Source organism: Amblyomma americanum, chromosome 1 (assembly GCF_052857255.1).
Source record: "Amblyomma americanum isolate KBUSLIRL-KWMA chromosome 1, ASM5285725v1, whole genome shotgun sequence".
Taxonomy (NCBI): Eukaryota; Metazoa; Arthropoda; class Arachnida; order Ixodida; family Ixodidae; genus Amblyomma; species Amblyomma americanum.
The window spans coordinates 223,601,998-223,673,466 of NC_135497.1; the positions used below are offsets into that span (position 1 = coordinate 223,601,998).

Below are 71,469 nucleotides of genomic sequence, written 5' to 3' on the forward strand. Positions count from 1 at the left end.
CTCACCGTGTAGCTCTGCCTAATGCTCTCCACAAGTATTACGGGCAAGCCCACGATGCCGTTCGGGTAGACGCCGCATGTACAGCGCATGAAGTGGCAGCAGTTGCCTACAATCAAAACCTACCCCACCCGCCCGAGGAGGCAGAGGAGACCGTCATCGCCCTGGTCCTTGCACATTCGGACGCCCAATACGTCTTCAGCGACTCCAAAACGGCTCTGTCCAACTTTGCCAGGGGCAGGAATTACACCCCTGCCTGGCAATTGTTGAACACCCCTACCCAAAATTTACCGCACAGGGTAGAACTCCAGTGGGTGCCGGCTCACTCTGGGAACCCTGGAAATGAGGCTGCCGATAAATTGGCCTGAGGTTTGATTTGCCAGGCTCAGGACAGTCTCGATCCAGGATTCTCGAGGGAACAGGCGCACACCTTTGCGGAGCTCACACAAATACCTCGTTTGGACTGTGTCACCCCTCAGCTGTTATCCCACTACTGTGGCACATCCCCTGCATGCTCCATATGCGGTGAGCCTCACGCCACACTCTCCCACATCCTTTTCGGCTGCGCTGCTGACCTTCCCCCGCAGGGACAGCACCCCATCTCGAGCTGGGAGGACTGGGAGGTCCTACTCACGTCTGTAGACCCGACATCGCAGCTTGCTGCCGTGACTCGGGCTGCCGACGTCATGTCGCGACATGACCTGCATGATGCAGTGCGGAACCGCGCAGTGCCCCAGGGACCCAACAGGGCCTAAAACTCACTTGCGAAACAGTTTTTCTGTCCGTCTGTCTGTCCATGTCAAATGTGATACATATGGCCATTACAACTCCGCCTTTTATACGCAATGCTGCGCATGCGATGCGCGGTTTGGGTGATAGAGCGGTGTGCGGCGAGACGCCGCACACCTGCCTCGCCGCACCTGCAGCTCCTCTCTGGTTGCCATGGTAATGGCGCATGCGCACAACTGGCCTCTCCCAGCCACCGCAAAATGCTCGACTGGTAGGCCAGTGTAGCTCTCGCTACAAAAACCGAATGCAGAGTGAATGCCCACGTTACAAAGTTTGTTTTCATGCTTTCTAGTAATGGGAGACCTATCGACAGTACACCAGACCATTAAAGAAAAATAAATGGAAAGAAACATATTTTTGGCCGTGGCAACTGCCAATTGGCTGGCAAGCCCAGACAGAAGCTTGGATTGGCAGAAAAACAGCACGTGACTTTCCAACACTGTTTTCACGCCACTTGCAGTCTCGCTAAGTCAGACCTCGTTTTGCCTATGTACAACACTGATTATTTGTTTATCTTTCCAACCAGCCAAGCAATCAAGGAAAGCATTTCACAAATGCAGACAAGGGCGCTGGACAGCTCTAAAGCTGAATAAAAATGAGAAAACTTGAATGCAATTGCCACAGAGCAGCGTTTAGAAGAGGAGCACTCAGCCTATGCAGCAGTGCACTTTGATTCAATATTTTTGGCCATAATATTAAATACCATGTACTGAAATTTTTAAACCTATTTTTCTCCGTTTGCACTTTTTGAGAAAACAAAAGCCATTAAAAAAACTATCACTTCCAACCTGCTTCGCAAAAACCTGCTTTCTAGGTGGCTTCTAAACTGAAAATTTGTCAGGAACAAGATGAGATACTTTTTAGGTCCCCAAGTTTTTTCTAACATGAAAAATTATTGAATATGTGACATATAACAACAGAAAATTTAAACTTCATTTTTGATGTGATCAGACTTTGACAGAAGTGACATAAAAAATATACAAATGGCCTTATCCTGCACTATGAGCCACCTATAAGGTACCTAATCACAAACGATTAGTATGCTTTCAGTATTTTTTAAATATTTTTCCTAAGCTGACAGATCTAATTGCTCTATATGATAGCTATGTTTTTTCTGTTTTTGCTACAATAACACAAGTAAAACCAATTGCTAGGTTAGTTGGTGCATACTAAGTAAAGGAAAAGTTCCACGGCGGATCAGCGCCCGTCCTGTCCTTGTCTTCTTTGTGCTCGTCTTTTTTAGCACTGTGCAACTTTTCCTTTATAATGCAGTTTAGAGTATTGTCTCATAAGAAGCTAAGCCATCTGAAATTTTTATCAAAGTTGATAAAAAAAAAGTTCAAAAGTTGACTCTCTAGCCGAGCATCCTCCCCTCAACCTCTCGACTGAAACTGCAACACATGGCAGCTGGGTGCAGGGAGGACGCACAGTATTATTCTGGCCTGGCTTTAAAATCTCCAGCACTGTGCCTAATTTCTGCCTCAAAAATCAGCCGTGCTGCCATGGTGAGGTTTCTGGGATGAAGGAAATCTGACGGAGTTTTTCAAGTGGCCCATTGCTGAATGGTATAACTTATTAAATCTATAAACACAAACAAATCAGCATAGTTTTTCTTGTGCTGCTACGGATGATTGTGCATAAGTCAGCATATTCGTCATCCTTTCCAAGTGTTTCGCCCCCGTGCCCGTACTGTTACCTGTGCCGCTTCTTTTTTTCACCGTGTTTCTGTAGACTGGAACGACCTCTCCAATGACATCGCTACCATCTCATGCCCATCCACATTCGCCGAAGCTGTTACCATTTTTCAACATAACACTTGTTCATTTGACTGTATGTACCCACCCCTTATGTAATACCCCCAGTGGGTCTTTAAGGTATTAAAATGAAATGAAATGAAATGAAGTTGAAGAAACAAAATTTTTCAATAAGTTTTTTATACCATGAATCTGCACTGTTCAGTTTTTCATAGATCGCCTTGACTTTTTTTTTACTTCCATGAAGTTTTACGCTGTAACAATGGCAGTGAATCTTCACACAATTTATATTTCATCATGAAAATGTTCTCTTCTCAAATTTTATACTGCTGTAAATGCTGAATAAAACACGATGCAAAGGGAGAACTTCCAGCCAAGCATCCATGGGCAATAAAATGAGTTGATGGGGCAGTTGCCTTATGTCATTTAAAGAAAAACTGACAGTGCAAATGAAAGACAGACACGAGGAGAGACAACAGACAGGACAAGCGCTGTACTTCTACAAACTAATTTTATCAACAAACCAAGAACATTATGCACATGCACTGAAGGTTCTGCAAAGAGAAAAAACATCTTTATTGCACTTAAAACCATCCAGCACCCAATGTTCCCATTGGAAATGCCCCCTACCTTATTGCACCTAGCAGACAGCTTTCGCCACTTAAAAGAGATACCGAGTGACACCTCGGCATCTCTTTTCAGTGGCGGAAAGCATAGGTCAGGGGCATCTCCAATGTAAACATTCGATGCGAGATGGTTTTCAAGTGCAATCAAGGTGTTTCTGCCATCACAAAACCTCTGGTGCATGTGCAGAATGTTGCCCTTCTTGGCTTGCTGATAAGATTAGTCTGCTAGAGTAGTGCCTGTTCTGTTTGTTGTCTCTCTTCACGTCTGTCTTTCATTTGTGCTGTTAATCCTTTCATCCATGGGTAAATGCAGGCAATTAATCATAGAAAGCAGTGACATGACTACAGCTCTTCTTCCCAAACAAACAGTAGGTAAGCACTTTGTGATCAACTTCCAGACACTATCAATTAGGGAAAAAAAAAAGAAAAGGAGGGAAACACTAAAAGTTCTTTAGGGTTTAAGAAAAGATGCATAAAAAATATGTCAAAACCTAATTCACCTAAGAGCATACAACATTTCATGCAACATATTTTGGCAGAAGCAACTCTAAGGAAGCATTACAGGCTGCCCTATCGCGCACTCCTGCGAGCCTGCACCGACATTAGCAGTAATTTTTGACGGCGAAAACTTTTCTTCACTTCCGAGTCAACTGCATCCACAAAGAAATGCAGAAGTATCACCTTGGGTAAGAGCATGCATTTTGATACATGGGAAGCCACTTCCCGTAGAACATAATTGGAAATAAACTCGAGGTCCTGGTATTACTCGTGTATTTTTTTGGGCAGCACCTACCGAGTGCATGACTGCCTTGGTTTGCACAATACATACCTTACCTCCCTGTGCCTCATTTTTCTTTGTGCATTCGACTCTACCTATTGGAGAATGATGCTCCTTTACATCTGAGACTGGCTCGGCTCCCTGCAGGGCACAAAACTGCACCTCGAAGTACCTTCAGTACATGAATAACAGCACTTCAATAAATTGCATAGTTGGCTACCAAGTTGTATAGAGATAGAGGTTTTCAAAAATAGGGCTACAAGTGAATGTTCCATCTGAAGTGATGCAATTCTTTGAGCACCACATTTGTCGCTTTTCACTATCGAAATTTCTACAAATTCCCAGACTGAGAAAAATTAGCTTTGCTAAAAAAACACTAATTAGGAGCAGATTCATTCGTTATAAGCATTGGCCATCCACTGATGGCATGTACCATAGCAAATAACCAAATACAAGTAGAAATTGGGATCATCTCTGCTTTTAAATCTGCCCCTGCAGTCGGTGACAAAAAGTAATACTTTGTGTAATCTGATCTTATAATCTATAATACTCAAACACACCATTCAACAGTGACCAGGAAACAAGCCATTATTAATCTGAGTTTGTGATCTATAAAATTCAAACACACCATTCAAGAGTGACCAGGAAGCAAGCCATAACAAGAAATGAGAGATTGTGGTAAATTCATACAACTCGTTTGGTACAGACTGATAGTCGGTGCCAAAAGTTGCACAGCAAAGATGTAAAATGCAGCAAACACAGAACTTGTTGCTGTTCCATTTTTTTACTTCTATGCCTCCACAAACAGCTTCTGTTTTGTTAGGTCGGCCACTTCTTTCATCACCTCTGGCTTTGTGAGGGCATTCACCTGGTGAAGATTTGAAAAAGAAATGTTTAAAAGCAGCCCATAAGGGCATGCAAAATGCAAATTAACAACACACTGCTTGACGTGAACTCTGAAAAATACACACCCTGTCCCCATGTAGCTCAAATGAATAACCCCATAGCAGACTTGGATGAGCCGGGTTCATCATAAGCAGGCTGTCATTTCTGGTTTATGACACATCTAGCCTGTGTGTTTTCGGGCACTCTGTGTCCAGTTTAAGGCAAGTGGGGCTCATACAAAGCATTTTTTTTGCTTTGCTGACAGATGGCAGCACGGGAACTGAATGACCAGTTTAGTACAATTTAAAAAAAAAAATAAAAAAAAGTCTGTTAGGGGGTTAATGCATACAAAAGAACACTGCTTACACACTGCACAAAATCTTCTGAATTTTCCTGGAAACTGACTTCTATGATGAGTTGCAGAATAGCCTATATATCACAAACTTTCCACTAACCTAAAACGCAGGAAAAGTGAAGTTGTTTCATTGGGCCATCGAACCTCCCTTTAACCCTTTCAGGTGCCATTTATGATTTTGATTGAAAACAAATATTTTTCTGCTTAAATAGGATACCCATGCTTCAAGAAAGGCCACTTTTAAGTTTTCCAACGAAACAAACCAATGATTAATTTTTGCTCACATGCACAAAATTTCTTGCAAACTCAAAATAGATGGAAACTGTAATATCAAAATAAAGAGTTTTGTGAAATTAACACCCCAGGGATCGTGAAATAATTTCCTTTCTCAAAGATGCATATGAAGCTATAAATTTAGCAAAAAAAATTGACATCCATACTGACGGAAAACTGTCTGCAAGAAAATGGCAGAGAACACGCTACCATGCTTATTGTTTTGGAAAATATTATTTTCTGCATCTGCTGATTAATATAGACAAGCATCAGGCCGTGACGTCAACGAGATGCGGTGGCGCTGGCATCAGCAGTGACTTTTGTTGTGTAGGCAAAAAGCGGGACCTTCTGCAATGGGTGCGCCAGGCTTGCGTGTTTTTGAGCACAATTCATGGCATGCCGACAAATTGTGGTGCGGTTGGTTGAGCCGCAATGCAGAAGAAAGGAAGTGGCATAAGTTTCCACAAGTTTATTGCAGTCAGATAGGCGTGAAAGTGACGAGAAGGGGCCGAGGAGCAAAACAAGTTTGGCGACGGACCGGCTTCGCGGCTAATCATTACCGCCGAGCTTGTGGGTTATTAGGCCGCGCTCATTTCGCCCCTTGGGTTGCGTTTATGTTGCGTTTATGCATTCAAATCTAATAAGTTGGTTCGTGTCTCTGACTTTGCATCGTTGCTGTTCGGTCGCGTGGTAAACTGTGCAAAAATTAAGTAACGCCTGCAACTCGTTCCGATTCTGTCGTGCTCTCAGCATAAGTTTAGCCGCGATATTCTGTGTGCTTGAGATCGTAAGTTGAACGCAGGGGGCCATTTTCAGATGCTTATCACCCGGACAACGTCCCGAGCATCACTTCACAAAAAAAAAAGAAACAAGTCAAAAAGCTGCCGCCAGTCGCCTTCAGCGTTCACGCTGTGCTGTGCTTGAAGAAGCACCGGACTTGGGTAGTAGCATGCACGACGGTTTTTTCTGTTTTCATTTTCGCGAATTTCAACAAGTGTGTCATTTCAACATCGGTCCAACGATGCTAGGATCTCGACAAAGTCGTGCAGTGTTATTTCCCAAATTATTTGAATTTTCACACTGTAGGTCGATCAGAACCTGGCGAACACAGCAAATTCCACACCAAAAGCCACTTCGATCAAGCAGAATGCGCAGACACGAATAAATTCTAAAATAAGCAAAATTTTATAGTTAGCAGAGTGAGCATAAATTTCGTTTGGAGCTCGAGGAAAATGTCCATGCATGCGCTCGTGGACTCTCGGATCGCACTTGCCTTATTCAAAGCAGCTATAGTGTTCATACTCACCTATGGGGCAGAAACATGGAGGCTAAAGAAAAGGGTTCAGCTTAAGTTAAGGAAACCACAGCGAGCCATGGAAAGAAAAATTATAGGTGTAACGTTAAGAGACCACAGGCGGGCAGAGTGGGTGAGGGAACAAACGCGTGTTAATCACATCCTAGTCGAAATCAAGAGGAAGAAATGGGCTTGGGCAGGGCATGTACTGCGAAAGCAAGATAACCGCTGGTCCTTAAAGGGGCTGTGAAACACCGCTTGAACTAACTTCAGATGGATTCTTTATGTCACACAGATGCTGACTCAAAAAGAATTACGAGAAGCGATGCATAGGAACGAAAGTTATTCATTGAAGAAATTTCAAAATACACAAAATACAAGCAAACAAAATGCTGCCCTCAACTCGATTTTCGCGCAGCTTCCCATTCCCATTTCACTCTCCCAATGATGACACTTCGTGCGACCAATCAAAACAGCCTATCAGAGCACGTGGCAGAAGTTTGCACTCCATGGTTGCCTGTTCTCTGTAACTCGTTCATGCCAAGGCTTGCAGCGCCGTTTGCATGGTTACAACAACCATGTGAACGCCCAGCTGACCTAGCGATGCTTCATCGTCACGTCGACGGCGCAGAAGGAAAACCTGATCAGTGACCTTCCCTTACTTATGGATCTGAACTCGAGCGCGATATACTGTGACGGTGTGACAGGCTGCCCAAGATATCAGATATATTTAGCATAGTGCGTACCGCTACTGCTTACTGCCAACAATCACCCGTCGCTCCTAGCGCGCTGGTTGGTCACGGCGAGCAAGGAGCGCGCGCTGTTGACGGGAACGTGGCGCCATCTGGCGCCGCCGCTCGGTGATCGTCCACAAGCTGATGATGCGCACTGTCTTCTAAATGTGAACTGAACGCATCATTCCTTGGGATCGAAACGAACGCTTATAGAGTGCAATGCCTCGATCGGATCAACTCTGCAAAGCCGCTCTCAGATACATAGAGAGTAGCCATAAGTGTTGAGTGCTAGGTCGTAGGATGTTTACAGAGAGGCGCAAAGTCCTTCGATGCAGAAAGTAGCCAGAGCCTCTAGTGGTGTATTTTTGTTTTACTTGCTTTACAGTGCTTTTATCTAGGGCAAACAAGTTGGTTTTGTTAATGTAATATAAAACACAGAAACTTGACAACACGGATCTCTAGTTATTAACACAATTTGCAGTACATTTACTCTTTGTCAAATCATGAAGCCCCCACTAAGTGATGTCATGTCCGGTGCTAAAAACCGTAACTGTATGGCGACACCGTCAGCGCCACAAATTTGTTTTTGCGACCTAATTAAGATATTAAAAACCGCAGTATATGCGGTACAAGCAATGAATAGCATCACTGTAACTCATTCTATGCACCCAACAGGCAAAACAATGCACTGAAAATGTGCTTCAGGGCCCCTTTAAGGGTAACTGAGTGGATTCCAAGAGAAGGCAAGCGTAGCAGGGGACAGCAGAAGGTTAGGTGGGTGGATGAGATTAGGAAGTTTGCAGGCCTACGGTGGGTGCAACTGGCAAAGGACAGAGTTGATTGAAGAGACATGGGAGAGGCCTTTGCCCTGCAGTGGGTGTAGTCAGGCTGATGATGATGATAGAGTTCATTAATTTCCAAGGTCTCCAAAGTGAAGTGGATTGGTGAAAATAGAAAGAGCACTACAAGGTTCGTCGAGTGAGAAAGCTGATTCGGGCCGCGCATCACGTCATCCTATCTTGTACTAGCAATAGGATATGCTTTATCGGCCCATAAGTTGAGAACTGTGGATGATTAGTTCCTGAGCCTCATACCTCGCACTTTCACCCGCCGTAAGGCTGCGCTGTTACTTGTCGCCAACTAGGAGTGGAGAAGCACCCAATGCAGCGCTCCGCCTACTAATTCCGACTGGCGAACACGCTGAAACAGTGCAGAACTAGTCTCCTGAGCATCAACAAAAATGTGTCTAACCACAAGCGACGAGCACGTTATGAAATATTCACATACACCAGTTGGTTTCGAAGGCAGTGTCGCTTGGCGCAGTGTAGGAGTGCTGTGTTTTGCCTACACCCCGCGTTGCTGCCAACTGCAGCGCCACCTTTGTTTACAAACATGACGCTTGTCTATACAAAACCACCCCATTTGAAATATGAGGGATGCTGAATTCGCCTCTTACTCTGAGAAAAAGCTGCAAGTTTGCTAAGTACACAAGTGTATACAAAGCGCATTAAATGGTCAATGATTGAGGAAATGAACACACATAAAAGAAGGCCTGGAAGTTGCAATGAGCAAAAAATAAAAGGTTTGCAAAACATGCTGGATAACAAATGCAGCAAGCAAGACATGCAGCACATTTCAGGTCTCCTCACCTTGTGTTCCAGAGAGATGTCAAAGGCATACACAATGCTAGTATCAAAGAGGAGAACATGATTGCGTGCCAGGGCCACAATGCAGTTTCTGACACGAGATATAGCCTCTCTCGTGACCTCAGGTACCATCTGTAAAGAAGACAGAAAGGCTACATGCACAGCTTACTACCTCACAAAAGCATTTCACATAAACTTGGCACACCTTCATGTTTTGCAAGGAGCAAACATCGCTGTCCAGTGCTACATACTAGAATGTGGCATGTGGCAATCAATACCCTTAGCCAATTTGCAAATGGGCAAAAGCAGCTGACTGCAACCTTCTCTCACCCCCCTCACGAGCCAACCCCCTCACTGTGGTTGCACTGTGAGGTACATGTTTTGCTCCACACTGCTTTATACACTTGTGACACTGCATCCCAAAAATGGCCACCAAATCAAATGCATGAGCTTGGACTTACGTCTACACTCTGAAAAAACTTTGTGCCTTCTTCTGATGGAAGTGGGCAGATCCAGACATAGCCATTATTTCCCAGGATGACCTGAACACCGCATGGCAGGCTGTGGAAGTGAATCTTGCAGCGCTTGATCAATGATGGCGACACAAGTACTAAGGTGCCTTGACCCAGCTGCACACCAGAGTCCACAGAAAGGCATAAAAAAATGTTAGAAAGAGCAGTCACAATACAAGTCTATGATCTAACAATGTGACAAGGCCTATACAAGCCCACGAATCACAACCTGAAATATTTACCCGCCGCGGTGGCTCAGTGGTTAGGGCGCTCGACTACTGATCCGGAGTTCCCGGGTTCGAACCCGACCGCGGCGGCTGCGTTTTTATGGAGGAAAAACGCTAAGGCGCCCGTGTGCTGTGCGATGTCAGTGCACGTTAAAGATCCCCAGGTGGTCGAAATTATTCCGGAGGCCTACGGCACCTATTTCTTCCTTTCTTTCACTCCCTCCCTTATCCCTTCCCATCCTGCCCAGTTCAGGTGTCCAACGATAAATGAGACAGATACTGCGCCATTTCCTTTCCCCAAAAACCAATTATTCAGGGACCTTGAGGAAATGCTTAAGTGAAACTTTGCTGAAGTGAAATGAGCATGCAGCCACTCTCTTATCTTATCATTCTGTTAGCCTCATTAGAGGCTAATAGTATTAAAATAAAGTTCAAGCATTCAAGTGGTTCCCAAAGACATTTATTTCACGTTACTGAAAACTCCATCCATTAGCACACTTGGAACACTCAACAAAGTGCAGTAATTTTGTGTCAAACATTTGTATCCATGCTTGAAACAGTGCAAAGGATGAAACAGAAAGGGACAGGCACCATAAGCTCCTTTCCATGCCATCCCTTGCACTGCTTCAAGCATAACCATTAACCAACAAGCTTACCTTACTAAAGTTCTGTATTCAACATTGAAATCAACTTGGTAAGTAGTCCACAGTCCATACTTTCATGCACTTTTTTTTTTAGTAAGAATGCCCAGTTGGGGGCAATAGCTTCGAACTTGTGTAGACTATTGCCTTTCTTGCTCAAATTCTTGTATAATTTTAGATAAAGGTTCTTTCCCGACTTACAAGACTAAGAATGAGGCAAGTGCACTAACCAATATGTTAGGCTACTACTCATGCTTCATGCCAGCTGCATAACCAAACCATCCTCAAGAATACATGGAATGCCTCAGTATAGCTAGAAAAATAATGGTGCTGCGAAGCTTCACAAGCTGTGCAACTTCGAAATTGCACTGCCCGCAGTTTTGCGCATGAAAATTGCTGCATTTTTTTCCAAAGTGATCTGTTTTGACCCGAAGTAGCAGAGTGATGAAATTGATTCCACTTGGATTTGATACAATTGTGTTTTGGCAGGGGATTTTTCACAGGTTCATTAGATGGAAAGTTCATTCAAGTGTTATTTCTCTCCACATATATGCACAGCCAGAAATTAACAAACCAGTACATCAAAATCTAACCAAATATAAGAATCATAGGATGAAGAATACATACAAAGAATATTAACACAGCCAATAAGAAATGTATTATGAAGCAAGGTTTTTTGGCAAATTGGGAAAGTGTCAGTTAAACTAAGCTGCACAGGACCAAGAACCACAGACATGAAACAAGATATTCAAGGACAACTCCAGGACACTTTTGAACACTCCATTTATTGACTGCATTATATATTTGAAAGCCCCCTTTCCAAAGTGACTAATTTCTTCAAAATATGCTACAGATGGAAAAACTGGTATTGCCTGCAAGTACAGTTTTTGAAAAGGCTGGCTGAGCAGCTGAACCAACTGGCTGTGCCCCTTGCCGCTTGCAGAAGCAAGCAACAGGTGGCTTGGCTCGGTGGTGGAAAATTGCGCAGTTCCTTGCAGATGTATTTCGTCTACTCATTAAAATTAGTGTCAAAAAGAAGAGTCATCGCTTCTATAAGTAAAACACCACAAAAATACAACAGTAACCTTCAAAACAAATACACAACTCGCCCACACACAAAGCCAGGCTATTGGTTGCCTCTTTGTCCAGCTGTCGGATCAGCTGCTTGGTTTGCATCTGCAAAAACTACTCGCAGTCGACAACAGTTTCTCCTTAATCCCAGAAAATGCGGGCAAGTAGCAATTTTTAGTTACATCTAAAAGAACGCAGACCATAATATGCTACCTAGCAAGCGATGTTTGGTTCCAATTAAGCCAGTAGTTTGTGCACAGAAATTTTAAAAAATGTGGCAGATAAATATGGAAGTCTCTGTATTGTAGCCAGAATATTTATTCCCTTATATCATACAGAAAGTACCTCTATTAAAGAGCCCTATAACCACTTCATTATGTAGTGCCTATAATGCCAGCAGTGGCAACTCAAACAACACGTCGATTAATGTGTATGTGATAAATGCACATTTGACACACAGCTATCTAGAGCATGCGCTAATCTGGGACCTGGGATTTGCTGTTGCAGCCCTAGCAACATCTAGCTCACATGCTTAACAAGTCAGATGGCAGCCACACAGAATGAACTCTAAAGCCTACATTCTTATGTTAAGCATAGCACTGAATGCCAACATGGCACATTTTAATGCTTTAGTGCTGTATTTGTGGCCAGATGTGCAATGTGGAACTTGCCTTGCCATACTTGAGGCTCCTGGTGTGCAGTGACAACGATCCATCAGCAAAAACAGATTGTACTTCTGCCTGGCAGTGCAATAGTTAAGTGGGTTATCGACAACTGATATGAATAAAAAGTGCGCAAAGAAACCACTAGCAGAGGAACATGCATGTCTAATGAAAGCGAAAAAACAAGCACTATACTGCTGGCCATCATGGTCTTGTAAGGCATATATTACACTCATAATTATCGGCCTCATATACCAAAGGACGACTCCAGAATAAGCTGGCAGCTATGATAAAGGTAGCCACTTATGCTTTAACACACTGCACCACATAAAACAAAAACACTACATATAGATAAAGCATGGAGGCCTGGGGAAATACTTAATGGGACAATCTAGTCACCACTTCAGTGCTGACACAATCTGCTTGTTCTTGCACTGCCATGCCCATGCACCATTCACTGCTTCCTTCATGTGCATGACATAAACAAAAGGATACACTGATGAGGTCGCCTTCACACAGGTATTGCCTCATCAGCAATTCATCCTTAGCAGACTTCCTTCTCTGAAAGAGTTGAGCCGCATTACATCTCAGACAATTCACATACCATGGCCAAGGCTTCACAAATAACATAACAGCTAGCTTTCAAATAAATTACTCCCAGCATGCACATTCTTGCCAACGTATCAGCTGGCAGTACCTGGTCAACCTTTGACAATAGGACTAGCACTGAGAATCACCACCATAGTCCTATTATGTTCACACTAAGCTATTTTCACCGCAATAGTAAGCATGGCCAAACAGATGCATGCATGAACCATCATACCAGCTCTCCACCAGGCAAGTTGACAGACGAAAGCAGCAGAGATGCATTCAAACGTGAGGCCATTTCAACCTTCCATCGCCTCTGTTGGACTTCAACTATTCGTCCGATAACAACGTCTCCTATCTCGCCATTGTAGCTGCACAAAAGAAAGACATGGTTATAGTGGCAGAGGGAAACATCGCATCAATTGGCACCACTAAATTACAACCACGTTTTTCAAAAAAATAAAAGGAATAGAGCACTGAACCTAGCATGCTTTGACTGTATTTGGAGCACCTACTCATGAACACAAAAAAGTTCCATAAAGTCACATTATTATGGCTATACAATAGTTATTGTTTACTCTCTTTACAGAAAATGTTCAACAGAACAAGAAAAATCCGAAGACATAACTAGGCACATGAAATTTGCAGAAACCCTATTCCAGTTATGAAAATTGTGAGCAGACATTTATTTTCATGATAGAATTTAAAATCTGCTGTGTGCAAAAGACAGTGTTCATAAATAAAGTCCTTCACTACACTAATATGCAACAAAAATATCCTTCATAATGTAGACAAAAAGGTAATGCACACTTTGAAATACTTAAGTACTGAGAAGTTCTGAATACAATCAGGAATGAACTGACAGGATCCATTAAACTTAGTAAATTTGATGCCTTCACTGAAAAGTTCACTCCTCATGGCACATTGTTGCTGATGCTTCCTTAGCCTATAATAAAAAAATTAAAGACTACTCACATGAATACAAATCATCACACGGCTATACCTCAAGATAAGCTAGGAATTTTTATGCCTTCACGCCTAATTAATCATTTTTTTTTTGTTAGGAAACAAAATTGGCAGATGGCGCAAGTATTTGCAAGTTTAGTGGATGGTGGATGCAATAAAACCCCATGACCTCCTATACAGCAACAATCTGTGCACGGTCACGCTCAGGTGCAGTGCCCTGAAAAAAGAAGGCATGCAGGTTGCCTCAACTTTTTTGCAAAGCTTCTTAAATTCCCGCACCAACCCACAACTGTACTTTGTTTTCACAACAACAGCCTCCTGAAGGACACCAGTCATCATGACCTTTCTAGTTGGCCTTTGAGCCAACTGTTCACATAGAACCATACTGCTGCCGCTGCAATTTGGTTGGATTACATATCACAGTGATGTTGCAGCACTTCACTCAAAACCACAAGCTTACCAGAAATATATAACATTAGGTTGCTTTAAAAAAGTAGAAATCAATTTTAGAGTGCCCAATTCATGTTAATTGTTTAATCAATAGTTCGTCATTCATTTGGCTGTCAGGTTCTGTATTCATAGCTGTTTACAAATTATAAAAACGCATTTTCTAAATATATCTAAAGCGTCAACAAGTTATTTAGTTAAGATTCGTTACATTGCTGAGGCTGGGTAATGAATACAGCCAACAACTTCAGCCGGTGATAGTGAGTGTCTCCTGGACCTCTTCATGGCTTCAGTCGCAAAGATATCTTCCTGAAGTTACCTACATAATTCATGAGCACTGGAATATGGCGGGTGCTTGGCCCCATGTGCTTCAATCATGCAACCATGCAATTTTATAGCGGTTCTTGCGAGCAGAAAAAAACTTAATAAAAAGATATATAGCTTTCGCTCACAAACATATGTTTCACCAGCTGATATGACAGGAAAAATAAGTCACAGTACTTATAAGTGACATACTACTATGCAAACGTCCACTCTTCGCACAGTACTGTAAGGTGTTGCCAAAGAGCACGAAAAGAGGTTACACCGAAAAATCCTTAGCACAAGCCCTAACAGGACAGAGCACAAAGGAAGTTCTATACGCACCGTGTTTTGAGTGGGCGAACTGTGATGAGTTTGTTTACCTTCTCAACCACACCTGCGACGGATGAAAGTAGTTGTTCATTGCTGCTGTCAACATAAGTGCCGTGGCCTCTGGAACGGCAGGACAATCACAAAAGTTTAATACGAATCCTAAGAAAAAAAGGAAAAATGGCACTATCTACGGCAACATATTCACACATACTTATTTGCTTTGCTCAGTGACAGAAATACGCGAATCTGCATCCCACTTGCGGCGCAAACCACGTGAGTGCAATTCACCGATTTACAAAGTCCGAAGTTGGTGTTACATTAGACAAACAACAGTCGTAAAGCGAGCTCTTCCCACCTCATAAAGCTTAAGTCTGTTGTGATGACGTCTCCGGGAGCCACAAGGCCCTTTGGTCGAGCGTTCTCACGAACATCTTGCTTTCGCGCGGAGAAAAGCCTTACATCAACCGCCATGGTAGCCATGGTCGCCATGGTATCCCATGCTACAGTGCTAGAGCACTGTACCCATGCTGGACGCGCTGCTTGTCTCGGATTGAAATCGCACCTCGAAATCATCGGCCGGTTTCGGTTTTCATTTTTCAAGCACACCGTTCCAGCAGCACCTGATTGGCTGCCGGGATTGTAGTAGACGTAGAATAAACAGCAATAAACAGCGGATGTTTAGCTTCAGTGGCATAAATCGCGGGGGGGGGGGGGGGACAAGGGGGGCCTGACCCTCCCTTCACTTAGGGTGAGGGGAACGCGGCATCGGATGATGCGAGCAACACACGAAACACGAGGAAGCCGCGGAAGCGAGGAAACGTCTTCTCTAGCTTCGACAGAATGACTCAACAGAATCATATGTTCGAAAAACAGCGCTGTCATAATTATAATCTTTCAACAAAGGACATATACCATACGATGCACAGAAAGTGGAACCAAAATACCCAGGTTCGAACCCGACCGCGGCGGCTGCGTTTTTATGGAGGAAAAATGCTAAGGCGCCCGTGTGCTGTGCCAATATGACAACGTGTGAATGTATTTAACTGCAAGCCTCTGCTTTTCTGGCATCGAGTCGGTCTGTGATGGAGACAGAGTTAATTGTTAAAGGGTAGTCCTGCGCGTTCAAGCTAGGGTCGACACCACGCAAACTCTCGTAGCCTTCTTCTGGGTCTTTTCTTGTTCGGGCCTGACGAACGCTATAACAGTGCGCGAGACAGGCGCCAACAAGAGCGACTCTCGCTTGGCGGCATGCAGCTGGCCATCTTTATTAAAAAAAAGGAAATAAATGAAACACATTGAGCAATGCCCACCGCCGTCACTTTCAGTTTCTTAAAACTATCGGTCAGATTAGAAAATTGCGAATGTCCTTTCAACCGTATCAGGGCCACGCCTCCTTTGAGCCAAAAATAAAGGAACATGGAGGATGTGAATATAGAGCGAGAAAGCATTGCTCTTTAAATGCTGTAGAAACAACACTACCGTTGAACTGGAATGTTTAAAGGGTGGGACGTCAAATTTCGAGGCTATAGTAAGCTTGTTATGGGCATCCTCTGTATGTAAGGTCACGTACGGCGATGTATTGGACGCAACAAGCGCTTAAAATATATTTGAATTGAGCTCCAAAGAGTCCCTAAGTGCCCTTTCTCACGATCGAGGCCCATCGCTAGCGCTATAGGTGGTGACGTAGAGCCCTGGGAACGATATCAGTGAATAAAGTGACATCACAACACAGTAACGTGACGCACTATGAACGGCGACGCGTGACATCAGCGAGGCGCTGCTTCGGCGACTCAGCGGTCGGTGGGCTGATCGGCATATACAATATTGTGCGTTTTTATAGTGAAGACTTTCAAAAATTTTCCCGCCTCAACCGCTGGCTCACTTGCGGTTCTTGTAAACTAGCGCAACGGCTCGAAGCCAAGTTTCACTTGCGGTGAAACTGCACACAGAGCTTGCGTGTTATGGTAACTTTTGTATCGTAGCAAGTTTGGCAACGGTACTTACTTATGGTGTATTCGGCTGAGCTGCACTGCCTCCGTGCCGGTGATTAGGAAGTGACGTCAAATTAGTGGCACGTCCACTTGCACCTCAGCCGAACGTGCAAAACATTCTCAGAGTGCCGTTGCTCTTTCTGCCCTCTGTTCACCGTGACCTCTGAGACGCTCAAGAATCTCAGAGGCCATTTTTACGAGCGGCCGACGCCAACGACTGCAGTCAGCAATTTGTACAGTTAGCAACAACCGCTTCAGTAACAGCGCGCAGGACCGGCGTTCATAGCGACGGTGGGCAATGCGGGAACCACGCGACCATGCTCATGAAATACTGCGACTGTGCTTGCGCAGGTTTGTCAGACACACCACGGCGTTATGCTCGCTGGTTTTGATGCATACGCTTTAGAGCAGCTAGAGTGACTTCCGAAAATATCTGCCGACGATTCTCAATCTAATCTCAGCTCCCCACATTGTCAATGTATTGATATATCTTTTAACCTATGCTCACGTTGACAAAAAGTATGATGTCATAAAGTGCAGGTGTGCCAGATGAACCGCATTTGCCGTTCGCCGCACTAATAATATTGACGAACCTTTAATTTTTTTCAAACGGTCAAGGCACAGCGCTCGCCGGCCGGTGGCTGCATGATTGCAGCGCGAATAAATGCATTGCAGCCGCTACAATATTCAACATTTCTTTGAAATATGCCCACTTGTGATGCTTCGTGTTTTTTCCACTTCGTCGATGCTTCCTATCGGCCACTGTGTAGTGATATTGTTTGCGCCAACAGCATCGTCCGTCCGTGACGTCTGCTAGCGCGAGCTGCACGACGGGACTGCACCGCGCTCCACCGTCGGTCTCCACGGTGGCACGCACTCGTGTCGTGCTCGTCCCAGCCGAACGTAAGGCACTGCACGAGTGGAATCCAGCCGAACGTGGAGCACCGCAAGAGTGCGTGGAAAACTCCACGAGTGCCGTCAGCCGAAGACACCATTAGTTGAGACGTGCACGATGCGAAAACGTAATCGTCTACGTTGAGATCGGCGAACCAAAAACCGCAGACGACGTTTTGTCCAGAAGTGCAAGATGCCGGGCTAGTTGGTAATCCATGATGAAAAAACAGCGCAAGGAACGAGACGAAAACACGAAGGAAGAAGACACAGACACGGGCGCTAAAGAGCGGCAGTGGCGCCATCTGTTTTTGTAGTGGAAAATGTCACAAGGCCGCCGAGGCGAACATTGTAAGAAACGCGGGCCATTTAAATATGCCGTTACGGCCATTTCGTCTGCTTCAACTGAAGCGCTTACAACATTTTCGGCTAATTGAGCGGGAAAAAATATTAGAATGACTTATTTCACTTTCAAAGAATATTGTTTGCAATGCTCTCCTCGGTGGCCTTGTCGTGACGTTTTCCACTTCAAAAACAGATGGCGCCACTGCCGCTCTTCAGCGAAAAAACGTCGTCTGCGGGCTTTGGTTCGCCGATCTCTACGTCGACGATTATGTTTTCGCATCATGCACGGCTCAACTCAGCAAGTGCCGTTGTCAAACTTGCTACGATACAAAAGTTACCATAATACGCAAGCTCTGTGTGCAGTTTCACCGCAAATGAGCCAGCGGTTGAGGCGGGGAAAATTTTGAAAAATTTTGAAACTTTTCACGATAAAAACGCACAATACTGTATGCCGTCGCTGACGCACCAGCCGGCACCTCAATCGGCGGCCGAGCGAAACTTCCACGTCGATTACTCTCTTGTTTGCACCTTCTCCGTAATATGAATAAGCGAAACGAGCGACATTTTATATGTTCACCCTTCGTCTCAGCTGCAACACGAATAGGCCCAGCGAGTCCGCCGGGTTCGTATGTGCAATGTCGGCGATTGTGGAGAGCAAGTTCACAGGTTTTATTCTTTATTCAGTAATTACCCCGCATTGCCCGAAGGCGTTACAGCAGGGGGGTTACAAATTTGCAAAAAAAAAACATCTTCATTAACAGAGCACACTTGCACTTCCGATAACTGATTCCACTGTTGCACAGTCTTGATAAAACATGAATTGGCAAGCAAGTTTGTCCTGACACGGTACTCTCGAATTCTGCAAGAACGATCACGTCGTTTTGAAACGTAGAAGGGCTGTTTAAAATAAACTTCCCGATTTATGCCGGTTATATTGTGAAAAAATCGAGTAGAATATTGAGTAGCGAATGCAAATGGTCATCGAGCGTAGTTTTGACAACAGTGACCTGAAATCGAGGATTGTTTACATCTCAGGACGCAAATACATTAAGCGGGAAGCGCCGCTGCTAGGCAGTGTGACCCAGTCTGTCGGTCAATGATGAAGGCATCCTTCACCTCACGCCCTTCTAGGGAGGCCTGGGAGGCGGCGCTGCTCAGCTGCCGTGACCTGCAGTCCCAACAGACCTTGGTCACCAGGGCGCGAGCGGCGCTAGACACCATTGGGGCTCCGGAATAGGAGCTCCACCTAGATTTGTGAGGACCTGGACCATAGGGCCTGGGCCCAAACACCTCCTTGTAAATAATAAATGTTTACCACCACCACCACCACAATCACCCGCGGCGGCAGCTACAGTCATCGGCGTCTCTTAGGGCAACAAATGAAAGGGGCCCAGAAATGGGGTCTCAATAAAGGTGCGATATGTCTGGGATGTTAAAAGATGACAGTTCATAATTATCCCCTAGCAAGAATTAATTTAATGCGTTTTGTGGAAGCTGAGTTATATGCAGACAAAATTTTAACTCCAGCGTCTTCGCGCCTTTCCCTCCTCTCGCACGCCAAAACGGCGGCGCTCCTCCGCCGGCCCCACTCACTCGGCCCCTTCCCTACCTCCGCCTAAAGTCCCTTGATTATTTCATATTATTATCAAGGGGCTTTACCTCCGCCGGCTGCGGTGCGCGCGGAGCGGCCGCTGTAGCGCGTGACGTCTGAAAGAGTTTGGCGCTGTGAACCAATGATAACCCCAGGCTGCTGACGTCATTTGCAAGACATGGCGTCGTCTGCCAGGTTTTCGTGCGAAAGCCCGGCACCGAGCGTCGCCGCGAGGTACGAAAGTGGGAATCTTTAAAAATGTATTGTAAATTTAGCGCTCGCTTTTGAGGTCTCGTACGCGGCATGGACGCTCGTTGGCCTGTACTCTGCATAGTGCGATCATTTTAAATCCAAGCTCAAACACCCCTTTCTGTGGCCCTTTAAGCCATTTTGTTTATCTAAAATTGGTGCCGAACATACCTCTACATAAACCAATTTAAATTCAGTACTGGACACATCGGAAACAGCTAAACAGCAGTTACAACGAGTCAGAAACGCCGGTCCTACGCGTTGTCACCAACCTGGCTATGAAGCATATTCCCCAGGCTGGTGTGCTCGCATATTCTTCGGCAATTCTTGCAAAGTTATCGCACTGCGCAAACAAGTAAACCCGCAACCTGCGCAAAAGAGATGAGTTTGCTTAACCTGAGTGGAACGCAGCTTGCAATTCATGCCGAACTAACGCTGCCTGTATACAGATGCATATACGTAAACAAAAGTAGCGCCGAGATGCAGTCGTCGTCATGGGCGCATTCCTGGAGGAGTTACATACCCGTGCGGTAAATGCTCAATCCTGTACAATTGTCTGGAAGCATTCATTTAGCGAATACATGGACTGTTTGCTAAACTAGCAGCACATATCGTAATCAGCAGGCACAGGACCCTGAGCATGCAGTCTCGCAGCGCGGCTGCGCAGGCGGCGCGAAGTGAAGACAGAGACGGGTATTGGTCGGTAGGAAAAGTGAGGCATTGTGTCGCTGTAATATGACCAGGGTCAGCTACGGGTCACCGACACAGACGTCCGCCGAGCATCGGCGTCGGCGTGGCGAAGCGAAATACAACGCTGAAACCACGTTGGCATACGCGGTATGGCGATTGAGATCAGCCGAAGCGAGCCGCTTGGTTTCAGGACTTGGCTTTTCTCAGCATATCGCAGTACCGACCAAGTTTGTCGGAACATGATTTCGAAAGGCGCTGCTATGCACTGCCATGGCCGGTCTCAAGGGGAGCGCGCGCTTTTCTTCTTACGGCCTTTGCAACGGGGTGTGTTTCCGCCTCCCGCCGCACCTCGGTGGGGTCGCCACTGCCCCACCGCTCCATCGCTGCGACCGCCGTTCACGCGGAAGGAGAACGCGCGCTCGGTTCCAGTTCGGCCCGCGTCAGTGGTAACCCTCAAGCCTTCATATTTTACCTCTTACGCTTTGCGCAAGGACCGCGTAGTCAGCCCCTTTGCCATGGGAGAAATCGGAAACAACTGAATAACGATTGAGCGCTCTCTCCTTGAGCCTGACTGTGTATGGTCGAACGTATGCTTCGAGCACAGACGTCAACACGTTCTGCCCTTATATATGACTATAAAGCAATGCTATCAGCCTCTATAGTTCGTCTTCCGGCAGGTCTAAATGAGTGTGTAGAATGATATGCTACGTGTAACACTTGGATGGCAAGTTTTAAAGAGTAAATGATTCTGCAGCGTAAATATAGCTCCTCAAATTTCAAGCGCAGTTGTTTTAGTTTTTCACAACAGCGGCACTAGCAAGAAATCATGAAAACGTATCATTCGCGAAACGAACGGCCATAGACAGAACCCAACCCTGGCCGCAGCAGCAGAGCACTTTTGCACGCACGCGACCTCCAAGATTTCTTCTTGGAAAATCATTTTTAAGTTTGCGGCTTCTCATGACCCCCATCTTACCCGATAACAACGCAGAAATTAAGTAAGTTGGTGACAGTAACTGTAAGCACGAACTGCTAGCGAAGCAAAATTAGTTGGGAACTGCGTTCTGTCTCAATAAATTCAGCCTTCACAAGCGAACAGACTTATCTGAGAGGCGATAACTACCAGCTTTGCATCCTTCTCCTTCATTTCTGCAGCCTCGTGATCGCTTTCGATAAACCTCTCGAGAGCATTAACTTTCCTCACGTCATTCAGGAAACGAAGTAGCGCTCCAAAAAAAAAAAGTTTTCCGCAACCTAACGGAGCTCCACTACACCTCAAAGCAATGCGCGATACAGCTGGCTTAATTAGCTTACAATGTCAGGAACTAAAAATTAAGTCTTGCGATGCTCACATGTTAATAAAAGTCCCTTAATTTAAGAGCACAGAGGGCATTGGACATTCAACTGACTAATCTGAGATCTTTTACAAAGAAATTTAAGCCAAATATGTTTAGTTAGCTTCAGGACACGCCGCAGCTTCAATATACGTGGCCAACAAAAAATGGCGCTTTTTATGGTAGCTGAAGCCACTCATTTGACATACATGATTTTTGAAATTGCAATATTCAGTACGCGTCAATATCTGTGCCAGCTTATTTAGCTAGTACTGCTTGCTTCTGTTACGTTCTAGTAACGTTAGTCAGGCCAGAACGACGACAAGGAAGCGTGCGTCCAACTCGAAAACTATTTATTGGGGCGAACTCGTGTCCTGAAACAGAAAGCAGTTCGGTGGCGCAACGATAAGACGTGCTCGGTCAACGAAGGTCAGAGGAACGGGCGCTCTCGGCCTTGCAAAATTTGAAGGTGACTAGGAACTTGAAACTTTAGACGCCTAATGCACTTACGACAATTTTGAACACGAAGAGAGACTTGCGCGCGGCTACAGACATTCCAGAGAACTCTGGTTTGAAAAACAAAAGCGGAAAGGCAGCCCGCCACTAGCTTCGAGCAGATAACATTGCATTACATGTTTCTTGACACTCGCTCGCACATAAGTAGTAAGCATTCTTTTGAGCTATCGATACAGGCCTCTCGTTTAAGGAAGTTGTGACGTATATGAGGGTGAAAACAAGTATATTCAGGACATGCGAAAAGCGATATTGGCGTGATATCTCCCAGTAATCAATTTATTTGACAGTACAACGTTATCGTACATGAGTCTGACTTTGAACTCTACAAGTATCGCCTCAAGTCACCAGCTACGGCGCTATCGGATTTACGGTTCACTCGCCGTAGAGAATTTTTGCCGCGATATAGTAATTTTTTATGGGACGAGCGCAAAACTTTCGTTGTCTGCGTTTTCATCGTCTTCCCTTTAGCTTTAACTTGTCAGTTAATCACGGACCATGAGACATACGAGAGAAAGTGATCACAGTATTTCCTTCTGGTTTTAAAACCACAAATGATCGACATAGTTCTGAGGAATTGGAGGGTGATGCCCCATTTTAAATGTTTTCATCGAGCAAAGTTTGTGATGAAGAATCTGTGCACATGTGGACTCTGTTGAAGATACGCAGCTTAAGCATCTGCATTTTGTTTTCTTTGATTTCGGTGCTGCGCGCGCCATGAACCAGCGGGCTACTGCGCGAAAGCAGGCAAAAGCCACCCGCCGCCGCAGATGCAGGCGTGGGGCCAGAGGTAGGGTCATCGCGCCTCTAGCGACGGCGGGCGGCGTAACTCCCGGAGACAAACTCGCAGCAGTATCCAGCGGAGCCCTTGATTAGGGGCAGACGGCCACTGCCATGCACAGGGGGTTGCCGGGCAGGTCCCCACAAGTTGAAAGTCAGAGTCATGAACACTAACGTTTAACTTTCAAACAAACGGATTGCTGGAAAACGTACATAAAACTTAATAATAAACCCACCGCGGTGGCTCAGTAGTTATGGCGCTCGACTACTGATCCGGAGTTCCCGGGTTCGAACCCGACCGCGGCGGCTGCGTTTTTATGGAGGCGAAACGCTAAGGCGCCCGTGTGCTGTGCGATGTCAGTGCACGTTAAAGATCCCCAGGTGGTCGAAATTATTCCGGAGCCCTCCACTACGGCACCTCTTTCTTCCTTCTTTCACTCCCTCCTTTATTCCTTCACTTACGGCGCGGTTCAGGTGTCCAACGATATATGAGACAGATACTGCGCCATTTCCTTTCCCCCCAAAACAATTATTATTATTATTAAACTTAATATTAATTGGTTTTTGGGGAAAGGAAATGGCGCAGTATCTTCATCATATATCGGCGGACACCTGAACTGCGCCGTAAGAGAAGGGTTAAAGGAAGTGAAAGAAGAAAGGAAAGAAGAGGTGCCGTATAGTGGAAAGCTCCGGAATAATTTCGACCACCTGGGGATCTTTAACGTGCACTTACATCGCACAGCACACGGGCGCCTTAGCGTTTTTCCTCCATAAAAACGCAGCCGCCGCGGTCGGGTTCGAACCCGGGAACTCCGGTTCAGTAGCCGAGCGCCCTAACCACTATATCGCTTTTCCACGTCCTGAATGTAATTTTCACCCTCATATAGATCGCAACTTCCTTAAACGAGAGACCTGCATCGATCCTCAAAAGAATGCTAATTACTAATGTGCGAGCAAGTGTCAAGGAGCATTGTTATGCATTGCACTGTGCTAGAAGCCAACGGCACGCGCCCCTTCCGCTTCTGCTGTGAAACGAGAGGCAGTTTTCTCTGGAATGATTGTAGCCGCGCAAAAGTATCTCTTTATGCTCAAAATTGTCGTAAGCGCATTAGGCGTCTAATGTTTCAAGTTCCTTGTCACATTTAAATTTTGTTTTTTTCGCTGCGCCGCCTGTTTGAGGACACGAGTTCGCCCAATAAACAGTTTTCGACTTGGACGCAAGCTTCCTTGTCGTCATTCTGGCCTGACTAACGTTACCAGAACGTAACAGCAGCAACCAGTACAAGCTGCGCATGCTGCCACAGATATTGACGCGTACTGAGTATTGCAATTTCAGAAAATACGTATATCTAATGATTGACTTCAGCTAACATAAAGAGCGCCATTTTTTATTTTCGATGTATATTCAACCTGCGACGTGTACTGAAGCTGCCTAAAAAATTGGTTTAAATGTCTTCGCAAAAGATCTCAGATACTGCAGTTGAATTTCCAATGCCCTCTGTTCTCTTAAAATTGGGATCTTTTAGCACCTCTCTACAATCTTTGCTAAATGTCAAACTGCTTTTAGGGAATGCTGTCAGGGTTCACTTGCAAGGAGATGAAACTTGTTCATAACTGATTTGCATCTTATTTTTTATACAGGTACTCTTCTTTATGACACATTTCACCCGCCAGTACAACGAGAAGAGCCTCCACCACCGGCCAATGACAGCAAAGAGCATGGTGATCACAGCGGTGAAAACTGCACGGTGTGCAAAAACTTTGATGATGAATATATGGTGTTGGCGCCCCAAGGTGCCAAGGCTCTTCAAATAGAGTCGGCCAGCCAAGTCACGACACTGTGGTTTTTTTCACACCGCATCAGATGTGAGCAAAGTGCCGAAAAGGGAAACGACCGGATGTGAGAAGGCAGCAGTGAGAATGCTGTCACCAAATTTTTCTGGAAATGCTGCCACTAAGTATGGCAAACAAATGAAGCCTGTTGCTCGCACTCAGTTTGCAAAGACGACTGGGCTGACTGTAAGGCAAACAGGAACAGTGGTGCGCACAGAGTTGCCATGGCTTTCTGCAACTCCTGATCACATCATTGACAGAATGGATGCTATTCTCGAAATGAAGTGTCCTCACATGACCAATTGTTTACGCTTTCTCAGTAGTGGCAAGTATGATGTGCGGGTGTACAAAGATGGTGACGTGCTAGCAGAGAGTGGGCGAAATGGCTATTACAGCCAGGTTCAGTTCCCGATGTTCTGCACCAAGGCCCGTGCATGCTTTTTTATGTGTGGAGTGCAGAGTATGATTTACTTATCAAGGTTCCGTTTGATACTGAGTATGTGTCTCAGGCTTTACCGCGGCTGAAAAAGTTATATTTTTCAGAGCTGCTTCCTCGATTGACGGATACGCACACCAGCGGTAAAATGGAAGTGCTTCATGGCTACAAGCAAATTTGCTGACTGTAGTTATGTAGCTTCAACTTAAAATGAAACTTAGTTTTTGAGGAAAGGAAATGGCGCAGTATTCCAAACTCTGGAAGCACAAAGTACTCATTTCACCTTGCTCTTTTTTTTACAAAACCGATTTCATGTATCTTTGCAGGCTCTGCTGGGATGACATTGTGTTCTGTGAGGAATTTTTGTATACAGTGAATGCTGTTTCCTTTCATAGCATGATTTCAGCATTACGTGAATTTTAATTCTTATTGCATACAACCTTTGTTAGAATCCTTTTGAAGCAGAATGTTGGCGGGAGGAAGTGCACTGCGGCATCTCTATTTTTAATTCAGCATCCGCACATTCACATGAGCTCGCTCATAAATATGGCAAATAATAGTTTATGGGTCAGCCTGCAAATACATAAGCAGATGTAGAGTATTCGCTTTAGTTTGCAGAAAGAATTGAAGAGAAATTCATAGCATTTACAGCATTAAAGTATATCGAACTATGTATATTGCTACGAAGCGGCAGAACGATTACGCATACGAAGTGTCTGTACGTCTGGTGCATGCTAGCTGACCGAGTCCAGCATGACAGCGTCTTGACGTCCTGTGCGCCTTGTGCTTGTCTCGTGTGGTGTTGTGCTTCATTATTTTACATGACTTCTGCCCCGTAACAATATAACCATTAAAGGAAATGATTCTTGCACTTGTGCCTTGTAATAAGCCAGTGTACGTGACTCCCATTACAATCACGCTTAAGGTTGCCCTCGTACTATATAGAAATGAATATTAACGCCTTTTATTTGGTAACAAATTTATGAATTCCTTGTGAGGCACTGAAGGCAGTCTTTTTGCCTTATCAAGGCAGTGTTGTCCTAGAATTAAGCAGATCATTTAACATGATTTATCGGGTGAGTTTCCTTTTAGTTGATCCCCGTTGTTTAATTCTTGTTCCTCTTTGTGGATAACAAATGCTTTGTCATGTTTGTGATTTGAATTCCACTGATTATTCATTCTGACACTGTCGCTCGTATTCCTGTGCTGCTTAATCATGTGCTTAAGCTGCATGCTCAAGTGTAGTTCGCTGATGTGTGAATGAATTCCTGGCACGCTGCAGTGTGCGACTGCTGCTCTTTGCTGGGAGCTCACGAACCTCAGCTTGGAAAATTAAAGTGCCGAAAATAAAAGAAAAGCCAGGCGTGCTTTAGGTTCAAGAAAGCAGTGCAGTAGAATTTCAAAAAAAATGCTTTATTGCAAAGTCCCACAACTGCGTTATTTTGGCAGCAAAGCTGCAACCACTGCTCTTTCAACCGTTTCTTCATTTAACAGGGCGTCTCGCAAGCAACCCTCTTCAGGCTCCCAAACTATGTCAATTTAAATCGTCTGACCACTGAGGAGAAAAAAGTATTGTGTCCAATAATAATGGATAGTGTATATGGATAGCTCAAAACAAGAAACTGTTTGGTGCTGCAAATGCCACATTGAAAACAGATTTGCTCTTCCTTTTTAAGAGGGCTCATTGCTTCCCTTCAGGTCCTCTAACAAAAGTAGCTGCTGTTTTCTTGCTCTTCCATGCAGCTGTTTCCGGAAAGGGTGTGAAAGAGTCAAATTTTTGGTTGTGAAGTGCATAAGATAAAATTTCATAAATTCCAGAAGAAACCCAAATTTTTACAGAATTTAATGTGATAGCATGACCTAATGTGTATATGACTAGGGAGGCAAGAAAATTATGGAGGGCACATAAGACTGCTTACATGGTTTGAATGCAAAAGCATTGTCCCATTGTGAGTTCTGTTGCAAGGTCCTTTAAAAGATTCCTTCCGTTCTTGTGATACACCTACTCAATACCACACAGTCGTAAGGAAACGCTTACACTAGGTTCACTTCTATTCGCCAAGAAGTAACATTGTTTTGGGGCCTATGGATTGTCTGCTCGCCGAGCACTCTGAGGGTCATAGGTGCAATTCCCCACACCTGTGAAATAAATTTTGTTCTTCTTTGCTGCAGGCATCAGTATCATAAGGTCTACTGCTGATGTCTTGCGAGCGAATGGTAACATCAGTGAGGAATTTCGTGCTCTGGGCGCCGACTGATGGCAGCTTTTGTGCTAATGGGACATATAATGATTTCGCCTTAATAAACGGAAAGCTGTACTACATGTTCTGGCAGTATCTCACCAACATCTCACCAACAGAAAAGGTGTAGCATTTCCTGCCAGTTGCTGATATGGCTAGCTTTGCTCTCAGTCATGATGTGACACCAAATTTGCTGTTGGGGAGGCATGGCATGACGCACTGCTGCGAAACAATATGGCTAAACAGGTGAAGACTGGCACCTCGGTCTACTAAGTTAGAGAAACGAGCCGGTCCCTTTCACTTCCTCACCATGCCTGAAGGCAAAACTCTGACTGTGGAATGACACCTTCAACTTTATTTTTAACGAGACATGGCTCCCTTAGCCCTAGCATATCAGTTTCGCTGCACTGCAGCCCCTGTCCTGATGTACCTTTTAATGATGTTGCATTTAAACTGCAATAAGCGCAATGATTTTGGCAGCAGTTAGCTTTACCAGAAGCAACAGCTGGTTTCAATGTGGAAAATGTTCAGGAAATTTTTCAAAGGACACACTGTATGCTAACAACGGTATTATAAACTACTCGTTCCGGTGCCACGAAAAGGCAACATATTTACTGATGCCCCTTTTGACAGCAGCATTGTTTTGGGACACGATTTTTAGAAAAGCTTTTGGTAAAGACTTCATTGACATAGCGTGAAGCAGATAGCACCTAGCCAGTATTTTTTTCGGCACTACGTGCAAGGTTAGCAGTACCCAAATAGAAAGTTTTCCAGAAGCATCACGTCAGAGTCCACAACTTTGATGTAGTAGTGCTCAGTGTTGTGCCTTGCATAAGAAAGGGAGCAGTTACACGCACTACTCGCCAATGGGTTCCTGTAATGAGGAGCCCACCTAGAGATTGCGAGAGGTTGCTCCGGCTACCTCAAGCTTCCTCCCCGAAATAAAGTTTTTCACATACACACGCACTACTTGTTCAAGCTTTTTTCTTGAAAAATACTTTTAAATATACCTACATGCCTTGACCTCCTTGCTTCATGCTTTTGACCGTAGTTACATTTATTGATTTACATCAGCCCAAACTTACTGAGGAGTATGACAAACAGCACAGAACCAACCAGTGCTGACTTCGTGGACAAGAAAAAGCAGCTAGAATGGACAAGATGCGACGCCTTATACATACTGAGGCGAAAAGAGGTAATGCCATTGTGAACAGGCTGCGTTCTGAGCACTTACAGTACCAACAAAAATAAGGGCAAACCATTGCAGTAATTTCAGTTGCCCGTTTCTCCTGACTTCACCGGTTTTTTCACAGTATACCCCTGATAATTCCCTGATTTTTCCAGATACATAGAATTCCCCTGACAATCCAGGTTTTCTGGGTCACTGGACACCCTTAACTTGTGCACTTGTGAAGTGAGATTCCGTGCCATTGTGCACCGACTGCATGCTGGGCACTCACTGTACTTGCTGTTTAATTCAGACCGGCATGTCAATTTTAGTCCATGCTTTCCCATACTTTAGCTAACTTTTCGACGGTATAACTGATTTTTCCAGGTGCACAAAATGTCCCTGTCGTGTGTAGGCTTTGCGTTTAGTGGACACCCTGTTTAATGAGAGCAGGCTTAAGGTTACACAGTCCTGCACAAACAAGGACCCATAGCTGCCAACTGTTCCAAATTTTCCGTAAAATGTACGAGTTTTGACCAGTCTTACGATTATAGGATTCTTGCGTAAAAGTTTTGCGGGAAATTTTTTTTTCGATAACAAAGGGCGGACAACTATTAACACTATTATGGTACCTTACGCCGCCACGAAAGGGCAACACATATTTGTGATATCATCATTAGCAGCTGCAAACGTTGTAGTGACTTCTGTCGTCTACTCGGGGGGACACGAATCCATATCGAAAACTCGATACCGCCTCCCCCAGGCTAGCGGTAGGGTGGCTAGAATGGTAGCCACCTTACTAGTGGCTGTAGTCAGGTTGGTCAGGCCTCCATGCGGCCTACGCAAACCTTTGTTCACGTGTTTGGATGACTGGGGTGTTGGCCTTTGTTTATGTGTGACCAGCGGCCGCATCCTGCGCAGTGCGACTCTGGTGTTTTAGCAGTAGCGGTTTCGCGGTGAAATGGCGGGCTCAAAGCCGCGACAGTACTTCCAAGTGTTTTTAAAGTCGTACACGCCAGAATTTCCATGATTCGTGCTGTTTAAGAAAGGAGAGAAGTTCGGATTTTGCTCCACGAGTGCCTGTGATGTTAATATCTCACATGGTGGCAAGTCTGACATCAAGGTCCACATCACTTCAAAAAAGCACCAAGGATACGTGCGAGTCGCGCTGACAAGTTTTGTACGCATTGACAGCGACCTCGGTTTGATTCGTGCGGATTGCCATTTCACGGCGTTTTTATTAGAACACAACATCCCGCTAAGTGTCAGTGATCACGCTGGACCAGTTTACCGGAAAATATTCCCCATGTGCGAAGAAGCCAAACGCTGCGCCTGTGGAGGAACGAATACGACGGCAATTGTTCGTGAAATGGCCGCGAACGCAGAGACTCCTTTGCTGTATGCCCTAAAAAAGCAGGTATCTTCGATTACTGTGGACGGAAGTAACAATAGGGATACGCAGCTTTATCCTATTGTTGTGACATACTTTTTTAAAGAGACCAGTGGAGTTGAAAGCCGCCTCCTTTGCATCGGGACAATCCAAGGGGAAGCGACGGGTTATAAGATTGGAAATCTGTATCTGCACGAAATAAAGTCCGGAAGTTTGCCTCTTGAAAACCTGTTGGCATTGTCTTCGGACAATGACCGTGCCATGATTGGCAAGAAAAAGCGCGTTTCGACTGTATTGAGAGAGGCCGAACCAGCTTTGATCGGGGTTGGTTGACCATGCCACTTCATCAACTTGGCCGCTCAAAAAGGAGCTGTATGCCTTCCTGTAAAGATTTATGAGGCCTTGGTTGACCTTTTTTTTTACTTAGAGAAAATCTCAAAGCGGAAACATCGGATGAAAGAGTTTCATAGATTGCATGACGTCGACATCAGGAAGATGTTGAAGCATCAGCCGACACGTTGGCTGTCTTTGGGGAAGTGTTTGAAGAGGCTGCTAGACCAGTCGAAACCACATAGCTTTTTTTTAGGATGAAACAAAATAGTGCAACAAGCAGAGCTTGTTTTTAGAGTCGTAACAGAATCCCATGACTTCTCTACAAATCGCCAAGAACACTGCACCGGCCCCAAAGACTGCTGCACACCTTCACATGGTCGCTGCAGGTGTTGGAAAAAAAAAGCACCGACTGCGATGGACCTTCGATAAAAAGAAAAGGAGTTCATTCTGCACCAAAAGCAAAGAAACTGAAACTTCATAGCGAGGAATCTGGAGAAGCCAGCCACGTGACCCGTGAAGAGCGCCTGTTTTTTTTTTTTGTCATCGGTGCTAAGCAGGGCATGCTGTATTTTTCTCCAAAATGTTATACCTCTTCTTGAGAAGACAAAATGCCTTCTTCAGTCACAGGCTCCTCAGATTCATGTGCTCAGGGGCCTCTTGAACCGCCTTCTTGAGGATCTCTAGACTCGATTTGTGCGACCAGGAGTTCTCAAGGGATGCCATTCATTAACTGAAGTTGCCTCTGGAGATTTAGAGAATCAGAAAGATGTTAAAAACATAGTCATTGGCATCACAACCTACTCTGTAGTTGAGACGCTGAGCTCAAATGAGAAAGAGCAGTTCTTCTCGGCTGTAGTCTCTGCTTCACTGCAGCATGTGATTATTCGCCAAAAGTTCCGGCTGGAAGACGTCAACCTGAGGATGGCTGAAGCTGCCCAAGTGCAGGCGCTAGAAACTGCTTCATTCAGCAGTGTAGTTCATTTTATTATGGCATTTCCTGCTATTCAGCCCGAGCAGATTGGTGAAACGAGAGAAGAAACAATTGATGCACTCGAAGTGGAGTTTACGATCTTGCAAGCTTACCAGATTCTAGCACACATACTGAATGGGCCAAGGTGCGACATACAGTGGTCGCAATTGGGAAGCGCTGAAGATGTCTGCGGATCGCCCAGATTCCACAGAATTTCAATGGTTATGCTGGGCATACTCGCCATTCCCCACAGTAACTCTGAATGTGAGAGAATATTCAGCTCTGTCAACAAAACTCGAACGCAGTTTTGCTCATCTCTCTGAGAAAACTCTACAGTCTGCTGATAGTGAAAGGACACCAGAGTGGCACCTGCTTTGAGCAAGCTTACACAGAAGTTTCTGAAGCAGGAAAAGTCAGCAACCGCAAAATCATTGCAAAAATAAATTGCGACCCAATGGAGTTTTCGCTCATTATTCTGCAGGACACGGAATGCTCATTTGGGTCAGTGAGCAAGCTTGTCGCTGAAAGTAAATTCTTGGAAACTAAAAAAAAGGCCCCCCCCCCCCTCCTCCGGTCCCGAAGGTTTTACGAATTTTGAAATCTTCAGGTTGGCAGGTATGAGTCATGATATACATGACTGCCATGATATCTGATACCTGATTTAATATCTGCTGCGGGTCCTTGGATCCAAGATATTAAACTTATTTTTGGAATATGGCGGAGTGCATGGCTTGAAGCACTCTGGCACGTGTCGGCCCGGTATTGCACTGCCTCCGGGATCGGCCCGGGGCATATTAGCGCGCGCCTTTTCTTTCTGTCTTTGCTCTCCTATCCTTTAACTCTCCTACTTTCAGCACGCGGCAGTGAGTGTGGCGCGGCTTGAGCAAGTAGGCTGGCACGTGCACTTTACTTTTCCCTCTTCCTATCAGCAACAGCAGCAGTAACTAAAAATGAGACTGAAATTTTCGGAAGGATAAAGAAGAAATGTTCCGACCATCAATCACAACAGGAATAAAAATGGTCTCCTGGTTCATATTCCCGCATTCGCTACATACCAGCACTAGGAGTCTCAGATCCGTTGTCAAAACTGGTAGGGGATCTGAGACCCCACGAGCACCCCCGATTTTACGCCTAGCCTATATGTTAGGCAACGAAGCAAAATGTTGCGGAACTATGCGCAATCTCGAAATGGTTGGTTCCGCCGTGCAGTGGTCGCACAAACGATCGTGAAATGTCGCTGAAAATGTCATTGAGTTCATTTTAGTGACACTTGTATCGGCGGATCACTGCGCAGGCGTCGTACAGAAATGACTGTGAAGGCCACATGTAGTGGTGATGTCGCTGCGGCTGCCTGTTAAGCGCATTGCGTAGTTTCGCTCAACGACGACCTTCACTGCGAGGACCATGCGGGAAAACTCAATACAATCCGTCAATGCGGGAAACAATGTTGTTTTGGGGACCACAACGAGACTACGGGCGCGGCGAATCGTGATTGTCAATAGCTAGACAACGCCAAGCACGATGAGACGCACAGTGCGACAGCCACCGCGACGAATCTCCATCGGAACGGCTTGTATGCTCTGAATTCTTTAAAGTAGCGCCTACATTGAAGGCGCATTTCTCCTTCGTTATGTTTTAAAACAACTCTGCAATTGCCTACGTCAAAGAGAGCTCATAAAGGGTCGTGCGGTAAGAGTAATTAGCGTGAATCCTTGGGCGTCTTCGCAAGGCATAGGGGGTCTTCCTAGCAGCTGCAGTATAAAAATTCTTGCTGTGTGCCGCAGAATATAGTGGAATGAGATAAAAACGCGGATACCGTGCACAATTCATTTAACTGAAATGTGTATATTCAGTATCAAGGGAAGAAAACTGTAAGGGTGTTCCGCCCAGCTTGCGGATGAGGTTTCTGGTGGTCGTCGGGCTAACGGGCTTTGACACATTTGTTGATCGACGCTGTGTGTGTATGCGTCTGATATAGCTGTCTCTGCGTGATGATTGGTAGGACTAATGTCTCTGCTTTATTGTACTGCAGTAGAACGTGTGCACCGCTATGGGGCGCATACATGCAACGGCGCATACCATTCTCTGATGGGAGGTGAAATGCAATATGAGGTCAAGACATCGAACGTCACTGCTTATGTTGTTTCCAAGGGTGATGTCTATGCAACACTTGTTTCTCGCAGTTGCTCGAACACAGACACATAGCAGATCCAAGCATTGCGCTCACAAATTCGATGAACCAGGTGGCCCGAAATATGTTCACATGAAAGTGACGTTGGAAGACAATTAAGTGCAACATAACAGCAAACTGGTGCGCGAGAAACTGTCTTACGGCTGTCGGCGATGTTCCAGACGATATGCGTATAGACCCATGAAACCGGCGGAATCCTTAACACTGATTTCCATCGACACGACTAGCGGGTTTCTGTCACGAAGCACTTTTCGCGCCCATTCTGAGCGAACTTAGGCGATTATCGTCCGGTACCTGAGGCCGAAACTTTCCGAAAAACTTGAGACGTTGGCCCAGACGGCCTAATAGGCCGCAACACATTAGAAGAGCGGGCCATCGCTACGGTGCGTCAAGCAGCGAAAGCAGGGAGGTTACCATGAGGACGCTGCTCAGCACGAGTAATATAAATGATCTAAACGGGTGGCATGGAAAGAACAAAAAGCTACGACTGATTCCGACCGCTTGCTGTGCAGTTATAAGAGAAGCGTCTGATGGCAGCGACTTCTGAAGCAGCACGAAAGGAGCCACAGAAAGTAGGCGCTCTGCCCTCTTCCAAGAGCAGAACCCGGCGAAGGTGAAGGCACGTCACGCGTGGTCGGCACTCAAGGGCGGACACGTTAGATCCGTCCTACAATGCGCTACGCCTTTCCTGCGCTCCATTTCATGCATACACCTACCATCGATCAGCAACGAGGCAGACTGCAGATTTTTTACACCTGCCTCGGTGGTTCACTGATTAGAATGTTGGCTTGCTGAGCCCGAGTATGCAGCGTAAAAACCCACTGCGGCGGCCGCGTCTCGGTCGAGGCGAAATTCAAAACACGCCGTCCGTTACGGGGGCTCTGTTTGTCTTCTTTCTCTCCCACCTTTCTCGCCTATCTGGTCTCCTCCTAAATCTTTTCCTTCATGGTATTAAGCTGGAACCCAGGAGAAACTGCAGTTAGCCTGTATCGACAGACCTGGCATTTTAGCGAAAAAGTGACCACTTTCGGTGAAAAAACCGCGACTGACGTGAGATCATCTGACGTGACATCATCTGATGTGAGATCATCTGACGTGAGGTCACTTGACGTGAGATCATCTTGGTTTGTTCTTTTTTTGTTTGTGAGTGCCGATACCCCTTTTTTTCTGCTACGGGGGTTTTTCCAATAAACCTTTGTTGAAAAAATGACCACTGTAACCGAAAGCGGAGCTTTTATAAGCTAAAAAAACGGTCAAAAAAGTTAATAAAGGTGTTGCCGTCACCGGCTGATTACGCCAATAAGCTGCATGCGTGGACACCGAATTTTTGCGTGGATTGCAAATGCTGCTAACCGTTTACTTCAAAACGGCAGCAAACGGTCCTTCTCGCTGCAGCGATAGGACTATGCTTTCAGGGGCGGTGAAATTTTGAAATTAATTTTGATCAGGCATGAATCTTTTTTTTTTCCACCTGAGAAATGTTAGCATATCCGGAAAGAGCGAGTGAACAAATTTTTACTGGGGACAATAATTGGATGGAGTTGCCCTCGGTTTCCCCTTGAAAGTACTTCAGACGGTAGAAATCAATCAGGAGTCTTCCTCTGCGACACCTCTGCCTTCCTTTTTGAACTCCTTCCTTCCTTCATTCCTTCCTTCAAGGCGCGGTTGAGGTGTTCATTCGGGAATGATATAGTTGCTGTATCTTTTCTTTTCGAAAGGCCAGTTTTCCCTCGGGGTGAGCCTGGGGTATCCACCGGGCAATAGGAGCAAAGGCTCGTGATTAGAACACTCGGCTGTTGAGACGAAGGACGCGGATTCGAATCTCGTTTCGATGGAACAGAAAAACAAGAGGCGCCCGAGGAGGATGAGGAGGAGGACGAAAAACTTAATCGAAGTGAAGGGGAGTTGGGCGAGCTTATGTGTGAGGCCCTCATTCCAGGGTTCCACTGGCGTGAGCTGCCCTGCGGACCTGTTGTATGAGGGCCCGCTGGTCCTCCAGGTTATCGCCGGTCAGCAGCGCCTCCCTCCGTTCAAAAGACGGGTTTTTCGTCTGTAGAGTGTTATGTGAAAGACTGTAGGGCGGGTCTGGCACCAGGTACAGGTATCGGAGAATAATGTTGGGTGTATGAGATGTAATCTATGGAGGTTTGGAAATGTGTTAGTCTGTATCTGCCGCCAAGGGACGGCATCTGGGGTCTCCAATTTGCTATGAGGTGGAGGGAAGTGTCTCCTTTGAAGGCGGTGAAACTCGAGGCGTTCGTTACACCTAGAAGACAGAGGGGTAAAAGCGGGCCCGTTTTGCGGCTCCGCTCTGCTGACGATGCCTCGACCTAGAGCATGTGCCCTCACGTCCGCAACTGTGCCTACTCGGCGTAGGATAGCTCGTCCACCTTGGGTGGTCTGAAGTCTTAGTGTTTGAAATGCACGGATGACTTCTGCTAGTTCCGTAAATGTGTTGATTCCTAGTGTGGTCAGACATTTCGTCGAGGTGTTTTTAGGAAAGTTAAATGCCGTCTCGTATACCCCCTTATGATGATGTCAACTTGCTGCTCCTCTCCCTTTGTTAGCATGTGAAAGGTTAGTCCGTATGTGATTCGGCTAAGTACCAGTGCTTCCACCGGCCGAAGAGTGTCTTTTTATCGCATTCCTTGGTGATGCTTGGTAATGCGGCTGATCATTCGAGCTATCTGGTTTGCGGTGGTTTTGAGAGTCTGGATGGTGTGGATAACACGGAGGTTGCTTTGTATCCGAAGGCCAAGAATGCGGACCAGGTTAACTTCCTTGATGACTTGACCCTCGATCGTAAGGTTGATGGGACCTGGAAGGACGTATCTCGGGCCATATACTCGTATGACCTCCGATTTCTCCTGGGCGCAGTGGAGGCCGCTTTGAGAGGCGAAGTCCTCGACGATCCGGACTGCTGATTGTAGCGTGGTTTATTTTTGGCCCAGGGAACCCTTTGTCGACCATTTAGTTATATCATCCGCGTGTATGGTAAAGACTACATTTGGAAGTGCTTGTAGTGCACGCGACAGCCTGAGCATAGCAATGTTGAAAAACAGGGGAGAAATAATAGCTCCCGGAGGAGTGCCTTTAAGTGGCATATCTTTGACCTTGGAGCGGGTTTGACCGATGCCTATCGTGGCCGTGCGGCTCGTGAGGAACGTACGCACGTAAGAAAAGACATTTTCACCGCTGTTAAGGTCATTTATGGCTTGAAGGAAACCCTCATGGGATGCGTTTTCGAAGGCGCTCTATAAATCTAAGGCCAAGATGACACGTTCTTGACCTCTGGGGATGTTGGTAAGCACTTCTCTCAAGAGCAGGAAGGCGTCCTGGGCCGAAAGCCGTGGCCTGAGCCCAACCATAGTAGGAGGGAAGAGATCATTGTCTCCAATATAATTTTGGAGGCGAGTGCGGATGACCGGTTCATAGAGTTTTCCTAAACATGATGTTAGGGAGATGGGCCGGAGGGAATCAAGTGACAGCAGCTTGCCGGGCTTGGGAATGGTGATAATTTCGGCATGACGCCAATCCTGAGGTACAGTATCGTTCTGCCAGAGTTTATCATAGAAGTAGTCAGTGATGGCTTGGATATGCGCATGACTGAGGTTACGAAGAAAAGCGTTTGTGCTTTTATCCGCTCCAGGAGCGGTGTTGCGTTTCGATGCACGGGCTGCGGGTTGTACCTCGGCTATTGTTATTGGGGCATCAAGCGTGGGGTTTGGAAGGCCGTTGTAGGTGGTTGGACAAGGTGGTGTTGAAGTGCCGCAAATGTAACGCGTCCGCAAAATGTCCATGAGTTCCTTGTCGGTCCCATGGAATTGTTGAGCTATTGTTTAGAGTGTACGATTTGTGGCCGATTTGGCTTTGTCGGGTTCAATGAGACTGCGGAGGATGGACCAGGTTTGCTTGCTTGCTTGCTGTTGTCAGGAAGAATGGAAAGTAATGTGCACAGGCCTGCCCACTGTCTCAAGCGGAGCCACAATCGCTACGACGAGCTGTTAGTAGGAGAGTTGAAAGATAGGATAGAAAAGACATGCTGCAATGTCCCATGTCGATCCCGGAGGCAGTGCAATACCGGGCCAACCTGTGGCGGAGGTGAAGCAAGCTTCAGGCGCTCCGGCATGTTTCGAAAAATAAGTTTAATATTTTGGGTCCAAAGGGGACCAGGTTTGAGCAGTACTGAGGGTCCCTTTCAAGGCGGCACAGAACTGTACCCAATTTTGTTGGGCAAGTTGGATGGAATATTGCTGAGCTTCCTTACTGATGGAGGCAATGCGCAGCCGGAGTTGTTTATTGAGTCTCTGCTGTTTCCAACGTCTTATGAGTTTCTTTCTCGTCTCCCACAGCTGTAGAAGATGTCGATCGACTTCCGGAGTGGCGACCGTGAGATTTATGGTTTGAGTAGCGGAAGCATGAGTATCTCGTATGCGTCGTGTCCACTCTGTTATGCTCGTGATCCTTCCTTCGAGTTGGGGGAATTTACGAAATGTTTCCCAATTAGTGATCTTGGAATCTCCAATGAAACGTCTGAGCTTGGGAGTGGAGATTGCTGTACTCAGGATGTAATGATCACTGTATCGGACGTGCCATGCCTGGTGCGGCCGTTCATCGTGCTCGTCTAGATTAGATAAGCGCCTTGTTTGCCACACAGCCTGCTGCTATAAAAGCGCTGTACGTTCAGCAATAAACGGATTTTGTTCGCTGGCCACCTCGACTGATACATGGTGTCAGAAGTGCGGCCAGCTCACGTCGGGGGCCTGCCGTCTGAGGATAAGACTGCAGCGACAGAGACACGATGGAGCAGCTGCTGAAGCTTCCTGAACCACAACTGTTGTCTGGGAATATCGCCAAGAACTGGGAATTGTTCCAGCTGAAATTCGAGCTTTTTCTGCAAGCAACGGAATATCCAAAAAGAGCACCGGACCACGGCCGCCAAAACAGCACTGCTTCTCAGCACTGCCGGAGACGACGCATTGGAGGTATTTAACATTGTTTTTCTCGAGGGCGAGAGCAAGCAAGATTATGCTTCCGTTATTAAGAAGTTCAAGGCGTACTGACAAGAACAACGAAATGAAGACTATGAGCGGTGCATATTCCGATCAAGAGTGCAAAGCGAAGAGGAGTCATTCGAGCATTTCTTGCGGGACCTCAGAAAACAAGCGAGAAGCTGCCATTTTTCGGGACTAGCCGATTCTTTAATCCGTGACCAAATAGTGTTTGGCACCAGCAGCCCACGACAGCGTGAAAAGTTCCTCAAAAGAAAAAAAGACTTGACACTTGCCAAGGCTGAGCATATTTGCAAAGCGCAGGAAGCCACATCGCTATAAAACGATGCCTGGGCGCAGCCCGATAAGCACGTGGCGCTAGTCATGAAGCGGTCTGGGCAGATCCGCAAAGCGGAGCACGCGGTGCAAAAAGAACTCTGGGCACAACCCGATAAGCAAGTGACGCCAGACAAGCAGCAATCTCGGAAATGTGCCAGATGCAACCGTTTACACGCGAACCCCGGCAGATGCCCAGCGTTCGGCAAAACGTGTTTCAGATGCCGAGGTTTTAACCATTTTGCAGCCTGCTGGCAAAAAGGGCCCGTAAATCAGAGAGGCTGGCGAGGGGCAAGGCAGCTTTGAGATTCTCGATGTAAGAGTTTCTAGCATCGACGCCGGAGCGGAATGGGTAGTGCATGCGAAAGTGGCTGACCATAGTTAACTTCAAAGTGGACACGGGATCTCAGGCCAATTTACTGCCCTACTCTATCTTCCGACGATGCAAGACGGCAGCAGATTTTACACCGAGCTCTTCAGTGCTTCGATCATACAGCGGTGGTGTCATTCGACATTTCGGCATGGCAAGGCTACCAGTGACCGTGAACGGCCGATCTAAGGGCATCAGCTTCTATGTCGTCAAGAAGGGTAACCAAGCTATACTGGGATTACTAGCATGGGAGTCCCTCGCTCTGGTATCACGCGCAGTGGATGCTGTAAAAGAAGGAGGCACCGCAGCCGGCAGCAGTGAGGACGTTCTGACGGAATTCCGCCAGCTTTTGCAGGGAACCTGCTGCGCGAGTCGGCAGTACAAAATGGTCCTACGCAAGGATGCGACGCCAGATGTCCAGCCAGCTCGGCGGGTGCCCTTGGCGCTAAGGGAACCTTTGAGGGAGGAGATGGAGCGCATGGAGCGAAGTGACATCATTGAGAGGGTACAGAAGCCTTCAAACTGGGTGTGCCCTTTGGTTATCGTGCGGAAAAAAGACGGGAAAATACGCGTTTGCATGGACCCTATAAGTATCAACGAGTGCATACAGCGAGAGCATTATCCAAGACGCGAGGACAGAAGGTGAGCTGGCCGGAGCTAAGAACTTCACGCTCCTCGACGCAAGGGCGGGTTTTCATCAGGTACCTTTGAATGACGCCACAGCAACTGTATGCACGTTCGGTACTCCGTTCGGGCGTTACCGGTTTTTGAGGCTCCCGTTCGGAATCGCATCAGCCCCGGAAGGATTACAGAAAATCCTGAGCGAAATATTTGACCGCTGCCAAGGCGTGACAGTGTACATTGATGACATTCTAACACGGGGCTCGTCTAAGGAAGAGCACGATGTGCGTCTGCGGAAAGCGCTGCAAGTGGCAGAAAAAACAGGCTTAACTTTCAGGGCCGAAAAGTGTAAGGTTGGAGTCACTGAAATTAAATTCCTAGGTGACGTCATTAGCGAGGATGGAATCAAGCCTAAACCAGCGCTGATGCAGTCGTTGAGGGAAACTCCATGCCCAACGAATAAAGCCGCGGCCACCGAATGCTAGGAGTAGGAAATTATTTCAGCAATTACTTGCCCAATCTCGCAGAACGTACAACGCTTCTTCGCAGCCTCATAAAAAAAGACTAGGTCTTCGAGCGGACCGAAAATAACGCTAGTGAGTGGACGATGATCTGCGACATGCTTAGCAGTGCGCCTCTCCTAGCTATTTTTAACCCAGCCAGGGAAACAAATTGTGGAAAATTCATCAAAGAATGGTTTAGGGGCTGCACTCTTACAGCGCCACGGTGAAGACTGGCAGCCATTCGCTTACGCCTCGCGTGTAATGACTAGCTCAGAACAGAGGTACTCGCAGATTGAAAAGGAAGCAATGAGAATAACGTTCGGCTGTGAAAAATTCCTTCACTTCGTATACGGTCGTAAGACTGTTATCGAGACTGACCACCATGCACTAATTGGTGTTGCAGCAAAATGGAATCAGTGATATGCCACCCAGACTTGAACTTCTTTCTTGAGGCTACTGGCTTATGATTTCGAACTTCAATATGTACCAGGAAAGAAATTCTTTCTCGCAGACATGCTATCAAGGGCTCCAAGGGAAGATACTAAGGACTACACGAACGGCACGGAAGATGTTGAAATCCACGCGGTTGCAGTCATGTAAACCTTGGTAAGCGCAAAAAACACTGGCCCGTCTGGCCAATGCAACAGCGAATGATCCGGACTTGCAGTCGGTAATGCTCTACATTAATGGACAAGGTGACATTGTGGGCATAATGAAGCCATTCGCGTCTGAGCGGTCATTGATTAAAGGAATTGTACTTAAAGGCAGCAAAGTTGTAGCCCCGAAGTCAATGAGAAAGGAAGTTCTTGAACGCATATATGAGGGACACATGAGCTTGAACAAGTGCCAAACAAGAGCCAGCGGCCTAGTGTTCTGGCCGAGGCTGAGCTCTGATATAAAACAACTGTTGCAGAAATGTGCAGTTTTCCGAAAATATTCGTACAAACCACAAAGCGAGCCATTTATGATCAGACCTACACCGGACCATGCACGGTACCGCGTAGGCGTCGACATTTTTGAACACGCAGGGAGCTCGTACCTATCGGTTTTTGATGCCCATTCGAACTTCCCGGAAGTGGAGAAGCTGACTCGTACAACATCTAGTGCAGTAATTGAGAAGTTGAGCGCCATCGTTTCAAGATACGGCATTCCAATATAAGTCCACACGGACAATTGGCCTCAGTTTTCGTCTTATGAATTTGCTCTCTTTGCATCCAGGTATGACTTCAACCACGTCACATCGAGCCCAGAGTTTCCGCGATCGAATGGACTCGCCGAGAAGGGGGTTCAGATGGTGAAGAGAATACTAAAGAAAACTGAAGAAACAAAGGAAGGCTTCTGGCTCGGGTTGCTCAGTTACAGATCCACTCCCCTGGTGAACTCTTGCAGGGCAGGAGGCTTCGCACTCTGCTCCCAGACTTCAGGCAGTAGCCAAGCATGCCGGTATTCAAGTGAGCCCACGCAACCACTCTGGGAAGAATGCTACCACCTCTCAAAGCCGGCAATATCGTGATAGTAAAGGAAACGACATGGAATCGCTGAGCTCAAGTTACCGGAGCAGTTGCACGATGTCTTATCGAGTAGTTACCGAGGAAAACAGAGTGCTACGTCGCAACAGAGAGCATCTGCTTCCAACTGGTGAACAGCAAGAAGCGGCCGAATGTGACGACCCGGAGAGCGAACGTGCGAGTGAAGCACTGCAAACCACGGCACCCGCTGCAACTTCGCCCGAGAGCACCGAGAACATTCCGCAGGCGCCGCCGCCCGTGACTACGACTGGACCGCCTGTGAGCTCAACGGCTCCACAGGCTCTTCCATTGCGCCGATCTACCAGAGATAGGCGACCACGGGAGTGCCTGCGGTACGACCGCAATTTCAACCAAGTACTTGGCATCTATTCTCCACAGGAGGGAAGATGTATCGGAAATGACGCACGTGCCATGCCTGGTGCGGCCGTTCATCCTGCTCGTCTAGATTAGATAAGCGCCTTGTTTGCCACACCCCCTGCTGCTATAAAAGCACTGTACGTTCAGCAATAAACGGATTTTGTTCGCTGTCCACCTCGACTGATACAATCACTCCCTAGGGTCTCACCGAGTTTGGACCATTGACGTTAGTAGCGTTTTTTGTGAAAGATAGATCGGGGGTGGTGTCTCTACATACGCTGTTGCCGATTCTGGTAGGTGTCGTAAAGTCCGTGGCTAGTGAAGCCTTCCCTGTCTGCCGCTTCCAACATGGACGTGCCTTTTCTGGTGTCCTTTGTATACACCCAGGACGTATGGGGCGCGTTCCGGCCACCTAATACTTCAAGATGGTTTTTGCCTGCTATTCGAGCACATTCCTTGAGTATGCGCCCGAGTGCTGTGCAGTGTTGAAATTATTCCGGGGCCATCCACTACGGCATCTCTCTTTTACTGCCAACTTCCTCGCTTCCGTCAGGACGCAGTCGAGGGGTCCATCGGTAAACGAGACAGTTACGGCACCTTTAATTTCCTCAAAACAAACAAACAAACGAAAAATCGAATGCAGTGTACAGCGCGAGTGAGAAAATTACTGCCTTTTTCATTTCTAGAAAAAAATATATATACATATTTTTTTTGTTATCTTGGCAGTGCTCTTGAGCTACTCCCTTGTTACCGTGCAGGCACGTGCAGGTGCACGGCCGCCTTCAAACGACAAAGAATGCAATAATTTATAAGAGAAGGAAACGCGCGACAACTGCCGCACACTAGGTAGACACCTGACTGGTGCCACGAAAGCAGTGATGAATAAGGTAGCGAATGCAGGCAGAAAGTAAGCTTGTCCGTCAGGCTACTTTGATAAAATAAAATTGGGTTTAAAATATTTCGGAACGGGTGCAATAATTGAAGGCTATGCGGTGTGCGCTGACATCTCACTGATATTGTGCAGTTCTAGAAGCAAAAGCTTAAGAATAACCAGTGCTTGTACGACCGTTCGGCAGTACTACATGAAGGCATGAGGCGAGTATCTACCTTGAACTTCTTTTAACTTTCAACTCCGTGCGTTCCTTCGTTAAAGGAGCGTTAGATTCCATGAAACGAGGCTCAACGCCTGGGCCAGATGGTCTTCCTGTGGAGTTCTATTTACAATTCTGGCATATAGTAGGCCCCATTTTCACGGAAGTGTTAAAAATCTGTTTCACTCGGAATGTCCTTCCTAATTCATTTAAAAGAGGCCGCATCGTTCTGATCCCTAAAAAGTCTTCTTTCTCGACATGTCCGGCAGATTGGCGCCCTATCACCTTACTAAATACAGATTATAAAGTATTAGCAAAATTACTCGTCCGCCGTTTACGGGCTCTTCTCCCGTCCCTCATTTCCTGCCACCAGGTTTGCTCCATTCCGGGCCGTGAAATACATAGTTTATCTTCTGTAACGAGAGATATCCTAGAGTATACTATACGGCGGCGCGCACAGGGTCTTCTTGTTTCTCTAGATCAAGAGAAGGCATTCGACTTTCTAGAGCATGAGTATATTTACGGTACACTGGATGCTTTCGGTTTCCCACCTTCTTTAGTGCTACTTATTAAACAGATGTACAGAGATATTTCAAGCACTCTGTTCCTCGATGGCTGGGAAAGTACCGCATTTGATGTTGGCCGCGGCGTCCGTCAAGGTTGTCCGCTCTCCCCTCTTTTGTTTGTCTTAGCATTAGAGCCTTTCCTTTTGGCAGTCAATCACCATTCTCTCATTAGCGGTCTGGCATTGCCAGGCAGTGAGAGTGTACGCGTCACTGCTTATGCAGATGACATCACGCTATACTTAGCTGATGAACGCAGCCTGCTCGAAGTTTTAAAAGTTTTTCGTGAGTACGCCTCCTTGTCGGGGGCTGCTCTTAATTATTCCAAGAGTCATTACTTTTTTGTAGGGTCACCTCAGAGACGTATAACGAGTACAATACCTTTGCAGTGGTGTGAGCAGATGCGCATTTTAGGAGTGACCTACGACTGTGCTGGAGTATGGGATGGTATGTGGTCTTCGGTCGTAGAGGGTATTACAGCTCGTGTGCAGAGGGCACAGACCTTTGACCTTCCTCTGCTTGAGAGGCGCTACCTGGTTCAGTCGGTCGTGCTGGGTGCCTTTTGGTACCTTTGCCACATTGTTAAACCACCCCTGCGCGTCATAAGGCGGGTGCAGACTACAGTTTTTTCTTTTTTTTGGTCAGGCGGAACCGAGCTTGTGGCTCGTGCTGTTCTTGGACAACCACGTGAGAGAGGTGGTTTTGCCTTCCCAACGTTGACCATCACGTCCTCACTGTTAGCATTGAAGTGCATGTTGCGTATCCTGCTGGGGGACGCGTCTCCGGCGCGAACCCTGGCGCGGTACTTTTTGGGTCCTTCCTTGCGCTTTTTGGATCCCTCGGCCCCAGTTAATCATGGTCCTCAATCAGAGAAGCCTACCGCTATATATACTACAGCAGTGGCCTTTTTCAGGCATGCAAGCGCAGTAGCACCTGACGTCAACATCCTTACAGACCGTGTCGTGAATATTATGGGCTCGCTGTTGTTGCCTGTTGTGCCGGCGGCTCGCCGCTCACCGATGCGCCGCGTTCAATGGGCGCGCATAACATCGACGCCTCTCCCAGACCATCTACGTGACTTTGTGTGGAAACTTGGTTGGGCAGTGCTGCCTACTTGTGATCGGCTGGAGCGGTGGGGCGTTTTACGCTCCAGTACCTGTCCGAATTGCCCGCTTCCGGAATCTAATCGCCATGCTACAGTCACCTGCATGGTAGCACGTGTCTTTTGGCGCGCCGTTCATGCGGGATTCCGTGGGCAGGGCATTTCGAGCTTTGTCTCCCGCGGCCGCTTCCCCAGCGGCCGTTTTGCTCGCCTGTTAATTGTTGCAGGTCTTTTTAGTTTATGGCGCAATCGATGCACCGCGGTCGCTGGTGGCTTTCGACGCCGAGCTGTGTGGCCAATACTTGGCCGTCTTCGAAGGGAGCTGATCAGTTTCTTGTCGGAGGAACTCTTTTTCTTGAGGGAGGAAGAGTTTCTCCGGCAGTGGTCATGCCCATTCATTTCTGTTAACAATGAACGTCTTGTTCTGGTCTTTAGACCAAACTGGCGCTAGGGTCTTCTTCTTTATTCCCCCCCCCTTTTTTTTCCGTGTCAGATTTTTCCGGTATCACTCACTGTTAATAATCATGCCACGCCGCTTTAAATCGCACACAAGAAATTCCTGTTAGTTATTCAAAGATGTTTTGGCACTCTAATTGGCTCGCCTTACATGCTGAGCGTCATGTCAACTTGTGAATGTCAAATGTATCCGGTAACCTTGGCATGTGTACATATGTAAATAAAATTTTTTCTAATCGTTAAAGCCATCAATCCGTGTGCGACATCGCTTCTCGACCTTTTGGCTAAGATCAGAGCCGTCCGGCTGCTGGTTTTCGGAGAGGCAAACCCACGCGCCTGGAGCGTAGCGGTCTGTAGCCCCGCTCCCGGAAGGAGGCTCCCATCACCCTGGAGGATCGTCGTCCCGGCGCCGGGCTTTTGGCCGGTCGCCCGGGAATCCCGGCCGCCCAGCCTACCCCGGAGCTTGGTGGAGGTGCTGACCGTGGACCCCCACCCTCTACGCGCCGCCCATCTGCTGATCCAGGTCCCAGGCCCGGCTCAAGCATGGTTTCTACCGGTCCCGCTGGCGGACCAACTTTCCGCGCGCCTCCCCCGAAGGCGCACTGCTTCAACTTCTCGTTAACGACCGAGGCCTCGGCCGACGACGTAGTCGACGGCATCGAAGCTGTTGTCGGCCCGAAGGGGCTGGAGTTGCTCCAGCACCAGGGCGGTTACAAGTTCTGCGTCGCCGTAGTTTCTGCTGCAGCGGCTCACAAGCTTCTCGCAGCGGGTGCCTTCCTTGTGAACGGCACCTCAGTCCCGGTCTTCTGCGTGGGTCCAGCGGTCGTGAACGTCATGGTGTTCAGGCTGCCGCTCTTCGTAGGTGACGCCTCGCTCGCCTCGGCACTCAGCCCTTACGGGAAAGTGCTTGAGATCACCCACCCTACCCTGAAGGGCCGGCGGCATGTCGACAACGGTCAGCGGCTGGTCCGGATGGAAATGCAGAAACCCGTACCCAACTTCATCTCTGTCCTAGGGCACCGCGCCATCTGCGATTATAGAGGCGTCCGCAAAGTTTGTTCTCGCTGTGCGCAGGAGGGCCACGTCGGCGCAGCATGTCGCACGCCGCGGTGCTCGCGTTGCGAGGCCTTCGGCCACGACACGGTCGGGTGTCGGGCGATGTGCAGGCGGTGCGGCGGGCCGCACGCGGCGGCGGATTGCCTGCGGCCGCCGCCAGTGGACCCGGGGCTCCCCGACCTGGGTCGCCCAAGGGACCTGGAGATGACACCTTGCGACGCCCCGCCGAGCAACGGCCGGCTTACACCCCTCGGGAGGACCAGGCCGCAGGCTCCCCCGTCGACACCCCCGGGGAGGACCAGGCCGCGTACCCTCCGCTCGCCACCCCCAGAGAGGATCAGACTGAGCACCCCCCGGACGCCCCCCCCCCCCCCGAGAGGAGCAGAGTGCGAACCCCCCGGCTGCCACCCCCATGTGCCACCCCAGCGTGGACCCCACCGTTGACGCGCCGCCAGAGAGCTTCTCGGAGCTTTTCTCCTTTCACTCCCCTTCGTCCCCGGCCGCCATCTCTGATGCAACGGGCGCCTTCTCGCCGGAGCCGCTCGCATCTTTCGGCTCGGAGGACGACTCGAGCCAGGACTCTGAGTCCACCTCGTTCCAGACGGATCAGGACGGGCCGTCCGTGAGCGGTGCAGTGTTGCGCCTGACGGGGGACCCGACCTGCGAGCAGCGCCAAGCCCTCTCCACCTCGGTACACCAAGCCCTGCCCTGTCAAGCGCCCCGCCCTCAGCCCAAGGGAGAGGAGACGCAACCAGCCGGTGGTGGCTTGTCGCCAACGCCGGTCGCTACTTCATCGGCGTCGAGTGGAACGCTGAGTCACCACGTGACGGTCAGTCAGCCGCTCGATCCGCGAGCAGTGGCCGAAATGGACACAGGAAAGCTAGCGGGGAAGCACGCGAGGGACGCGGATGATAATTCCGATGGCGCTGTCTCGCCCCAGGCAAAAAAGTCTGCCCCAAGCTCCGCTCTTGGCGGGGCTCCCTAAAGGAGTACTGTCACCGTCGACGCTCTGTATCACCATCATGGCGTTAGTGCACCTTCTCTCCCTGAATGTTCAGGGATTTAGGTCGCCGGACAAGCAGAGAGAGGTGATGCACTTCGCCCGAGCGCAGGGCGTCGACATCCTGTTTTTACAGGAAACTAAAATACGTTACCCACGCGAGGTCTCCGATTTTAAGTCCAGGTTTTGTGTTCATGCTTTTTTTTCGTTAACTACTTCTGTTTCGTGCCGTGTTGGTGTGGTTTTTGTTAACAGCTCTTTTCGCTCTGGCGCGCACTTTATTTACGGCATTGACGGTCGCACACTTGCGGTGGATTTTTATTTGAGTAGCAGGCGTGTCAGGGCGGTAGTGGTCTATGCACCAGCCCGCCGTTCTGATTCGTCTAGTTTCTTTAATTTGTTAGATTCTTTTTTGTTGGACTGTTATTCTTGTTTTCTAGTCGGCGATTTCAATTGTGTTCTAGATCCCGTTCGTGATGTTCGCGGTCGAGGCCAGGGGCGACGCTACGCCGGGGCACGGTCACTGCGGGATATTTGTATTCAATTTTCTTTGACCGACGCGTGGGTACAACTACATGGTGACAGTTTTGGTGCTACCTGGGAGAGGGGCAGGTCAGCTAGTCGTCTCGACAAATTCCTGTTTCCTCGCGAGTTGGATTGTTGTGTGGTATCGTGTGACGTGCTCGCGTTTCCCCCGGGCACCCCACGTATTAGCGACCATCGACCTCTGTCAGCAGTACTGGACATGGGCGGTGGCGCCCCCCGTGTCGACGCGTGGCGTATGGATCCATGTCGGCTAACAGATTGGTCGAGCGTGACCTCTATTGAACAGGCGTTGGAAGGCCCGGTTGGAGACATTGCAAGTGCCAACACCTGGGATGACCTCAAATCGGCATGGCGGGCGCTTTTAGTTAGCGAAGGGCGCCAGCGCAGGAGGCGTATCTCGGAGGAGATAAATACAACCCTTGCCCGTATTCGCATTGTGCAGCGCGGCGCGCCGCCTACCTTTGCTATGCGCGATTACCTCGCCCTTTTAAAAGCACGCTACCACATGCTCCTACGCCAGTCCTCGCGAGCCGCAAGTCAGGCAGTAGTGCAGGGTAGACCTGTGTCTGATCCAACAGTGCTGCGGCAGGTGCGCACAGGTAGTCTTGACGAGACACGTCAGGTTCGCGTGGAGGAGGTCGTTTTGCCGGACGGTTCCAGGAGCAGCAGCGCGGCTGTCATCTCTGCCGTTTTTCAGCATCACTTCTCACAGCTGTTTGTTTCTGAGGCCGGACGGTGGGACGCCGCCTCCTTCACGGTCGCTTTAAGCAGTTTTCTCGGCCATCTGCCGCAGGTGCCGAGCGATGTCTGCACACAGCTCGGCGCTCCGGTGAGCTCAGAGGAACTCTTTGCCACAGTTAAAGGCATGTACGCTGCCTCAGCTCCAGGCCCTGACGGCATTCCCATTAGCTTTTATGCGCGGTTTTACACCGTTCTGGAGAAACACCTTCTCCAGATGGTGAACGCCTTCGTCAGGGACGGCGAGAGGCCGGAGTCCTTCAGAGAGAGCCGTATTGTCCTCATCCTTAAGCCTGGCGGGAGCCCATCTGACCCGCAGGCGTGGCGCCCGATCACACTGCTTAATGCAGATTACAAGATTGTGGCGTCACTGCTGGCTAAAAGGTTGAGCATGGTTTTAGCGGAGCTCATAAGCCCTGCACAGACATGCAGTGTGCCCGGACGATCGGTGTTCTCGTCTCTCGCACTAACGCGTGACTTGTTCACGTTCACCTCGAGAACGGGAATACCGGGTTGTTTCGTCTCACTTGATCAGGCTAAAGCCTTCGACCGAGTTGAGCACCGCTACCTTTTTAGAGTTCTCAGGGCTTTCGGCTTTCCGTCCGAGTTCGTGGCGCGGTTAACGCAGTTGTACTCCGGCCTTACAGCTCGGTTGTTTTTTAACGGTTCGTTGAGCGACCACTTCAATATCGAGCGCGGCATACGACAGGGTTGTCCCATGTCGCCTTTGCTATTCGTGTTGTGTTTAGACCCACTCCTGCGGCGCGTAACTTAGTGTCCATAGGTGCGCGGGTTCCCTTTGCCTGGCCAAGGTCAGGTGAAGGTGTCCGCGTACGCTGACGACGTGTCCCTGTTTTTGCGAGACGAGGACAGCTACGCAGCGTTCTTACGGCTTTTTGCGTGTTACAGCGAGCTGTCCGGCGCCCTGCTTAACAGGGGCAAGAGCAAAGCTCTGCGCTTTGGCGCTTTTACGTCAGACCTGCTGGGCGACGTTGAGTGGGTCTCGGCGGTCAAGGTCCTTGGCGTCGTGTTCCTCTCCTGAGGAGAGGTAGCTCGCGAGTCGTGGTCGCAGTTAAGAACGACCGCAGAGCGACGTCTCGCAGTGGCAGCGCGTTTTCGCTTGTCGCTATCTGAGCGCGCTTTTGTAATCAGATCATCTGTGTGCGCGCCACTCTTCTACGCAGCTCGCGTCGCCTGTCCGCCGCGCACATTCATGCGTCGTTTGGCCACACTTTGTGGCGCTTTCTTCTGGGCGGGAAAGACTGAGACCGTCGCCCGCGCGCTCCTCCGCCTTCCCACGCGCATGGGCGGGTTCAGCTTGCCCGATTTACGCACCATGTGCAGTGTTCTATCTGTCCGAGGCGTCCGCGACCTGGTCAACGTCACCGACTACCCGGGGAGGGGACTTCTCGCCTACCTTCTTGGGACGTCGCGGCACCTCTTTTTTGGTCCGGTAACAGGTCCTTCAGCCGAACAGCCGCCGAGGTTTTTTAGGTATGTCTGTCGGGCGGCCGGGTCTCTCACAGCCGCTCTGCCCGAGGTCGACGTCACTAAGACACAGGCCTCCCGTGTTTGCGAGCTCCTTGCTATCCAGGAGGCTACTCCAGAACAGCTCGCACGGAGCAGGCGGGTGCGGTGGCGAGATTTGACGTCTGGCACTCTTCCACCAGACGTTCGTGACTTCGGCTGGCTGCGAGGCTGGAGGGTCTTGCCCACGGGAGTCCGTGTTGCAGCGTGGGGCATCGCCCCTTCTTCGCGGTGTCCTCAGTGTGGCGACACTGAAACCCTGCAGCATGCCATGTATGACTGCGTGGTGGCTAGAACGTTTTGGCGGCTCATGTCGCGTATGTTTTTTGTTTCCCTGAACTCCCGCACCCGGCCACGTGAGTAATTTGTGCGGCTTCTGCTCTGTGTGGGTGCATTTGTTTTGTGGCGGCAGAGAGGCGTGGCTTCCTTGCAGGGTCGACCTCAGCGGGCCATGTTCCCATTGTTGCTGAGGGTGAGAACGCGCCTCTTCGAACAGGCGTGCTTAGACTGGGTCACCCTCGACGAGGAAGAATTCCTACGCCGGTGGAGCACCCGGTTCATCCACACAAGCAGGGGCCGCGTCACCGTGCAGCTCCTGCCATATTGAGTGTGCTGTGCGCTCCTTGTGTGAGGCGATTGTGCGCGGTGTGTTGTGCGTGCATGCCCCGCGTGCTTCCCCCACCCCGCACGTATGGACCCTCTTTTGAACTCTTTTGAACTTTTATGCGTTTTGTATTTGTGCATTTCATGCCAACGTGCATTATTGCATAAGTAGATTGCCGCTAAAGCATGTCATTAGTTTATGTTGGGCGACATTACTCGCCGTTCTGTGCCTATGTTTTTGCGAGGGATACCAGTCCCTTCCAGGCCCGTGGTCAATAAACTTCTCTTCAATCCTTCTCGCTCCCCCTTTTTTTTTCAAATGCCTCATGGCACAGTTCTCGAATAAAAATAACAACTAAATAAGCACTCGGCATTGGGGATTGCAATGTAATATTGTTTGCGGCCTTTAGGCGACAGTAGTCGCTCTTGTTCTATCGTTTTGTTTCAGAGGGGCAAATGCTCCTGTGACCAATCCTTTTAATGAATAAATGAATGAATAAGCTGTTTATTAGAAAGCGAGGCTCAAGGCTGATTGTTGAACAATTGGGTTGTTAAGAAAGGAATAAATTTGCAGTGGTTTATCTGGGCTATGCCCTGATATACGTAGCGTGAGCTACGCTGAGCCGCTGAGCGTCAATTGCAGCTGAACAGCAAATTTGCTCTCCTTCTCCATGACTATACCTTACTGGAAAACGCCCCGCTGTATGTATACCCCCCTGATACCTCTGCGCATGCGCACAAAATGAGAGGCGCTATCAAGGGGTTCCGGCGCAGCGCCAGAATTAATTGTATCAGCACCCACGTTACGCTAATCATTGCACCCTGGCCTCCTGTTGCTTTTATTATAATTTGTCTCACATTACCCGCCGCGGTGGCTCAGTGGTTAGCGCTCGGCTACTGATCCGGAGTTCCCGGTTTCGAATCCGACCACGGCGGCTGCGTTTCACCTCCATTGAAACGCAAAGGCACCCGTGTGCTGTGCGATGTCAGTGCATGTTAAAGATCCCCACGTGGTCGAAATTAATCCGGAGCCCTCCACTACGGCTCCTCATTCTTCCTTTCTTCTTTCACGCCCTCCTTTATCCCTTCCCTTGCGCCGCGGTTCGGGTGTCCACCGAGATATGGGCCCTCCACTACGGCTCCTCATTCTCCCGTTCTTCTTTCACGCCCTCCTTTATCCCTTCCTTTGTGCCGTGGTTCGTGTGTCCGCCGAGATATGTGAATCAGATACTGCGCCATTTCCTTTCCCCAAAATCCTCGCGCATGCGCAGCACGGGTCTCCAGGAATTGCGCGAAGCTGCTCAATCTCGGCCAATGTAGCTAATAATAATAATTGGTTTTGGGGGAAGGAAATGGCGCAGTATCTGTCTCATATATCGTTGGACACCTGAACCGCGCCGTAAGGGAAGGGATAAAGGAGGTAGTGAAAGCAGAAAGGAAGGAAGAGGTGCCGTAGTGGAGCGCTCTGGAATAATTTCGACCACCTGGGGATCTTTAACGTGCACTGACATCGCACAGCACACGGGCGCCTTAGCGTTTTTCCTCCATAAAAACGCAGCCGCCGCGGTCGGGTTCGAACCCGGGAACTCCGGATCAGTAGTCGAGCGCCCTAACCACTGAGCCAGCGCGGCGGGACCCGGCTCTGGTCAATGCAGGAAATTCCAGGCCATCGTGGACCCCTGGAAAGACAGGCGATGACGATGGGAACCGGTCTGCTCGCAACGCGGCTCGGGAGAGTGTCTCGCTCTTTCCTCCGCTGGAATACCCCGCCGTTACCGACTACCCTGCTGATATGTCCAACAACTTGGCTGTCCTAGCGTGCCAGAGGAGCCGCGTCCGACTTAAGGCCGTTACACCACCGGGTTGCTTTAATACCTCAGCTGCTCCCACACGGCATGAGCCGATCTTCACTAATAAGATAATCGCCGATGCCGCCTACACGCCAAACATCACCCGTAAATGGCTTACCGGCCCTCGCTGGCATCAAGGGGGCAATATTTTATGGACTGCCCATACTGTGGCAGTACGTGTCGTGCTGACTTGTACCACCTAGTTTGACATTGTTCAGAGTTCCGCAAGGGACGCGACGACCTCGTCGCCAAGCATGGTTTTACCCCTGTAATAAAGTTTCTCTGTGTCGCTAGGCACCAGCTACGGTGGCACTGCAGAGTTGAATTGTTGCTCGAATCCCTGTCGGATCCCTCAGTGCCCTTTCTGCGTGTTTCAAGCGAGGGGCGTCCCCGTCAGTAGCCATAGCGCCGTTCACACCTTCGAAGGCTCTAGTCTTCGAATTAGCCGTCCCTGCGCAGAGTAGTCCGGATACCATCGTCGACGCGGCGGCTTCCAGAGTTGGATTGCGGGAAGTGTACTGTGTCGAGGACATGGGCGCCCAGTCCTTTCAAGTCACTGTTTCAGCTCAGTTTCATCTTTCTTAACTGCAATTGAACCTCAGGTGTCGCCTCCATGAAAAAAACCCAAATCTTCCACCTTTAGCCTCCGGTCAACAATTGTAATGGTTATACGCATTTCTTATCTTTTTTTTACAATTGCCCCATTCTACGAGACGAAATATCTGCTCGATCTTTCATCCCACCCGGCTTCATCATGCTCACAAAACTGACATAGCGTTATACCAAACAAAAATTTTTTACACGACAGCGCATGCAGCTCGTGTGGTCGAAAAGCCGTCGGCGTCGTTGTAGTAGTAGTATCTGTCGGCATCGCGCGCCTGAAATATTCTTCCCTTGCGGTGCCGTAATTTGGGGTGTGCCGTGTCCATCTACCACTGCCGATACTGCCTCATCACGCACCCGAGGCATAATTACGGCCGAAGAAGTTGCAATAGCGCTCGCTTACGTCGACAACCGAGCATACATAATAATTAGCGACAGCAAAACAGCCATTTTGAATTTTGCGAAAGGTAGAATTTCGGAGGAAGCCAGACGCAACCTCTCAACAAACCGAAATGATCGGGAAATGTCAATCATATGGATACCTGCGCACGAATCTGCCCCTAGCAACGAGGCTGCACACGCACTCGCTCGAGATCTCTACTACCGAGCGGCAGCCGAACAGCCCGGATGCAAGGGTATGAAAGATTGCATCATTACAAACCATGAACACACCGAACACTATAAATTAAATATAAGGATATTTCCAACCCCAGATCGGTCTCTCCCTAATAACGGGGCGCGCATTTGGAGGCGGTTACAAGCTGGAAAAAACAGCAACCCAGCCTGGGTCTACCTGACACAGACCGGGGATGAATAATAATAATAATAGTAATAATAATAAAGTAATAATAATAATAATAATAATAATAATAATAATAATAATAATAATAATAATAATAATAATAATAATAATAATAATAATAATAATAATAATAATAATTGGTTTTTGGGGGAAAGGAAATGGCGCAGTATCTGTCTCATATATCGTTGGACACCTGAACAACGCCGTAAGGAAAGGGTAAAGGAGGGAGCGAAAGAAGAAAGGAAGAGAGAGGTGCCGTAGTGGAGGACTTCGGAATAATTTCGACCACCTGGGGATCTTTAACGTGCACTGGCATCGCACACCACACGGGCGCCTTAGCGTTTTTCCTCCATAAAAACGCAGCCGCCGCGGTAGGGTTCGAACCCGGGAACTCCGGATCAGTAAGATCAAAAAGATCCAAAATATAAAAATTGCGGTGAAAACGCACTCTTCATCACATATTTTGGTAATGCGCCGATTCCCCGGGCACCGGATTAAACATAAAAATAGTAGAGAAGCCTTGGGTGTTTCGGTGCGGAGCGAGGACCCTGCCATTCAGCTGCAAGCCACCCGCTTGGCGGCTGAGGCCGTGAGGAAACAATGCATCTTCACTTGTCGTTGGATTGTGGAGCATAATATATATAATTGGTTTTTGGGGAAAGGAAATGGCGCAGTATCTGTCTCATATATCGTTGGACACCTGAACCGCGCCGTAAGGGATCCTCTTGGTGGGTACACGAATAATGGCAAGGTTTCACCGCAAGAGTCTAGGCGATTTTCAGTGACAAATTAAAGTTATAGATCTTTGTTTCCTCCGATATCGCACTGCTCCATTCTTACAATGTGGCATGTTTTTTTGGAATATGATCTGATGACACGTGTTTGGGTCAGTTAAAAACGTCGAGGCACGGTATACAAGTCACGGCTTTCTCAGAAGCTGCTGTTTCTCTGAAAAGGGGACTGGAGTCTAAAGTCTCATTTACTCCGTAGCTCCGCGACTAAGTCCTCGCACAACAGCAAACCCGAAAGGGTTCGCGCAAGTGCCAGAGAGGAGTACACAGAACGCAAATAAATGTTTTATTTTGAACATAACGACGCTTGGCAGCTTGCCCGTGGAAACCAAGGTCCGCCTGCACGGGCCACAGCACCTGCGCACAAGCCACCCCCAACAAGGGACACCCACCCACCCCACACTGCTGCTACGTGTGTAGAGGGCTTGCGTGCAATTTGTTCTACGGCCAAATCCACCAGTCATTGACACCAAGCGCAAGCCTGGCAATCGAACCGAACTGATGACTAGTGAAGCTGGCCGCTCGAGTGGGACTAAACTGACAACCGCCATTCCCCGTGTAGTGAAGTGTATAGAGACGAGCAATGAAATTATTCATGTTGGGAATCTTGCAGCCATGCGCGCTCTCTCTCTCACACACACACACACACATACGCGCACACAAGCATCCATTCACATTTGTTCGCCCAGTGTCAAAATCGTGTAAGAACACTAGAAACCCCAACAATTCCCCATTTATTTAATGTTGTACATGGCAAATACAGAGCAATACAAGCACCTTTAGAACACACAGTTAAGATTGAAACCCGAAGATCCTTGCAGTTAACCTACAAAAATTAAAAAAAAGCTTTGAACGTCAAAGGGCACTGAGCGAAACTTGCAATCGAAGAGGAGTCTTCACTGATGCTTGAACGAATCGCACCAATGCTTGAACCAATCATCGTATGGTGTTAAACTAGTTGGCGACGGCTCGATGTCTTCTGCAAATGACAAGTTACGAGGCGGTGTCAGTAACAGGGCCGAGAAACTTAAGCAAAACTTTGTTTACCTTGACTCGTGATAGGAATGTCTGAAGGCAATGAAGGTTGAGCAGGAACAAGTGCAGAGTTGCCGGATGTGGACCCTGTGTGATGAGACTGCTGGGACTCGTCCCCTAGTGCTTGTGACGACGAGGCAACGTCCGGGAACACTGGAACCTGAGAAGAAATAAAAAAGGCGTATCGTAAGAACTAAGAGCATGTTTGGCAATCGTTACGGGCACAGACACTTAAACGGAGAGCACAGCGGCAAGAGGTCACCTACGCTCTCGGTCGTCGCAGATTCTTCCATAACGTCCAAAGGCTCCACATCGAAGTCTGCATCGTCGCCCTCCCCCACGTCGTCACCAATCGAGTCCTGAGTAGGCTGAGAGATGCTGGCCTGAACACTTGAACCGTGAAGAGCGCCTGAAGGCACGGCAGTAGACGACGCCACATTGGAAGCCCGACTCGCAGGAGACGCGGTGTGAGGGTCGGTCATGTGATCACTAGACATACTACCGTCCTCAATAATTTCGGGACTATCGGGCACCTTGATACGCGTCGCAGGCGGAGCGTCTTCAGAGTCGCTCTTGTTGGAGTCGCTAGGTGAGCACCGCCGAGGCCGGCGGCTTCTCTTTCGTTTACTGAGCGGCGGAGATTCGGCACGCGGCGAACCCACGGGTCCAGAGTCCGCAGCACCGTCCACACTGGTCACGAGACCCTTGACCTTCAGAGTCTCGGCAGTCTTCAGGAGCGCCGTGAGATCTTCCTGCGGCACGACTACCTCACCGCGGTACATGAAGTCGACTATCGCCCTCAAATCCACGTAGCGCACGTCCTTCAGTATCACAATAGGGTGCTTGCAGGGATTCTCGGCAAAAAGCGCTTGAAAAAAGGGGCTGCAGGCGGAGAGGACCATCTTGTGCGCCTTCAGCGAGAGACCTTCGCACGCCAGCGTAACGTCCACCAGCGCTTCGTTAGACAGCATTTGATAGAACACGGCCAGCATGTTCGACTGGTGGTTGTTCCACTTCAGGCAGAACTGTTGGGATCCCATCTTCGTCCGAAGTGGTTGTGTGGCTGCAAAGGAAAAAAATTGCTACACCCACCCGTAGAACAGCCATGCGGCACTCAAATCTGCCACGACGCGGAGCAAGCTGTAAAACTGGCTGAAAGCACATAATCCTCAAATTCACGTCAAAATTGCAAAGGAAGACAACCAAAACGTCAGTGTGGGCGTCAAAAATTACAAACCCAATCGTAAAAAAAAGGGGCCTAATACTTTCGTCGCAAGTCCGTGCGACCTGGGGATAATTAAGAATGGCGAACGCCAGGTTGACAAGACGCCACGCCTGTCTTCCGTCATTAAGCTGGCCTCCCCGCCTCCCTCATGCAAATGTGCACTCGAATGGCCATATTGGCTTCCGCAAAAAGTATTTCCATCGGGCATGTTAACGTACAAAATTTTACTTAGCCGCAAAACTCGCGCCTAAAGACCCGAAACAATGAACCCCACCATTCTAGATATTGCCCAGAATCTTGTAACTGGCCTATCAAACGCGAACTCCGCAATCCAGACGCGGCGAAGGGCACGGAACTGATTCAAAAGATGGAATGTTGCAAATTAAGGAGTCGAACGCGACTAGGCTAAATTTCTTTGAATATTCCAAAACGGCCGCTCAGTAAAGCTGAAAACTCGGCATTTACCGCACGGAACAGTTGCGGCGAGGAGCGTCCGTCAACGGTCGGCACGAACGCAGTTGTCGGGAAAGTGTCATAAAACTAAGAAAATATACCTCATTGAGAAGAGAACGGTATTCCACTTCGCGGAATTGTTAAAAATACTTCGGAACGGCAGTCTAGCTTCAAAAAAGAAAAACCATGACGTAGAACTATCAACGGTCTTCCCGAGGAACAAAGCGCACGACTGAAAAAGAAGCCTGCAAAAATGCCACAAAAACCCATCAAAAATGGACAAATACTTGACTAAAGCAAGAATGATAATTGTACAAAGGTAAAATTCGTTGAAGTTAGCTACGAACACTTTCCAAGAGGAACTGAACATTTAAGCCTAACATACCTATAGAGGACTAGGCGTTCGCGTTGCAGCGGCTCACCGCAGATGCGGCCTCACAGCACGGCGCCTTCGGGTCTACTCATGACGCAAGGGCTGCCCGCCGGCGGCTAATAAGCAAACACCAGTGGCGCCAGTAAGCGCATCGGCCAATAAGCGCCCTCGACGTGCAGCCCTCTAGTGGCGGAAACCTCAATAAACACTAACAAAAGGCGACCAAACGCGACGTCAGCGAACAATCTTGACGGTGACACTTTGTGTAGTTACGATGAATTTGCGCTCTTATTATAGATCATTAAATAGATTAATTATAGCCGCAAAAGTCGCGCCTAGAAAGCTGAAACAATGAACCCCACCATTCTAGATATTCCCAAAATTTTGTAACAGGACTATCAAACGCGAACTCCGCAAGCCAGACGCGGCGAAGGGCACCGAACTGATTAAAAAGATGGAATGCTGCAAATTAACGAGTCGAACGCGACTAGGCCAAATTTCTTTGAATATTCCAAAACGGTCACCCGAGCCTCCAAGAAAAAAAAAACGAATATCCGTAAGCAGAATTTTTGAACTGTCAGAGGAGCGCTAACAATTATGTGCAGAAAACGCGTATACATGCTATTAATGGCAGAAAGCTGAAGTAAATCAGGAATGCAATTTTAATAGCCTGGCACTCCCTAAAACGGAACCGCAAAGCTCCCGCCCGCGCAAATACGGTCGAATATGGCCGACGCTTCTCCCCAGAACTAAGGCTCTACAGCGAGGCCTAGCAACGGGCGAGGCGCGGCGTCTCGCCGCCATTAGACAGAGCATCACCAACTACACCTCAAATATTTTAGAATGACCCTCAAAGTTGGTATGGAACCTGAAAATGCTGCACTTACCCCCGAAGGACGCCAGGAACGCGGAAAAACTCGGCATGTACCCCACGGTACGGTCACGGCGAGGAGCGTCATTCAACGCCCCGCAAGAACGCAGTTGTCACGAAAGTGTCGTAGAACTAAAAAAATACCTCACTGATACAAGAACGGTAGTCCACTGCGCGGAATTTTCTGAAAATACTTCGGAACGGCAGTCTAGCTTCAAAAAACCAAGGCGTAAAACTATCAACGGTCTTCCCGAGGACGAAAGCGCCCAACTGAAAAAAAGTCCCGCTAAAATGCCAAAAACCCATCTAAATGAACAATAGTTGACTAAAGCAGGAATGATAATTATACTAAGGCAACATTTGTGAAAATTAGCTATGAACGCGTCCCAAAAGGAATCGAACATTTAAGCCTTACATACCTGTACAAGACTTGGCGTTCGCGTGGCAGCGGCTCAGCGCAGATGCGGCCTCACAGCACGGCGTCTTCGAGTCTACTGACGGGCAGCCGGCGGAAAGCAATCAAACGCCAGTGGCGCCAGTAAGCGCCTCGGCCAATCAGCGTCCTCGACGTGGTGCCCTCTAATGACGGAAACCTTAATCAACACTAAAAAATTGGAGGATAATATTTCGTTTTTGAGGAAAGGAAATGGCGCAGTATATGTCTCACATATCGTTGGGCGGCTGAACCGCGCCGTAGGGGAAGGGAAAAAGGAGGGAGTTCAAAAAGAAAGGAAGAAAGAGGGGCCGTAGTGGAGAGCTCCGGAAAAATTTCGACCACCTGGGGATCTTTAACGTGCATTGACATCGCACAGCATACGGGCGCCTTCGCGTTTTGCCTCCATAAGAACGCAGCCGCCGCGTTCGGGTCCGAACCCGGGAACTCGGATCAGTAGCCGAGCGCCCTAACCACTTAAGCTTCGTCTTTAAGAGAGACGCGAGAGCGTGTCGCAGCGTTGCCGAGGGGTACACGGAGCGCCATCGCCCGTTGGGCGCGACGCGTGACCCGTTGGACGCCTGTCTCACATATCTCGGCGGACACGCGAGCCAGGCCGTGAGGGAAGGAAAATAAAATGAACAATTGCTTTTAAGGAAATGAAATGACGCTTGTCTCACATTTCTCTCTGGACACCCGGCTAGCGCCGTAAGGGAAAGAAAACTCGATCAATCAATCCTTAACGCTGTCACGTTAACATCCCTTCCCTTACGGCGCGGTTCAGGGGCCCACCGAGATGCGCCTTTTTTCGCTCACTGCCAAAGACGCCGACGCCGGCGACACCGGCTTTTCTGCGACACGAGCTGCTTAACGCGGTCGCGTTAAAATCTGGATTACGCTTAAGCTTCGTCTTTAAGAGTGAGACGCGACAGCGTGTTGCAACGCTGCCAAGGAGCCACGGAAGGCCAACGCCCGTTCGGCGCGACGCGTGGTCCGTTGGACAATTGAAGGAAAGGACGCCTGTCTCACATATCTTGGTGGACACCCGAACCGGGCTTTAAGAGAAGAAAATTGAAATGAAAATTGGCTTAAAGGAAATGACGCCCTGTCCCAAAATTCTATTCCCTTACGGCGCGGTTCAGGTGTGCACCGAGATGTGCCATTTTTATCTCACGGCCAAAGACGCCGACGACACCGGCTTTTCGGCGACACGAGTTCCTTAACGCTGTCGCGATAATACGCCAGTCCCTTTCACGGGTACAGACATCGATGTTCCATTAAAGCTGCACTTATCTCCCCGCATCCAGCGTCCCAGTACCAAGCGTCCATTGCCAGTGAGCCTGCGATCATGCCAACACTGCTTCGTTTAGCAGATATTGCACGTGGTGACTTCGTCCCATTTGCTCTTGGTTTGTGAATAGCGGTATACTGACCAATATCAACGAGCAGTGCCAGAAAGAAACCAAGGCTGACAATGCAAAACATGCTCTTTATTTCGGAAAAAAATGCTAGAGCAAGTCTTGACATACTGCAAGGGGAATAGTCACTCTAGACGCAACGTTGACACAGCTAGTGCAATTCCTGCTCCATCTGGACGGGGCGGGCCAAGTCCTGATACAGCTCATGTTGTCGAGTGATCCATGACGGGTATCAGGTGACCTGATCACGTCGCCATACCCGTGATGGAGCTAGTCCAAATGGTCATGTGCCATGTGTGTAGTTGTATGCATGAAGACCTCAAGAGCATGTTCTGCAATCTGCTCAGCTTGGTTCTTTACCTGGCACTGAATTCCTTCAACACTTGTGTGTTCAGCTTGGAATTGTCGCGATGTAGGCAAATAGCACTCGCAACCGTCCAACCACGCGGGTTCTCGGCAGCCAGCAACGCTAGATGTTCCAGCAGGTTTTGCACTTGCTCCCGATTCAGTTCCTCGTGGTTAACTATGTCCGCCTCTGGATTAGGCTCAGCACGGTCGATCCTGGCAGCTGGCGGCAGAAGGTTCCTCACGCCAGAGTCATCCTGCATAAAGTAAATATGCTGACTGTAGAGCAAGAGCTCCACATTCTTGCAACAGCAGTGGCAGCGTTTATGGCAAAGCATCAGTAGCCAAATTATAGTGCCTGTATATTCGAGGCTCAACGGCCAAATATTAAAATGCAGACTAAATACAGGGCGTACTTAATACAGTTAATTCTGCTAATAATAGCGCACAGTGTGTACATAGTCTAAGCACTACGACCGAATAATTTCTGCAGACAAAATACAGCGCGTGCTCGCCGGCGTCCTACATCTCCATTCATGTGAGCACGTGATTATAAATAGTACCTTCACAGCAGCATTGAAACCCCTTTAAGATCCTATGGTGCTCAAATGGGCAAAAAATGTTCTCTTTATAATCCTTAAGCGGGAACGGCGCCAGAAAATTTTTACTGGGAAGGCGGTGTGTGGTGGTAGTGGTTTTATTAAAAATAATAGCAAAAAGGAAGGAAAACATATTTGCTAGCCTCGGCATCTGCCATCGATACTGGAAGCACCTGAGCTGGGGCAGCGGAAATAAAGGATAGCAGGCAGAATGGAGAATGAAATGAAAGAGATGAGGGAACAGGAAGAGAGGATAGGGGGAAAAGTAATATGCGGAGATTTTATTTTTTGCACAGGCGTGATGCCTGAGGGACTATTTTTGCTGCTGCCCGTCGCGTCCCCTTGAAAGAACTGAAAATTGGTTTTTTGGGAAAGGAAATTACACTGTGTATCTCACATACCGGCGGACATCTGAACCGCGCCGTAAGGTAAATGATAAAGGAGGGATTGAAAGAAGAAAGAGAGACAGAGGCGTCGTAGTGGAGGGCTCCGGAATAATTTCGACCACTTGGAGATCTTTAACGTGCACTGACATCGCGCAGCACACGGACGCTTTAGTATTTCTCCTCCATCGAAACGCAGCCGCCGCGGTCGTGTTCGAACCCGGGAAACTCCGGATCAGCATCCGAGCGCCTAAACCACTGAGCCACCGCGGCAGGTGCGTCCTCTTGGCGCCGTCACTGAAATTCAACGCTTGTTGAACCTCGTTTTTTGAGCAAGTATCGTAGGGGTTAATTACAAAGCGTCCTTCTCCGCACTTTACCACCCTTCCTTCTGGGACACATTGGTATCGACAGTAATCATCCCCCCCTCCCCCCCCACCCCCCCCTTCCGCTCAAGTGCCGACTCGAGGTAGGACTCACCGGCTTGGTCCGCGCAGATCGAACAGTGGCTTCGGACGCGGGAGGATGTGACACGTAGTCAGGCTCCGGAACAGCGGAGGCAGTGTGCGAGTATCCCACGGGATCCACGCTCTCTACGTCCTGCTGGCGAGGATCGCTTATGGAGGGACACGCTTCTGAGCCTTGTCGGGTTGTGTGCCCGTCGATAACAACCAGCGCAGCTTGAGCAGGGAACAGCTGATCGGGAATGTTAAGAAAACAATGCGGACAAAGCAGAAATCTCTGCTGGCCATCCTGCGCAGTGTCCTCGACAGTTTCGATCAGCGTCCATGGCAGCGGGGATGTACCGCTACTGGAAAGCGCCGCTGTTGATAGCGACCTCTTCGATCACTGGTAGGATATTATATGATGTATGAATGGCGACCGTTCGCGATCTGCCCTTTAAAACAGAACGATTTCGACCATAACAAACGTACGTACCTAGTTGTTGTTGCCTTGGTCACATGGCACATACCAACGGCGGGGGATTGGCCAGGGTTTTGTGGGGAGACCCCATAGAATAGGGTAAACTGGTGTCAACTAATGATTGCGCCTTGGGTGAAATTTCACAGTAATTTAAAAGAAAAAGAAAGAAAATATCGGGGAGAGAATATCTGAGAATTAAATATTTATATATACGAAAATACCCAAACGCTTTTTCGAATGCGGAAATTTGGAAACAATTAGCAAGGGAATCTGTCGGTAGCTGTTATATAAATATGGAGGTATTCGCAAACTTGATGCAATGCAAAAGCCCTGGCGCTCGCGCCGAAAGAGAGGAGTAGGGGAACCGACAAAGTGAGACCCAACTTCATAATGGGAATTTCTAGGTGTGCTCTCCTCTGATGTGCAAATCTCCCGTCAAGAGAGTTAGAAATGCTCCAATGTCTCTACTTCACCTCAAGCCGCACAAAGGTTTGTGGGACTGAACCCGCATCTACATAAGTGAAGATTTTAAACGGGGAATCCTGCACCGCATGAGTGTCATCGCTACCTCACACTGCCGGGTTTTACACGCACGAGTCCCTCCATAGGTACATGAGATGTTCCATAGGTACATGAGACCGTTTCACGCGGCGGTTATAAACTGAAAACGCTGAAATCAAGTCATACCGAAAAGAACAAGATTAGGGATGCTACAGGCAACTGGTGCATTTAGAGCTGATTTTTCCAAAAAGTCTGCTGCTTCATTTTGTAAAATACCGCAATGGCCTGGTATCCGAACGAAGCGCACCTCTTTCACACCATCCAGGAATAAAAAAACTTTAATGAGCGCCTCAAAAATGCGTCTTGTGTGGACTCCAGCGCTGGAAAACACAGAGACAATATGAGAGGAATTCCACCTGAGAAACAGTTGTGGGAATTTTCAAAGCGGCCAGCCCCAGATCCATAAACTCTACTAGAAATATGGTTGTGTAATCCGGGACTCTAACGAAAAAGCGGCACGAGAGAGACTAAAAAAATACCATCCCCTGTCTTCCGGTCGGCCCCAGACGCATCTGTCGCAATTACAGTATGTTGCGGGTACTGGGTAAGGTGATCAAAGAGGATTCCAGTTAATGTCCTTGCAGGCAGATGCTTCGTATTATGTGGGAAAATATAATCAAAAGGAATATCCCCAGGGAACGCTGCCCAACCAACTCTGCATACAAAATTGAGACCCACACCAATGTTGGATAAAAGGTTCTGAGTATATACAACTTGAGGGAGGCGGAACCTTGATGAATGAGGAGTGAGAAAAAGTGCTGGGTGCGAGACGAAAATAGGTGTCGCCACACCAGGAGCCGACTCAAATGGCCGCAAAAAAGTCCTGACAGTTAAAAGGTGAAAACGGGAAAGGTCGGGAATAAGAGCCTCCAGGTACAGAACTGCTGTAGAAGCTGATTGAGGGAGACCTAGGCAGAGGCGCAGTGCGCGCCTTTACTAAGAGCAGCAACGGATGAAGCTTATATTTAGGGGAGAGAGAAAAAAAGTATGCAGCCAAACTCAAAATGGGTCTGACATAGGCTTTGTAGAGAAACACAAGCGCTGGTCCCGGCGCATGGCGAATTTCCTAATACTTATCCGTAGTTGCCTACCTAGTGCGCGCTCTCCTCTCTCAACGTTAGTCTTGATGTGGGGCCGCCAATTCAAATTGGCATCACAAATGACGCCTAGATACCTCCACGATTCTACCTGAGGTATGCTGTCCGAGCGATAGTGTAGCGATATATATAGAGGCATGTTGCCTTTAAAAACCAGCACGCTGCTTTTGTGCACATTTAATAGCAAAGTTAACGTCTCTAGCCAAACCTCGAGCACCCTGAGGTAATCCTTGAGAGAACGATATAGGGCATGAATGTCTGCTGCAGAAGCAAAGAAGGCTGTGTCGTCTGCACAAACATATACTGTAACATCAGGGTGCACAAGAATGTCGCACATCAGCAAATTGAATAGAAGTGGTGAACGTACGCAAACCTTCTGGCACGCCTCTGGTTTGGGCATTGGTGTCTGAGGTGAAGGAACCCGTCAAGAGCAAAAGAACTGCCGTCCCTGCTAAAAATTCACGGATCCATGCATAAATGTAGTACGTACGGCGGGTGTAATAATGCCCATTTAGAGAGAAGGATCGAATATTCAACACTGTCGTACGATTTTGCAATGTCAAGCGTCACTAATTGTGACACTTCTTTCTTGCGCATAGCAAGGTGGACTCTGCTCTATATATCGACATGGGCAGACCAAATGGAGCATCCCCGGCGAAAGCCAATCTGGGCAGAGGTCAGTGCGTTCGCTACTGAAACATGCGCGGATAGGGGGCTGCGCACAATTCTTTCTATGCGCTTTACCCAAAATTGGATGTTAGAGCTATCGGCCGAATGTTAACAATATGAAAGCCTTTGAATATTTTAAGTGCAATATTATTTTCGCCACCTTCCGGGAGTGCGGCAACCATGCAGTTTCCTTAAAATGTATTGACCACGTCGAGGAGGTCCTGAGGTGAAGTCTCGCGCTAATATTTTTTAACATTCCGACCGACGTAACACCATCCCAACCCGGAGCTTTGGATTGCATCAAAGAAACTACAGTTGTAAACTCTGATTTGTCAACCACAACATAGTCTGAGCAGAGGTAGGGGGCGAACAGAGGGACTCTACTCTGCTCCTGAAAACGTGAAGCAAGCCCTTGAGCAACTCGCTCTAACTCACCTTTCGCCTCGTGTGGAGAGAGCACCACCGGGCTGGTTAACTGCATGGCTGAGGAGCAGAGGTGGGCAACCTCTGAGGTTTCGACCTCATGAGGTCGACCTCAATCTCAAAATGACCTCAACCTCACGTCTTGAGGTCAGGTTGAGGTGAGGTCGGAGACGGCTTGAAATAGTGTGAGTGAGGTCAGCAAATCAGACCTCAACCTCACGCGTGAGTTTGAGGTTGAGTGAGGTCGTAATTCAGTAAGGTCAAAATTTTGACGTCGAGACTTTTTGCAGTTGCCACACCTTACGCCGACGAGTGCCGCTTCCGAAGCGGAGTTGCAGCGCATCACTGCAGTGTTCATGGAATGACGTTTGGTGTTAGGGTTCCCCTGTTTGGACAACCCGATGCCACAGTTCCCTCTTAGCTGCCCGTGCTGCACCGTAATGTCCGTTCAGTCAGAGCCTACAGGAAGACGCACCCCTCTGGTCTTCCCGGAAGGAGTGTTGCTGTCACAGCACGCCACTTTCCCTCCTCCTTGCACCGCTGGCGTAGCACCGGGCTGCCTGCCGGTCGGCTCAACCGCCCGGGAGCGCGCAAAGCACGTAGCTCACGTTGCCCCGCGGTAGCTTTGTTTGAAGCCGCAAACATATTCAGTCAGTCCAACAAGCATGCAATAAATTCGTCGCAGCGCGGATGGCCCAAAGCAAGACTGCTTCGTCTTCATGCTCGTTGCCGGCGCTGACGTCATGGCTCCTGCCTTGCAGTCTAATAAAGGGGATCCTGCTGTACACTACAAGCTGATTTAACAGAAACTGGAGTAGTCGGCACAGGCGAGAGAATGTGATTCAGGTGGTTCCTAACAAGGACGCCTGCTGATTTGATTAAAAAAAGCACGAAGCAAGAAAATCCTGTATAACACCGTCGAAGCTTTTGATCAGTGACTTCCCCTTTCGAATCTCACACTAATTCTCTATATTCCCGTTCCGTAATGCAAGCAGATGCAAATATAATTTCGCTTTTTTATCTTTCGGAATAACCTCACTTTGGTCTCCTGTTCCTCGCTGCTTCTCTGAAATTCGCTTATTTTGCCGGAACACCGCAATACGAGGCGAACGCACCAGCATAGCGGTGTTAAATCGGCGAAAAAATCTATGGTGATGTGGCAGCCGATTCCTTTTCCTTTTTTTTAATGAAGATGTGTGAATAGAACTGATTGCATGCTCTCGATGCGCTGCTGAGTCGTCGTTTGAAAGCTTCTAATATGGCGCTTAATGGGGCACACTGTTGTTCGCTTCTGATTTTAGTGTGCGATATATGTTTGTATGTTTCTAATCATTCTTTTCTTTTCTTTTCTCGTATGGGGTCAGTTAGGTTGGCGGCCTGCCTTGCTGACGGCCAGGCACTACACGATATCTTTATTTTCACTATTTTGCAGAGACACATCGCTCACCTTAAACGGCTGCGCAGAATGCTCGCGCGGTGCTCGTGGGTAAAAAACGTCGAGTATGCTTCTGTACCATTGGTTAGTTCGGTTTTGAAGGAAAACAAGTGATCGAATTAAAGCAGCTTGTCTCAGACTGGTTGACAAAATGGTACCCCAGAATTTTGTTGAGGTGTATGAGTACTTAAGCGGCTTTTTTCTCCGGGGTGGGTCGGTAAGAGGGGGGGCGGGGGGCTCGGAAAAATATTCCGCTGCGGGGACATTTGAGCAGAGAGCCATGGTGCTCTTGACAGAGAGCGGTTCACGCTGCCCATTCTATAGCAGTTATTTTGACCCATGTGATTTTAATAGTTGGCACAGTGTTCGTGGACGTAATCTAGCCCTTTCAAAATGCCTCGGCCTCACCGAGTCATCGGAGAATTCCCAGGATTTCGAAACCATTGCCATCGCCACCTGGAGGGAAGTAGCGGAAATGGGGCATGGCCTTGACCTGCCAGGAACATCAACAGCATCATCCTTAATTATTAGCTGCAGGTATTCCTACAGACTTTTCCGGGCTCATGAGGATACACAGTTAGCATCATCATCATCGCCATCTTCTCGAGAGTCAAAGGCATGTGTCGTTGCATGATCTTTGCAGTATGATATACATGAGAACTGGCGCGTTTACCTGCTGAATAATCCGAATCTAGTTAATGTGGACCGAGTTGTGGGCACTCCTTGAAATGCATCATGCACGCATGCGTGCTAATGTGGGATCCATATGGATCTTGAAATGGGGGTGGAAGGGTGTGGATGGGGGCCTGGTATGACGAGAAATTACATCGTTGTCACGTGAGCAGGTGTGATTTCATATTACAGCGTCGTCACGTGACTAGGTTTGACGGCACATTACATCGCTTTCACGTGACTTGGTATGACGCCACACTCACAAGCTGTTATCACTAATAATACTAATTAGTCCTAACGCTACCTAATTATATTAATTAGCATTAATTGGTTATGTGACGTCATCATCTTCGTCGCGTGACTCATCGGCTCGTGGCGTCGCCTGGCGCCGTTTCTTGCGGACACTTTTTAACGGATGTGACCTGGAAAGTGAGCCATCTAATGCTTTCGAATTAACAAAAAAAGCCACTCGCTTATGCACAGACATAAACACAACGTTCCTCTGTTGGTGTATTACAGTCGCAGCTTGTTAAATGTCCTCGAAGGCAACATACCGAGGACTGAAAAGGGCATTCTCGCTGTGCCGGATGGAGCTAGAAAATGGAAATATACTGATATGCGTCTGCATAACCGTCGCATTGGAAAGTACATCGACGACCAGTTTCTTTATATTCGGTAACTATTCTCAAGCCTGAAAGGAGTATGGTAAATACCTCCTCCTCCTCCCAATTTCTGGTAAATGGCGCAGAAGGGCTGTGTTTGTCAATTGCTGGTTCGTGCATATTCGAATGAGCGAGAGGCTTCCAATATGAACAAATATACCGGAAGTAGCTTGTCAAATATTGGCACATATAAAGTACTCACCGACGTAATGGTGGTAAGTGCATGTGGGACACCCCTGCCCGCAGGCCATACACTATCTGAGGGTTCAACTCAGATTATAAGCTTCACCTAATGCGTGCACATCAATAGTGTCTGTACACGCCTTATTAAATAATACCATCATCATTTTGGCCTTGCTGTCTCACAGGAATCTCAGAATTGTTTTGAACTGAAAAACTTCTTGGTCGCTTTTTGTTTTGTTTTTCGTTTGTTTTTTGAGGTCGAGCAGCCGACCTCAACCTCACAATTTGAGTTTGAGGTGAGGTTGAGTGAGGTCAGCAGTGGCCTCAGGAAAAGTGATGTGAGGGCGTCTAAGGAGACCTCAATCTCAACTGATGAGGTTGAGGTTGAGTGAGGTCAGCAAATTCTTTTTGAGGTTGAGGTGAGGTCCAGATTCTTGAGGTCAAATGCCCACCTCTGCTGAGGAGTTCACATTCCGTTTCATAAAACGTTACAAAGCCTTCCTTTTTTTGGGGCTTTGACAAATATGTGTTTAAATTTTGATTGTAGTCATCCTTTGCCTTTGCTATGGTTATTTTAAACGAGGCGGAGAAAAATTTGTAGTTAATCCAATTTGCCGGGCTCTAATTATGCGAAAGGGTCCTCCACGCTGCTTTCCTACGACGGAAAGCTGTCTCACACGCGTCATTCCACCATGGGGATGGTGATTTATTAGAAATAGCAGAACGCACAGTGAACTGGGAGCTCTCAGTAGCCTTCAAAACTGAAGAAAACACTCGCTGAACCCTGTCGGTCCTACATGAACAAGGATCAGATGTCAGAGAGGCGCGCAAGGATGGTTTGTAGGCTGCAAGATTAACTAATTTTCGGGCAGAACCATGATTTCGGAGGAGGCCCACCAATATGGTGAAACTAATTGGCAGGTGGTCACTAGATGTGCCACAGTCAATTGTGGACCATGCCCCTATACCTACTCCTCTTGCTGCCAAGGACAAATCGAGAACTGAGCGCGAGTGTCTGCAGATGAAGATTATGGCCCGAGAATTGCAACACCGCACATCATTTGCAGACATCCATGCCCATAACATATGTCCATGTGAATCAGTATAGAAACCCCAGACGACGTGATGTGAGTTGAAGTCCCCAGCAATGATCACCCCTCTAGAGTTTGCAAGTAAGCTGTCTAGGTGGTCTGTTCTGCCTACTCCATTCGGAATATAGACGTTTGCGACTGTGACAGTAGAGCAGTGAGGAAAAGTGAGACCTATAGGTAGAAGCTCGCAATCAGAATCCATTACTTTTTTAGTCATTAAAACCCGGTGACACAATTTTGACGAATTTAGGGTCACCTAACCGCCGGCCCGGCCACTTATGCGGTCCGCACGGAAAACTCGAAACCTGTTTAAAGAAAATAAGTTAACATGAGTTACCAGGGGAGAGTCAAGTTTCCTGCAAGAGCACAGTATCTGGGTTCTCATAGAAGAATTTTTAAATCAGGAGGAGAAGATGCAATAGAGCGGCAATTCCATTGGAGAACCTTTACACTCGCCACGATGCCTATTCGAAAATTGGAACTGAAACAGCCTCTTGTAGCATATCTGACTTGGAAGACACTCTAGAAGGCCCTTTTTTATCTTGAGTTGGGGAACGGAGGACTTAGAAGCAGAGGTCGAAGCACGACGCTTCTGCGTAGGGCAAGCCATTTCTACATCATTAGTGCAAACTCTGTTGCGAGAAATACTTACAGGGACGCTGTCGAGAGGTGACACGTGAGACGGCACCTTGGGTGATGACATCGCAACGAAACTTTGATCACAGGCTTGCTGTGATGTTGATGCTGGTGGAAGTGCGAGCTGAGGTTGAGAAAAAGCCTGATTTGCAACAATATCAGACAACGCCTGCGTGAAGCTGCTGAGCATGCGCTCGACCACAACTGAGAGTGCTTTTTCGACGGTTGAAACTATAGAGGCAGACAATGTGGCCTCTAGGTCAGGAGTAGAGGATCGCACAAGGCTGGCATATGAATGTTTTCTGCTGTTATGGAGCGCATAAGCGTCTGCCCGTGAGCAGCGATTCTGCTCAATTAATTCCAATAAACTTTGCTCCTGTGACTGATTTTCACAAGTGGAATCGGCGCTGGGACTGTTATTGCAAAGACAACAGCTTGGTTGCTCAGCGGTGCAGCTGTCGGAAGCGTGACCTTCGCCACACAGCTTGCATCTGGTCTCCGACTTGCAGGCTCTACCACTATGTCCAAATCTGCAACAGTTGGTACATATTGCAGGGGTCGAGGATGCAGCGGTTCCACGCGGTAGACAATTGGACAAATTTTGAACTCTGAGGGGCATGTGCGACCAGCAAAAGTTGTTATGACTGACTCCGTTGCAACAGGTACTCCAGCCATATCGCGGGAACAGCGGTATGCAGAAATAATTCCCGCCACGGCTTCCTG

General features: G+C 48.1%; 2 protein-coding genes and 1 pseudogene across 3 annotated transcripts; all 3 read right to left on the reverse strand.

Moving 5' to 3' along the window:
* Positions 1-4,514: 4,514 nt before the first annotated feature.
* On the reverse strand, positions 4,515-15,403 carry Rrp4 (exosome complex component Rrp4). 2 transcript variants are annotated; one of them, XM_077648559.1, is made up of 8 exons: positions 15,234-15,403; positions 14,891-14,998; positions 13,068-13,203; positions 12,740-12,805; positions 12,254-12,322; positions 9,593-9,760; positions 9,135-9,263; positions 4,515-4,812 (listed from the first exon to the last, which is right to left on the reverse strand). In XM_077648559.1, exons 1-8 carry the CDS (start codon positions 15,365-15,367, stop codon positions 4,735-4,737), a joined length of 888 nt encoding a protein of 295 aa, XP_077504685.1. In that variant the 5' UTR covers positions 15,368-15,403; the 3' UTR covers positions 4,515-4,734. The 2 variants fall into 2 exon arrangements, with proteins under 2 accessions (XP_077504685.1, XP_077504686.1); XM_077648560.1 differs by lacking the exon at positions 15,234-15,403 and adding an exon at positions 15,090-15,145.
* Positions 15,404-37,870: 22,467 nt separating this feature from the next.
* On the reverse strand, positions 37,871-38,000 carry LOC144116707 (U2 spliceosomal RNA; annotated as a pseudogene).
* Positions 38,001-56,154: 18,154 nt separating this feature from the next.
* On the reverse strand, positions 56,155-57,333 carry LOC144115850 (uncharacterized). The gene is made up of 3 exons (XM_077650401.1): positions 56,560-57,333; positions 56,306-56,453; positions 56,155-56,237 (listed from the first exon to the last, which is right to left on the reverse strand). The coding sequence occupies exons 1-3, from the start codon at positions 57,331-57,333 to the stop codon at positions 56,155-56,157; spliced, it is 1,005 nt and encodes a 334-aa protein (XP_077506527.1).
* Between the last annotated feature and the right edge of the window lie 14,136 nt (positions 57,334-71,469).

What these genes read in the sequence shown, in the direction of transcription:
- LOC144115850 (XM_077650401.1), bottom strand. Translation starts at nt 57,333, where the DNA reads ATGGGATCCCAACAGTTCTGCCTGAAGTGGAACAACCACCAGTCGAAC. An exon ending in AATCTGCGACGACCGAGAGC is followed by an intron (nt 56,454 to 56,559) that starts GTAGGTGACCTC and finishes ATTTCTTCTCAG; the next exon opens with GTTCCAGTGTTCCCGGACGT. An exon ending in CATTCCTATCACGAGTCAAG is followed by an intron (nt 56,238 to 56,305) that starts GTAAACAAAGTT and finishes TGTCATTTGCAG; the next exon opens with AAGACATCGAGCCGTCGCCA.
- Rrp4 (XM_077648559.1), bottom strand. Translation starts at nt 15,367, where the DNA reads ATGGCGACCATGGCTACCATGGCGGTTGATGTAAGGCTTTTCTCCGCG. An exon ending in GTTCGCCCACTCAAAACACG is followed by an intron (nt 13,204 to 14,890) that starts GTGCGTATAGAA and finishes TCTTTTGTGCAG; the next exon opens with CTACAATGGCGAGATAGGAG. An exon ending in AGTTTTTTCAGAGTGTAGAC is followed by an intron (nt 9,264 to 9,592) that starts GTAAGTCCAAGC and finishes TCTTCTTTACAG; the next exon opens with ATGGTACCTGAGGTCACGAG.